Source organism: Vipera ursinii (assembly GCF_947247035.1).
Source record: "Vipera ursinii genome assembly, chromosome: 3".
Classification (NCBI taxonomy): domain Eukaryota; kingdom Metazoa; phylum Chordata; class Lepidosauria; order Squamata; family Viperidae; genus Vipera; species Vipera ursinii.
The window spans coordinates 161347002-161419090 of record NC_139516.1 but is presented as its reverse complement, the minus strand read 5'-3'; positions in this window follow the sequence as shown (position 1 = coordinate 161419090).

The window sequence follows — 72089 nt, the reverse complement described above, 5'->3', positions numbered from 1 at the left end:
ACTCTACTCTATTCTATTCTATTCTATTCTATTCTATCGCTAACAGTTTCAGTAAGCCTTCAGGCTCAACTATCAACATATAAGCAGATGCTAACTAGTATAGTCTCTGACCTCTTTCTTCCCTTCAAAGAAGGCTTTCAACTTGAGGAAGTAGCTCTCTTCTCTGTCTGGGAAATGAATTTAGTCAAACTCGGAGAGAGTAGAACAGTGGGAGAGTTTGTACAGGTCTGATAATAACCCAGGAACTGCTTTCTATATATGTTTGTCTATGTTGTTCTCTGGTATCTCTGGTATCTCTCTCAGTCTTCTCCAACTCCCACACCTGCTCCATCAGGACAGCCTTGATGTTCAGTAGTCATTGAGTCTTCAGACACTCAAATTCTGCTGTTGCAGTTTACTCGCCAGGAAGTTGGTGTTTTCCCTTCACAGTAAATTTTAATTCTGGATTGTCTTGATCTTTTTTTAAAGGCAATCTTTTATTCATCTGCTATTCCTATTTAACTCTGTCACTGATAGTGAAAGTGGACCACAACTCGAAGGAGGAAAATCATGCACTTTGTTGAATCAAAGACTGTTGAATTCCAGTTTACAGAAATCAAAAAGAGAGCACCATGGAAAGGTAGGAACTTTTATAAAAATTGTAAACTGTGATGTGGGAAATTCTAGGGCTCTGAACAGTTGTAAAGATTTGGGGACTATGGGAAGGGAGCCAAATTATTCTGTAGAGGGCCTAGAAAATGGCCAGAAGGGGAGAGGCAATGAAGGCATCATGGTCAGATGGAGCAGGGCCTGAGTCCTTTCTAAGAAACTAATTGGAAAAAACGTCTCAGACAAGCCCTTCCCTAAATTCACACAAAGATAAAGTGAGGGAGAAAAGAAGTACATTGAGATTTTCAAGATTCTGTCACTACAGCTATTCCAATAAAAATAGTTAGGTGGCATTTATTTTTGGCGTGGTCTTTCACATTCTTTACCTGAGAGCCAGTTTGGTCTACAGGTTAAGGCATCAAGCTATAAACCAGGAGACTGTGAGTTCAAGTCTCACCTCAGGCACAAAACTAGCTCCATTACCTCATTTTCTCTCAGCCCTAGAAACCACTTCTGAAAAACCTTGCCAAGAAGACTGCAAGAACTTGTCCAGGCAGTCTCTGAGAACTGGACACAACTGAATGGAAGAAAACAAATCTTTATGTAAGAGGAATCATTTTAGTGGTTGAGAGAAACCGTGGTTGACTGAAACAGAAGTGGCACATGTCTCTTTGTTAACAAGTGGCAGAACATTGATGAGATTAGACACATGTCCTTAATTGGTATGGAATGTCCATGGTTTGCTGCATCTTCCCTGATTAGGCCTGTCTCAGGCTATTTCATGGGATGAGTCAGATTCATTCCCTTGTGACAAATTGTTTAATTTTCTTTTCTTTTCAGGAAGAAAAGATTAAAATCACTTTGTTAGGGTCAGGAGAAGTTCTTTTAGGCCTGCTAAGATTATGTAAAGTGGGGAAATGGACTTCATTGTTGTCACATTGACAGGGTCAAGGGCAAATGTCCTAGAATTAGACTTTTGTTTTAGTTTTACACAACAAATCATATCCTTGGTAAAAATGTATCTAAATTTGTCTAGGTAATGTATTATTTGAGCAATTAGGTGTGGTCTAAGTAATATAATTAATAGGCCATGTATTTTTTTTCAGAGTACAGTACTGTGTGTGAGACCAATGGTATCAGTCTCACCACAAATCTCACAGTGTTTTTATTAGTTTATACTATAAAATATGAAAATACAAAATTAAATAATAGGGAACAAAGATAAGGGGAAGGGAAAAAGAGAAGTGTAAAATAGAGGGGGGAAAGGAAAAAAAAGTATTGACTTCCAACTCCCTCGGTTGCAATAAAATAAGGCATTAACATCCAACCTCAACTTTTTACATTTCTTTACTTGTTACATTTCTGTAAAAACAAATCTTTCTGATCAGTAAATCCAAAATCAAAGTATCATTTTTTCCACCTCAAGCACAAAGTCCAGAAGCAGTTTCCAAAGTAGAAACAAGGTTTCAAAAATGAATATTTGTGGAACAGTTGGTTGTTTTGCCACACTTCTACATACAAGGAAGTTACCCATCCATTTATTTAAATAAAATCCTTGGCCATTGTCCGAAGCCAGGTGTTCTGTTCTAATGGTGTAATTGCTGGCCTAATGTACATGAATCCTTTCCTTTGCAGAATCCCAACTCAGGTGAATAAACAGAACAAATCACCAATTGCACAATGGTGCACAATGTCAAAGTAGAACAAGGAAATATGGTCAGAAACCCTGCAAGCCTTTTAACTCTCAGAATAAGGCAGAATCAGTTCGTCTTTATGTACAATTATTATCACTATATGCATCTAGTCCAGGTGGAACATATGGCTATTAAGACAGGATCTAAAGACAGGGATTCTGCTATTTTCTGAAATCTGTTTTTATATTTTCTCAGTTAAAGTTGCTGAGCTTGTTCACTGGAAAGCTGACAGCCAGGGTTCAAGACCCAAGTGTCGTGCAACGGTGTGAACCCTATTACCTGACTCCTGCGCACCTAGCAGTTCAAAAGCATGCAAATGCAAGGAGATTAATAGGTATCACTTTGGTGGGAAAGTAGCAGCATGCATTTTGGCATATAGTTAGGTTGGCCACATGACCACAGAAATATCTTCAGACAAACACTGGCTCTTTCTGTTAAGAAACAGAGATGAGCAATGCTCCCTAAAGTTGGATACAAATGGACAACGGACACCTTTATCTTTAGCTAGTGTTTTCCTCACATTTTCTAGGCCATGTGTAATGCAAATATCACTTTGATATTTTTGTTTGTCATTTCCAAGTAAAATGTCATGGCCAAACATATTGATTGCAATTACCTAAAGCTGTGTTCCATTTGGAGAATGCTTTTATGAATGCATACAGTGTGTTCTATCTCTGTGTGAACATTTCAGCTATCAGAATTGGCAGGGTGAATCCATAATGTCTAATGATTTAAAACTGGAAGTAAAGAACAAGAACCTAAAATGGAGGTCTCTAAACAATAGATTTTAAAAAAAAGATGGTTATGTATTTTACTTGACAGTATAATCTTTAAGACCACTTATGGAACCAGATCTATGCACTTCAAGGCTACATTTATAAAGGGCACACCTCACAGCTTCTTTGTTTACCACAGAGAAATTTTTTTGTTGATTTGAAAATACATGATCACATTACAGTACTTTCTGAATAAAATATCATGTACAAATAAATGATGTTCACGTAGGCCTCCTCTTCTAACTGAGGGAATCATAGTCATTCCTGTAATGAATCCACTAGAGATATAATAAATTATTAAGAAATTTGAATCAGTGCATCAATTTCCACTTTCAATTCTCCTGCTCAATTATAATTCTGCTACTTATTACAGGCAGAGAGGGATTTTTCTCTTTAGCCAACCATAGACTGAGTTTTGTTTACATTTAAACACATTTTAGTATTTTTATTAGGTTTTCTTTATTGCTTCAGATTGTTTGTTTCTTAAAAGAGATTTGTGGAACCTGTGGCCTTTCAGGCATCCCTCACTATTGGCCACACTGTCAAAAGCAGTGCTCTAAAAACTCAGCAACTTTAAGCTATGTGGGTTTCAATTCCCAGAATTCTCCAGCCAGATTAAAGTTGCTGAGGCTGAGAAACACTGGTCTAAGGGATTCCATTCATCAACATCTGCAGCATTACAAGTTCTCTATTCTTACCTTAAAAATGGATCAACTATGAAAAAAAGCTCACTATTAAGGCAAGAGAAAATGGATGTTTAAGGAATAGAATCCATCTAAGGATGCCTATTTTTATAGGTTAATATTTCACAGGAATCATGGAAATCTGATTTGACTTTTCACATTCAGATACCATAAGAATCAAGAATCCTATTTTTGAGCAAAACTCTGTATCTGCTTAAGGCATACATAAATCCCCTAAAGTGCTCTTATCAATATTTTGTATTTTCCACATTATCTCATGCAAATATTAAATTATTTTTGAAATATTTCTCTAAACAAAACAATAAACTCTATCTTATCCCACTCCATTTAGATCATGTTGCTCCCTGCAGTGATGTATGCCCAGAATTCCATTGGTGGATGAATGGCTATATACATTTAATAAATTTTGTTAAATAATATGTCTCAATTTGAATTTATATTTGTTTTAAATGGGAGGTTTTATAAAATAACATTTGACATCATGTCCCTGGATTCTTTTCTGTGAAATGATCTTTTTTAGCCTCTGTCTATAAAGTTAAATAATATTCTTCTTTCTAAAGTCTATCCTGTCTAATCAAACAAATCATAAATCACAAATTCATTTTTATGCAAAAAGTCCATAAAAGGCTTCCACTCAACAATAAATATAAAGAGTGTCTTTCTTCTAATCAAAGAAGTTGAAATATTCAATTTCTCCATTTAAATTAAAAAGAAAAAGACCATGAAAGGCTGGATTTACATCACACATTGAGCGATAAAATATTGATTTACAAATTGCAATGATTGTAATCACACAACCAGCTATAGTAAAACCAAAGTAACTATATTGTGGCACAGCTAGCACAATGTGGGGAAACAATCTACTTAGTAAGGAATTATTAGAAATACTCTACCAGACAATTGTGAATAAATAAACCTGCAAAGATATCTGAGTGGGGGAGAAGATGACAAGGTGAAAATGAAATCACATGTCATTGTTGCATATGATCTGTGTCAATTGAAGGAAATGATATATGATGTCATGACAAGTCTGATATCATTTTGGCTTTTACTTTGTGCTTATATAGAGATATTGGGAATCTGGAATAATACTCTGGAAAATTACCTGCCTTGAAACATGTTTTCCCATTCCATGGCACTGTACATATCTAAATAGTAGGAAATAATGTCAAGACTGAACATTGACATCTTAGGTATCAGAGAACTAAAATGGACAGGAATGGGTAAATTTAATTCAGATGACCATCAGGTATACTACTGCGGGCAAGAATCCCTCAGAAGAAATGGAGTAGCCTTCATAGTCAATAAAAGAGTATGAAAAGCAATACTGGGATACAATCCCCCAAATGACAGAATGATCTCAGTTCAAATCCAAGGCAAACCATTCAATATCACAGTAGTCCAAGTCTATGCCCCAACCACCAGTGCTGAAGAGGATGAAATTGACCAGTTCTATGAAGCCCTACAGCACCTTATAGAACTAACACCAAAAAATGATGTTCTTATCATCATGGGGGATTGGAATGCTAAAGTAGGAAGCCAAAAGATAACCGGAATAACAGGCAAGTTTGGCCTTGGAGTGCAAAATGAAGAGGGGCACAGGCTGATAGAATTTTGTCAAGAGAATACGATGGTCATAGCAAACACTCTTTTCCAACCACCCAAGAGATGGCTCTACACATGGACATTACCAGACGGTCAACACAGAAATCAGATTGACTATGTGCTCTGCAGCCAAAGATGGAGAAGCTCTATACAGTCAGTAAAAACAAGACCAGGGGCTGACTGTGGCTCAGACCATGAGCTTCTCATTGCAAAGTTTAGGCTTAAACTGAAGAAAGTAGGGAAAAGCACTAGGCCAGTCAGGTATGAATTAAATCATATCCCTGTTGAATATACAGTAGAGGTGACAAATAGATTTAAGGAATTAGATCTGATAGACAGAGTGCCTGAAGAACTATGGACAGAGGTTCGCAACATTGTACAAGAGGTAGCAACCAAAACCATCCCAAAGAAAAAGAAATGCAAGAAAGCAAAATGGTTGTCTGAGGAAGCTTTGCAAATAGCTGAGGAAAGGAGGGAAGCGAAAGGCAAGGGAGAAAAAGAAAGATACGCCCAATTGAATGCAGAATTCCAAAGAATAGCTAGAAGAGATAAGAATGCCTTCTTAAATGAACAGTGCAAAGAAATAGAAGAAAACAATAGAATAGGGAGGACCAGAGATCTTTTCAAGAAAATTGGAGAGATGAAGGGAACATTTCATGCAAAAATGGGCATGATAAAGGACCAAAATGGCAGGGACCTAACAGAGGCAGAAGAGATTAAGAAGAGGTGGCAAAATTACACAGAGGAACTATACAAGAATGAGCTTAATGTCCCTGATAATCACAATGAGGTGGTCACTGACCTCGAGCCAGACATCCTAGAATGTGAAGTGAAGTGGGCCTTAGAAAAGCTGAGCAACAACAACGCTAGTGGAGGTGACAGTATTCCAGCTGAGCTGTTCAAAATCTTAAAAGACGATGCAGTAAAAGTGCTACACTCAATTTGCCAGCGAATTTGGAAAACTCAACGGTGGCCACAGGATTGGAAAAGATCAGTTTACATTCCAATTCCAAAGAAAGGCAGTGCCAAAGAATGTTCAAACTATCACACCATTGCACTCATTTCTCATGCTAGTAAAGTTATGCTTAAAATCCTACAAACTAGACTCCAGCAGTATGTGGATCAAGAACTACCAGAAGTACAGGCAGGATTTCGAAGAAGCAGAGGAACTAGAGATCAAATTGCCAACATACGCTGGAACCAGCTGCCAGTGGAGCTGAGGACTGCTCCCGACCTCTGATCATTCCGCCGGGGCCTGAAGACCTGGCTCTTTGAGCTCTCGGGCCCAGGCTGAGGAGAAATTTATTTTAATTGGGGTTTTTAATTGTACAGGGTTGATTTAATCTTTTTTAAATTGGTTTTTTAACTTTTGTATGGTTGATTTTTAACTCCCTGTAAACCGCCCTGAGTCCTCAGGGAAAGGGCGGTATATAAATGCAATAAATAAATAAATAAATCATGGAGAAAGCTAGAGAGTTCCAGAAAAACATCTACTTCTGCTTCATTGACTATGCTAAAGCCTTTGATTGTGTGGATCATAACAAACTGTGGCAAGTTCTTAAAGAGATGGGCGTACCAGACCATCTTATTTGTCTCTTGAGAAACCTATATGTGGGCCAAGAAGCAACAGTGAGAACTGGACACGGAAGCACTGATTGGTTCAAAATTGGGAAAGGAGTCTGGCAAGGCTGTATACTGTCACCCTGCCTATTTAACTTATATGCAGAGCACATCATGATGGGCCTGATGGGATGGGGTGGGTTTGTTATTATGACTTTAATTTTAAATTTGTACTATGGGCATTGTTTAATCATGTTTTAATAATTTTAACTTTTGTATCTGTCTTTTACGTATTGCCCTGTTAACCGCCCTGAGTCTCTTGAGAGAAGGGCGGTATATAAATTAAATAAAGAAATAAATAAAATAAATAAATCATGAGAAAGGCAGGGCTAGATGAATCAAAAGTTGGAATTAAGATTGCCGGAAGAAATATCAACAACCTAAGATATGCAGATGATACCACTCTAATGGCAGAAAGTGAAGAGGAACTAAAGAGCCTCTTGTTGCGGGTGAAGAAGGAGAGTGCAAAAGTTGGGTTGAAACTTAACATTAAGAAAACCAAGATCATGGCATCCGGCCCTCTCAATTCCTGGCAAATAGATGGGGAAGAAATGGAGGTAGTGACAGATTTTATTTTCCTGGGCTCCAAGATCACTGCAGATGGGGACTGTAGCCAAGAAATTAAAAGACGCTTGCTCCTCGGGAGGAAAGCCATGGCAAATCTAGACAGCACATTAAAAAGCAGAGACATCACCCTGTCAACAAAAGTGCGTATAGTCAAGGCTATGGTCTTCCCAGTTGCAATGTATGGCTGTGAAAGTTGGACCATAAGAAAGGCTGAGCACCAAAGTATTGAGGCCTTTGGACTATGGTGCTGGAGAAGACCTCTGCAAGTCCCTTGGACTGCAAGGCAATCAAACTGGTCAGTCCTAGAGGAGATCAACCCTGACTGCTCTTTAGAAGGCCAGATCCTGAAGCTAAAACTCAAATACTTTAACCACCTAATGAGAAGGAAGGACTCACTGGAGAAGAGCCTAATGCTGGGAAAGATTGAGGGCAATAGAAGAAAGGGACGACAGAGAATGAGGTGGCTGGATGGAGTCACTGAAGCAGTAGGCGTGAGCTTAAATGGACTCCAAAAGATGGTAGAGGACAGGAAGGCCTGGAGGAACGTTGTCCATAGTGTCGCAATGGGTCGGACATGACTTCACAGCTAACAAAAACAACAATGTCAAGACTACTAAATCACTACCAAAAATAATGCCACCAGAATTTCATTAACAGATCACCTTATACCATTATTTGCCCATATTTGTCCTTTCTTCTTTCTCATTAAAAAGAAACAAATCATGTTACCGTATTTTATTTATTTCTTTATCAAGTTTCTACACCGTCCATATCACCTAAGTGACTCTTTGAATTATACAGTATCTGGAATTTGAAATTGTTGGCCTGTTAATTAAAGCTAACCATTTCAATTCTATCTGAACCAATCACAGACAGACACCTGTGTTGTTGATGTTGCTTAGATTTTAAAAATGCAGAAAGGAACAAATCCTAGAGAGATGCCTATCATTCATCCTCAGAATATGGAATAACCATACCAACTGAGGGACTGTTCCCAATGTATGGCGTAATTTCTTTCTCTCATTTTTTCATGGCTGAAGACACCATAGCCTTTGGTGAATTTTTTACGTGGAAAGTCTCTCCTGCGCCTGCTATTTATTTTCAAAACACCAAGCTCATTATGCAACACAGTTAGGTTAATAGTACTAGTACAACGATGAGTGCCAATACTTCAAAGCTGACTGCAATATGCAAAAACTACCAAGTCAAGTTCAATCAACCCATCTCTGCCAAGTGAAAACCATTCCTATGTGCTAGCCAATCTGCCTCTTGCTTATGAGTGAAATGTTTGTTTTGCCCTTGACTCATTTCTCTAGACTACAGCCTGAGTCACTCATTCTCTGTTATGATTGCAAAATGGGCAAGAGGCGCAGCAACTTCTCAAAGGACATTTGAGCTTTCTACTTCATGTCCCGTTGCTGTCTGAGAAAGACCAGAGCATTCGGACAGCACACCCCGTGGGAATGCCTGTAGAACTTGTGAGACATTTTAAACTTGTCTGTCTGATAAAATGAGAAACAAAGCAAGATTTGATCACATGTACTGATGTTTCATAAATTAGGATAGTTAAGGAGAAAGGGATCTTTGTTTTGGGGGATTGCAAAGAATTTTTTAAATGGTTCAGTGATTTTACAGCCTACAAATATTTTAGCAGTTATAACTGCATCTACTTTCTTAGTTTCTTGCAATGTATGCTTTCAATAAAAAAAACATCTAAATGCAGTACCATAAAAGACTTTTATTTAATCAGGTGAATCTAGTGGTTTCGTACTATTAAACAACCAAAAGTACACAGATGTCTTAGTAGCTCATAACTAGTTCTCGTTTCTAGAATGTAACAAGTTCACTAAAATGTTGAAGAGAACTAAGCAAATTAAAAGCAATTATTTGGAATTAACAGTAAGGAAAAGCAAAGCTTTTGAAAGTCATGATACAACACATTCATACTGGTTCATACATGAGTATGCCAAACTCATACATACTTACCGGCAGAAGATTCAGTCTGCTGATAGTGAATGTCATTAATTTCTTCTTTTCTCCTTCATCTCCTCAGAATGGTACCTGAAAAAGTAATTGATCAATGGGTGAGAGGCAATCATGGATGCCCATTGTATACAAGTAGTTTTCAACTTACAAATATTCATTTAGCAGCCAAAGTTGCAATGGCGCTGAAAAAAGTGACTTACATCCGGTCCTCACACTTACAACTAATGCAGCATCCCCACAGTCCCATGATCAAAATTTGGGCACTTGGCTACTGGCATGTGTTGACGATGGCTGCAGTGTCCTGGAGTCACGTGATCACCATTTGCAACCTTCTCAGCCAGCTTCCGACAAGTGAAGTCAATGGGAGAAAGACAGATTCACTTAATCACTGCAGTGATTCACTTAACAACCATGGCAAAAAGGGTTAAAAAAAATCAGGCATGACTCACTTAACAACCACCTTGCTTAGCAATGGAAATTCTGGTTCCAACTGTAGTTGAAAGTAGAAGACTACCTGTATTGGGGCAGATGGAAAGAAAGCAAAACACAAGAGCAGGTCCACCAGGGCACTCAGCGCATGATCACCACCATTCCAGCTGAAGATTAGAACTAGAGATATATTTCCAGCTCTTCCCATTTGTTTGGGAAATGGAAATATTAGCAGAGAGGACTGGGAACAATCTTTGTAGTTGATTTTCCATGTTCTCAGGGGGGGAAAAAGCTTGGAAATACCCACATTGTTTTATTTGTATTCTCTCTGAGAAGTGTCCAAGAAAAATGGAAGGGGGGAGAATATGAATTATGAGTGAGTTAGGGCCAACTTGTTTAGTGCTAACTCAAATTCAAACCATACATATAAACATGGTGCTGCTATTTCCAAGGCAAATGCCTCAAGCATATTTGCTCCCTACTTAGTTCAGTACTATGGGACGTAGGTGAGATTCATCTATTCATCCAGGGTTTTGCCTGAATTTGTTCTGGAGTGTATGAAAGTATTGCAATTACTACTGCTATTATTGATAATCTGTGAATAGTGTTTACTTTATGACATTATAATTTTAGTAATACATTACTGATTTATTTTTGTGATGTGTATATGTAAATGTGTGGAAACCCTTGGCTGACTCTACCTGGGCTGGGAAAATAAGCAGGGTTGAGTCAACTTAGCATTTGCATGACAGGCTCTGTAGGAATTTCAGAATTGTACATTAAACTGTGAAATTTTTAAAAATCCCAGAAGGCAGCAGTGGCAAATCACTTTTATACTGTTGCCAAAAAACCTGTATGGCTGCATCTATGGCATCCACAGGAGTCAAGCTTGACCCAAAGGAGAGCTTACTTTTTAATCCCTACTCTAGGATTGTTTTATAATTATGAAAAATGAGTAAGTTTTTTTTAACATTAACAACCTATTCTATATTTATAAGTTGGAGCAATTAAAAAAGAAGTACCTTATGCCGAGAAGCAATATACTCATCCAGGAAAGCACAAATCCAAAATGAAGTATTATTATTTATCAAGCCTCTTGTATATCAGAGACACTTAATGGCCTTTACAGATTTGTAATGTAAGGATTACTTCATTCACGAGGAAAAAGTAAGAAAAGGAAAAAAAGGATTATAACATGATACTTGAATAAAGTCTAGTCAATTTGTCTCTGAGGTTCAAGTTGCTTTTACAATCCGTGAACTCACATTTGTTCTCTCAGTGATGATGATGATGATGATGCTAATGAGAAGAAGAAGAAGAAGAAGAAGAAGAAGAAGAAGAAGAAGAAGAAGAAGAAGAAGAAGAAGAAGAAGAAGAAGAAGAAGAAGAAGTTGAAAGGGACCTTGGAGGTCATCTAGTCCAACCCCCTGTTCAGGCAGGAAACCCTCTACCATTTCAGACAAATGGCTGTCCAGTCTATTCTTTAAAACTTCCAGTGTTGGAGCATTCACCACTTCTGGAGGCAGGTTGTTCCACTGGTTAATTGTTCTAAATGTCAGAAAGTTAGATACCTTAGATATTTTCTAAAGTAATGTATTCATTTGTATCTGCAAACTGAGTGTGGCTTTCCACCTGTACATCACAATGATTTATTATTTCACAAGTATTTTTGTACTCTTAAAAGTTCAGCTCTAAAATAAATCACCCTATGTACTTTGAATTATATTAAATATTTGGAAAATACAGTTTCCTACAATTGTGCCATTTTAGGTGGAATTATGTCTGAATCTGCTTCAACTGATTTGTTGAATAAAATGCTACAAAGTACACAAGCTGCATGTTTCCATCTAATGCATCATAATTTTAGGCAGGGCTTTTTTTGTCATAGAACGCTCAGAACGGAGTTCCGGCACCGTTTTTGGATGGAAACTTGTAGGGTAGGCAAGGCAGGTTGTATGACATGTGTGAGTTCTGGCACCTTTTTCTTTTACAAAAAAGCACTGATTTTAGGGAAAGATAGATTAAAAAAGAAATGCCCATCCTGCCTAGAATTCAGATTCTTATATTCTATTATTCAAATGAGCAGGGCTAATCATTCTGCCAACGGTCAGTATCTTCACCAGAATGCTGCTAATGCAGTACAGTTAACAGCCATGTTTTAAACTCACTTGATTTGTTTCTTGACTGCTTTAAATTAATTGATATAAAAGCTGTATATGGAGTAGGCTTTTGCCAGAGAAAAATGAAAGTGGTCTAATTCTGGTTTATCATCAACACCATTTGACCTCTCAATTAAGAAACAAGAGTATTTATATGCATAAATCAGCAGAGTTAATGAAATATGGAGGAAATATCTTGGAGTTTATATTTCACAGGATGAAATGTTACAACAGTTACGGTATTATGGGCAACTTCATAGTTAACTTCTTTTCCTGTAAGAAAATAGCTTATTTCTAAAAAGAGTCAAATATACATTTTTTTATAATGTGCAGCATGCCAACAAAGCATAAATAAAAATTAAACAGAATTTGCTTTTTCTCTCTCCACAGTTGTTTCATTTTTTTAATGTGGTCAATAGGAGAGAATTGATCTTCACCAAATCCATCATTTGGACATATAGCAGCATTAAAGTTTGAATAGCAGATAAATCAGAAATTAGTATTGTTTTTTCTATGACTGAGAATGTTTAATATTGTATTCAATATGGTTCTAATCTTCTGTGTTTTGCTTGACTGGTTTTCTTTCCATACAGTGTAGAGAATCCTATTAGATAGGCAAGACCACAATGTAACAATTGTTCCCCTTTTTAAAATTAATTTCTGAATGGATGCTGGTTTATTTTTCCAATTTGCCTCCTTTCAAATATATAATAGAACATAGATTCTTAGCATCATAGGGTTGGAGGGCACCTTAGAGGTCTTCTATCAGAACCACTTGCCCACCTGCTCAGACAAAATTATTGTTTTCTTGAAAATCTCCTGTGATGGAGTAACCAAAACTCCAGGAGGCCAGCTATTCCGCTATTTAATAGTTCTCAGCATCAGGAAATTCCTGCTTATTTCTAGGCTGGATCTGCCTTTGATGAGCTTCCACCCATTGTTTCTTGTCCTGTCTTCAGGTGCTTTGGAGAATTAATCAATGCATTGTTCCCTGAGGTAGCCCTCCAAGTATTGGAAAATTGTTATCATATCTTTCCTCAGTCTACTCTTCATTAAACTAAACATACCTAGTTCCTTTAGTTGTCATTCATAGGATTTAGCCTCCAGACCCCTCAACATCTTTGTTGCTCTTCTCCACACACTTTCTAGGGCTTCAGCATCTTTTTTCTGTTGTTCTGGATGCAGTATTCCAAATGTGGCTTCACTAGTGTGGCATAGAGTGGTACTATCACATCCTTTGATCTTGATACCATTACTATGTTGATGTAGCCAGGACCACTGTTGTGTGGTTTTTGTTTTTTGTTTTTGGGTTTTGGGTTTTTTTGCTGCAGCACACTGTTGATTCATAGTTAAGCGATGGCCCACCAGGACACCTAGATCCCTCTCATAGGCAGTACTGTTGAGCCAGGTAACACCTATTCCATACCTAGGCATTTGGTTATTCCTGCCTAAGTGCAGGACCTTACTTTTATCATCACTGAATTGCATCTTGTTGGACAGGGCCCAGTGTTCAAGTCTCTCACATTTCTGAATCTTTAGTCTATTTTCTGAAATGTTAGCAGTTCTCCCCAACTTTGGGTCATCCACAAATTTGATGAGCGCTCCTTCTGTCCCTTCATCTAAATCATTTATGAAGATATTGAAGAGTATTGGGCCCAAGACAGAACCTTGAGGAACCCTACTGCATACTTCTTTCCATGGAGACATATTTCCATTAAAGAACACAGACTGAGTAGAGTTGGTCAGCCAGCTACAAATCCATTTGGTAATGGTACCATTCTGGGTGTTCGTAAACCTTCTGTTTGTTCATATTTTCCAGGATTTTCCCAAATATTGGTGTCATGCTGATTGGTTTGTAGATTTTTGGATTTACTTTTTTCCCTTTTTAAAAAATTGGAACCACATCTCTTTTAGATATGTTTTGGGTTTATGCCTTGAAGTCAGTGTTGATTCCTGGCAACTGCCTGGACTAGTTCCTACAGTTTTCTTGGCATAGTTTCAGAAGTGATTTGCCACTGCCTCCTTTGTAGGACTGAGAGGGAGTGACTGGCCCTGGGTCATCCACAGCTGGCTTTGAGCCTAAGGTAGGACTGGAACTCACTGTCTCATAATGTTTAGCCTGATGCCTTAATCATTACATCAAATTGGATACATTTTACATTCTCATTAATCAATACTCTATAAATGGGAAGTTTATTTGAAAAAAAAGTTTATTTGAAAATAAAATTGGCGTTTGTTATTTTCTTTATACTCAGAAACAGGCAGACTCTTTCTACACCAAACAGTGCTTTTCCAGTTTTACACAAAATATTTGAAAGAAATTCAATCATTCACCCTTAAATAGGATGGGGCATGATGGGGCAAATTTAAAGAGATGTTTAAAAGGCCGGGTTTAGCCATCTAATTAAGAGTAGTGCTCTTTCAGAAGAGTGTTAAACCCTTGTTTCTAATGAACCTGTGCAGCAAACAGAAAACACCAATCAAGCATTATGCAGGTAGGCCAAGTATCTCAAGCTTACTGGAACCCAAGTCTAACTGGCGGGGGCATGATGTAGCAGCCAAAATAGCCAACAGGAACTAGGCAGATCCTAAGTGTTTGCATCAGCAAATAAATGGTCAGTGAAAAATGGATTGTATCCATAACAATTAGTACATCAGCATAAAGGGGAAACTAAAACTGGAGCAATTAAGAATTACTCTAAGTTGCCTCTGGTATGGCCTGGGGATGAAATGAGAACTTTACAAGGGAATGGCAGCAAAAAAATTTGTTGGGGCATGTTCATGCCTTGGTTAAGAGGCAAGTGAGGAAGACTCTCTACACATGAAAAAGTGAAGGGTGGTCTTCCCTAAACACTACAGTACTGCAAAGTTGAGGGCCAGGGATGTTTTGTAACATGTAAGTGTTAGCAAGTGTAGCAAGTGTTAGGATATGTGAACTGGAATGCCACAACACAGAACTCTTGATGAATTTATTTTAAATGCATACATTATTTATGAACCAGAAAGCAAAATTATCAGGAATTTGTAAATGGGTGGTATTATGGCTGAATTTCTCAATCTATTAAACATTAAAATGAACACTGAACAATGCATTCACAATATAATTCTGGTTCAATCCATCAAGGGAGAGCTATCAAAGATAAATAACAAAAAGCAAATGCTAACACTAAGTAAAGATATTTGTGAGAACGTTTTACAATGATAGTTCAGAGAAAAGCAGAAAGTAGTTCTGTTTTAAAATGCTGTTAATTTAAAAGAAAAAAAACCCCTTCATGGAGTAGTTCCTACACACAGAAATCTTAATTGCTTCATTGCCTAAAGTAAACACCACTAAATAGGCCTTCTGTTACACACTCTTCATCTAAGAAGCCTTTATATGGCGTGGCAATTAAAATTCTTGTGGTCTGGGAACCTTGAATTTATACATCCAGCAATCTTCCTACCTCCCCGCCCCCCAAATTAGGTTTTTCTTTCTTTTGTCACTAACTAAAAGTTTTATTTTACTAGAACAAGCACTTCCGCAAAGGCTAAATACAAACCAGATGTTAACATTTAAGTCTCTTAAGGCCAAGTAGCAATGTAGCTTCCAATCCATTTACTTTATTGTGGAGGCTTCAAGTATATAATGATAGCAAGAGAGATTTATGAATAAATATTTTTAGCTGAATGCTTTATTATGGAAACCAGTTTCATGAAAACTTACTTTGTATTGTTTGTTCTGTGCTGAGAATGTACAGTAAGAAAGTTGGGGCATCTGGGCCTCTGGATGCCTACCATAAAAAGTGAAAGAAAGAGAGGGTAATCTGGAGGCTTTATGGGCTTGGTTTGGGGGCCCTCCTATAAGGGTGGTCTTTCCTCAGCATCTACATAATAGCCCCTCTGTAAGGATGTATCAAATGGATGGAAAGAATCATCTAAGAGCTAGATGGATTTGTTTTTTCTATTTCTCCTGAAGAAAATCCATTTAGAATGAAATTTTGCAGAGGGGGAAGAGACATAACTTCACAGTGCTGTTCCATCTATGCTAGTTGCTGCCAGAACAAGCAACTAGTTTTGAGCTGTCTTTGCTCTTTTCTTACTCTCCATGTTTTCCTTCTCCTCCATTTAGCCCCTGACAAACACTATTCCCCATCTTCTTTGCTTTGATTGAAAGGACGTTTGTCCTTGGACTTCTGACCTGCAAAGCAGCTGTTTTGATGTATTGCAGGGTGCTTGGCAGGAACGAGAAACAGGACAATGCTTCAGTTTCTAGAACCACATTAAAGAGATGGTTCATGAAAGTCCAGATCAAAATGGAGCACTCCTTCACGGCTTTGTACAGCGTTAGTAGCCAGTTCAGAAATTCTTATGACAAATCTTAACAGGCAGTGTTATTTATATAGATGGAATGTGACGAGTTCAAGGCCTTGATAAGAAAGAAATTCTGTGAAATGTGTTTAGTTTCACAATGATTTATTGAATTAGTCACAGTTGGCTGGATTCTTATAACATATCTTGCCATAAGCTTAGTAAATGTCTTATTACAATGTGTGAAACCATCTTTTCCAAAGTGGATTGCATTCTGCCTTGTCTTGGTTAATTAGAGATTTCTATATCAGCAATGATACATTCTAGCAAGAGAAACATGGCAAACACCCCAACAGTGGAGATCTGGCCAGATTGCCTCAGAAATTCTTGACTTGAATTCAGAACCATTGCAAGCAACCCTTGTATCCAAAGAAACATCTCTGCACTATCTTCTAAATTCTGGATCTTTAAGTTGACTTTTCCTGTAAGGTAAATACTCAAAATAATGAGGAGTTACTTGGGGTGTGGTTTAGAATATGCTAGGAAATTAAATATGGCTGCCACTTATTCATAAAGAATTCAAGGGAATCCTTCACATCCACATTTTCTTAAGTTCACAACCCCCACATTTATTTATTTTTCCCAAACCCTGGTACAGTGTTTCATCATGATAGAACATTTCCCAAAGATATGAGGGGGAAAGCGCATGCAGTACAAATATCCTTTCATAGCTTGAATGATCTTTATTCCAGGTTTTTGGAGAAATGTGTGTCATGCGTTTTGATTCCTGCCTACAAATATAAAAACAGAAAGGATGTTTGACCTTCTTGTTTTACTCTGAATCCTCACCCCCACCCCCAACAGACAATTCTATGTTCTAGATGGTACTTATCAGGGCTTTTTTTCTCATAGAACGCTCAGAACGGAGTTCCGGCACCTTTTTTGGATGGAACCTTGTAGGGTAGGCAAGGTGGGTTGTATGACATGTGTGAGTTCCGGCACCTTTTTCTTTTACAAAAAAAGCACTGGTACTTATAATGATGACAGGAACAAAACAAATTTCATTGATATCTAACACACACACACATTTCAGTCAGATGCAGTGCATATGTATAAAATTATATACAGTATATATATTTTGTGTGTATGTGTGTATACACAAAAACACAGCACGACCAAAAGGATGTGTAATGAACTGAATAACTATAGAGCAGCAGATGAAGGACTGAATATGAGGGATCAATATGCAAACAGAATCTTTTAGCTAAAGAGTATTTTAGAGAATAGGGACCTAAAAACTGACCACAGAAATCTCAGAGAACGGGACAGTGCAGTAAAAACATGGAAATGAGAAAGCCACAAAGGAGAAAGTAGCAATCATTGTGGAAATAGCCTTAAAGCAATAAATGATGTTAGGGGAATAGCAAAACAAACATTGGAAATATTCATGAAACTCTCACTGAGGAATAAACAGTCAATGGGAAAAGACAGTAAAGGAAAACAGAGCAGTATCCAGGGAATTAATATTCAATAGAATAGCATTTAAGCAGTACTAAGAGAAAAGTAATGGACAATCCAGCAAGCCTACACTGGAAAGCTAATGGTTCTCCAGCAACACAGATGGGGCTTTTCAGTCCAGGCTGCAGTCAACTTGGCGGGAATGATGGGTTCAATCTGATTGGTTGTTCAGACTATGGGAGACTATATAAAGACTGCATGGATACCCCTAACCCTTAGTACAGTTAAAGTTATGAATAAAGCAACTATTATTCTGTACTCATCTGCCTGGCGTCTTTCCTGCTCGTCCGAACCCGAAGCATAACAGTGGCGACAAAGGTAGGATCCTGCTTTGCAAAGAGCTGAAGTCACGAGGGGTCGGCTTTACATGCTGGTGAAAAGAGGCATCATTTCCCCCCCTCTCTTTTGGCCGGCTAGTATTAATACGCTAGTGGCCACTCTCTCAGAATTACCCGTCTGAGCTCGTGAAGCAGGATCCACAATGCAGGAATTGAGAAGATGCCAAAGGTCGGCAAGCTCTGAGAGTTTGACATTCGCCACCCCGAAGAGTGGCCGTCGTACCTTGGGCAGATTGAAAATTACCTACAGGCAAATCAAATCGCTGAAGGTCTCAAGGCAGCAACACTGCTCTGCATATGCGGACCTGCAACATTTGATTTAGCGGAGAGCCTATTTGCCCCCACGCTGATAGAGTCAGTATCGTTTGCTGACCTCAAGCAAAAGTTGAATGGACATTTTAAACCGAGAATGTCCGAAATGGCGTGGAGATTCAAATTTGATCAGAGAGTGCAACGCCCAGGAGAAACGGCATCGGAGTTCATCGCAGGCCAGTGCCAGGCCACGCGTCTTTGCAAATTCTCCAACCTGGAAGAATGCCTGAGGGATCGGTTAGTATGCGGCCTTCGCGATAAAGCCCTCCAACAGAGACTATTCACAAAACCAAATTTAACACTGTTGGAGGCACAAGACGAAATAATGGAGCAGGGTGCAGGGTGGAATATGAACATTTGTCCCTATTCCTAAGGCTTCCTATTGCCAGTTGATATGGTACCAGGATCAGGCCATGGTGAGAGGGTGGTCTGGATCATTCATCAACCAGCCACTGATGTGAGAGAACAGTGGGATGGGTTTCCCTGGCACCCTGGACTCAGTCCACCCTAGGTGGGCTTTCCTCAGCGGCGGTGAGAGAGCGGCTGCAGTTGCTCCACCTGGTTGACTCGGGTGAGAGCCGAGTTGAACTGAGTTGGGGGACTGAGATATATATCCTGGGCCTATAACATCATCATAGTCATCTAATTGTTCATTTGGTTTATTGCCCTATGCAGCTTTTATTATGCTATGGCTCGTATTCAATATTCTAGCACGGACTTGTACGCTCTCAGGGGGGCTCCTCCCTCTTGGATACAACCTGTCACCATGTCCCTTACTTCCCTTAAGGACGGGCCCAATTGTTGGGAGGTGGCTGGGCTTAAATAGGGGCCTCTGGTGGAAATGCATTAAGAGGCCCCTGGTATGTTTTTTAGCTGGTTGTTTTAAAGGGTTAGGGAGGGGGGAATGGGAGGGAGGGGAGGGAATTGGGGTGTGTTTTATCAACCGGCTGTCAGTCTGGGCCTACAATAGTTCCCGGTGAGATGGGGTTGGGGGCATGGGCTTTTGGTTCCATTGGTATTGGGGTGGGGTTGCAAATCCCCACGACGATTGGGAATGGCAGCAGGCAGTTACACAGAGGGCCACACCAATATCTGGGACCGCGCCCCCGCTGTCTTCGAGCAGTGGTGTGTTCCGACCCTCCAGTTAGTACCCTTTTATCCGGGGGTGAGGGGGACCAGGACCCTGAGCTCAGACTGGTGTATTTTAATGCCAGATCCATTGTGAACAAGGCTCCCCTCGTCCGGGAATTGATCAAGGAGGAACACACAGATCTGGCATGCATTACGGAGACCTGGCTGGGCCCAGAGGGCGGTGTTGAACTGTGAACTGTGCCCTCCGGGTTTCTGTGTGCTACACCAGCCTCGGGCTCAGGGCAGGGGCGGTGGGATGGCAGTGGTTATACAGGAGACCTTATGTCCGCGGGAGACCACCATTGTCCAGATAGGCGGGAGTGAGTCCCTTCTCATGAGATGTGGCCCTTGGGCTCAGTTGGGCCTGTTGCTAACATACCTGGCGCCCAGCTGTGTAGAAACAGCCCTGCCTGAGCTGCTTGACACCCTCTCAGGGTTGACGGTGAAGTTTCCCAGACTCATAGTTCTGGGCGACTTCAACCTGCCTTCCCTGGCAGAGTTGTCAGAGTTAGCTCGGGAGTTCATGGCTTCCATGATGGCCATGGACCTGACCCAAGTAATTCAGGGCCCGACTCATGGGGCGGGTCACACTCTTGACCTGATTTTTCTATCTGGGCAATGGTTGGATGATTTGGGAGGGGGCTTGCCAACTATTGTCCCCCTGTCATGGTCCAATCATTGTCTCCTGCGGCTGGTCTTCCGTTGTGTCACCCCCGCCACCGGGCTGTGGAACCAACCAGGTGGTTCCGTCCCAGGCGCCTAATGGACCCAGAACCGTTCCAGATGGTGCTTGGGTCCTTACCTATCTCCCTCACTCACAGCCCGGTCGATGCCTTGTTGGATGCCTGGGAAAGGGCGGCCACTGAGGCACTCGACCGTGTTGTACCCTTGTGACCCCAGACGCGGCACAGATCCCGTTGGGCCCCATGGTTTTCTGTGGAGCTCCAGGAGATGAAGCGTCGGAGACGGGGTCTGCAGAGTGGCTGGAGAACCACCCGATCTGAATCTGACCGATTGTGACTAAGAGCCTTCACAAGGTCTTACCTCGCTGCGATGAGGACGGCAAAGTCTAATTACTTCGCTGCCCTCATCGCATCTGCAGATAATCGCCCAGCCACCCTGTTTAGGGTGACTCACGCTCTCCTTAATCAGGAGATGAGGGAGGAACCCTTGCAGGGATGGGCTGAGGAGTTTAGTCATCATCTGGTGGACAAAATCACTCAGATCCGGACCAGTTTGGACTCTGACTGGGCAGAGTCTGACATGGAGGAATCAAGCGGTCTTGAGCACGTTATCTGGACTGAGTTCGACCCTGTTTCCCCCAATGACGTGGACAGGATCATGAGGAGACTGAGCTCCACCACTTGTTTACTGGACCCGTGCCCCTCCTGGCTGGTTTATGCGGCTCGGGCGGAGAGACGAGGCTGGTTCCAGGCAGTAATATCTGCTTCCTTGAAGGAGGGTATCTTTCCCACCGCCTTGAAGGAGGCGGTGGTGAGACCCCTCCTCAAGAAGCCTGCCCTGGATCTGGCTGTTTTAAATAACTACCGTCCGGTCTCCAACCTTTGCTTTTTGGCGAAGGTTGTTGAGAGTGTGGTGGCGCATCAGCTTCCTCTGTTCCTGGAGGAAACTGATTATCTTGACCCGTACCAATCGGATTTCAGGCCCGGGTACAGCACGGAGACGGCATTGGTCGCACTGGTGAATGATCTCTGGTGGGCTCGGGACAGGGGATGTTCCTCTGTCCTAGTCCTTTTAGACCTCTCAGCGGCTTTTGATACCATCGACCATGGTATCCTACTGCGGCGTCTCAGGTGGTTGGGAGTGGGAGGCACTGTTTTACAGTGGTTCTCCTCCTACCTCCTGGGCCGCTCGCAGTCGGTGTTGACGGGAGGGCAGAGGTCCGCCCCGAGGTCTCTCATTTGTGGAGTCCCTCAGGGGTCGGTCCTCTCTCCCCTCCTGTTCAACATCTACATGAAACTGCTGGCCGAGCTCATTCATGGTTTCAGGGTGGGGTATCATCAGTACGCTGATGATACCCAACTTTTTCTTTCCACCCCGAACCAACCCAGTGATGCACTCAACGTGATGTCCCATTGCCTGGAGGCGGTCCAGGTTTGGATGGGGAGAAACAGGCGTTGTCTCAATCCTGCCAAGACTGAGTGGCTGTGCATACCGGCATCTCGGGTTAACCAGGTTGTTCCACCATTAATGATGGGGGGTGAGGTGTTACCCCCCCGTCAATAGGGCTCGCAACTTGGGTGTCCTCTTGGATTCACGGCTCAATTTTGAAGACCATATAGGAGCTGTGACCAGGGGGGCTTTTGCCCAGCTTCGTCTGGTGCGCCAGTTGCGGCCCTATCTGGACCGAGATGCCCTACGCACAGTCATCCATGCACTCGTGACCTCCCGGCTAGACTACTGCAACACTCTCTACATGGGGCTTGAGGACCACTCGGAGACTTCAACTGGTGCAGAATGCAGCCGCGCGAGTTGTTATGGGAGTTTCCCGATACTCCCCTGTAACACCTCTTCTCCGTGAGCTGCATTGGCTTCTGGTTGCCCTCCGGGTGAGATTCAAGGTGCTGGTAATGACCTATAAAGCTCTAAATGGCTTGGGTCCGGATTATCTAAGGGAACACCTGCTGCCGGCATCAACTTCCCATCGTCCTGTGCGCTCCCACAGGGAGGGCCTTCTCAGGGTACCACCGGTTAAGGAATGCCGGCGGGTTATTCCCAGGGAAAGGGCGTTCTCTGTGGGCACGCCGGCCCTATGGAACCAACTTCCCATGGAACTCAGGACTGCCCCCGACCTTCGCTCATTTCGCCGGGACTTGAAAACCTGGTTCTTTGAGCTGTCTGGCCCAGACTGAGGGGTTTTAACTAATTTAATTTAATTGGGTTTTAGTTTAACTTCAGGGACTGTAATTTGACCATAGTTTTAACTGATTTTAATTTTGTATGTTATGTATTTTAATTTCCCTGTAAACCGCCCTGAGTCCTATGGGAATAGGGTGGTATATAAATTTAAATAACAAATAATAAATAAATAATAATGGCTGATGAAGCAGCCGAAGGCGCAGTACAAGTAATGCAAACCACCAAACCTCTCAAAACAGAAGAATCAATCCACCACGAGGTCGCAAAATATGGTGGCGAAACCACAGTAGAGGAAGAGTCAGAAGTAGACAAGCTACAGAAGCAAGCAGGAACACAAGAACATGGACTTCAACAAAAAGAGAACAATTATAAGGCAGTTCTCTTCCCTAGATGCATGGGTTGTGGTGGCAACCATGACCGTGTGAACTGCAGGTTCCGGATGGCCACGTGTCGGGCCTGTGGAAGGACTGGACACATCACGGTCGTATGCCGAGCTCGTCAAAGAGATGGTTAACACAAGCAGCAGTCGGGGGAGCTGACAAGGAGAGGTACCGGGGTCCGGGGTCCAACCAGTGTGGGGATTTTTAAAAGCCGGAGGAGTATCTGCTGCACAGGGGCTCGTCGTCCCCTTAAATCCAAGCTTAAACTTTCAGTCGAATTACAAGGCATTCCATGTAAAATGGAATTAGACTCTGGCTCAGCAGTCTCAATCATTTCGCATGAGTCATTTAACTATGTTTGCAGCCGCAGCAATCACTGGGTGAAATTGAGGCCCTCAAGCATTATTCTGAACGCCCGTGTTAAAATCAAGGGGGAGGCCACCCTGTCAGTAAAATTTAAAAAGTTTCTAGGGCTACACGGATGTCGTAGTGGTAGAGGGCCAACGAACAGGTCTGATAAGACTTGACTGGTTTGAGGCATTGGGAATCCAAATAACAGGCATAAATCGAACACAAAGTATTGACCTCAGAACTGTGTGTGAGGAATTTGCAGACGTGTTCGATTCTAAGTTGGGAACTTACACAGGGCCGCCTATTTCATTTAAATTAGACCCTAATGTAATGGCAATCAGAATAAAACCAAGAAGAGTTCTGTTTGCATTAAAACACAAAATCGAAGCAGAAATAGATAAATTAGTAGAACAAGGAGTGTTGCAACCTGTTGAAGGGGGGGAATGGGAAACCCCTACCGTTACCCCACTTAAGCCAAATGGAGAAGTTCATATTTGCGCAGACTATAAGTGCACCCTAAACAAAGCTTTAAACCAGCATGCTTACCCGGTTCCAATAGTCAGCCATATTCTCGCCTCTTTACAGGGAGGCGCCATTTTTGCTAAGCTCAATTTGGTGCAGGCATACCAGTAGCTGCCAGTAGACAAGGCTACAGCAGCGGCTCAAACTATAGTCACACACAAAGGAGCTTTCAAGGTCAAACGGTTGCAGTTTGGCGTAAGCGTAGCACCTGGCATATTTCAAGAAATTATGGAACACACACTTAAGGGCATTCAGGGTGTTTGCCCATACTTTGATGATGTTCTCACTGCAGGAGAATCTGAAGAGGTTTTGGCTAGTAGGCTCAGGGCTGTATTACACAGGCTACGCAACACCGGCCTTAAATTGAAAAGAAACAAATGCAGTATAGGGGTCACTTCAACAGAGTTTTTGGGATTCCGTATAGATGCCAGTGGAATCCTGCAGAATCAAAGGTAAGGGCCATCAAATTGGCTCCTAGTCCCAAGAATAAAGCAGAATTACAAGCAGTTTTGGGTTTATTGAATTTTTATCATACATTTCTGCTCATAGCAGAGCCCCTCCACAGGCTGCTTGATAAGAAGGCTGACTGGAATTGGACCAATGTACATGAGAGGAGTTTTCAGGACCTTAAGGGCCTGTTGTCAGACAAATCTACTGTCACACATTATATAGGATTTAAACCTGTTTGCATTGCAGAATTACAAGCAGTTTTGGGTTTATTGAATTTTTATCATACATTTCTGCTCATAGCAGAGCCCCTCCACAGGCTGCTTGATAAGAAGGCTGTCTGGAATTGGACCAATGTACATGAGAGGAGTTTTCAGGACCTTAAGGGCCTGTTGTCAGACAAATCTACTGTCACACATTATATAGGATTTAAACCTGTTTGCATTGCTTGTGATGCATCTACCTATGAAGTGGGAGCTGTTCTAAGCCACTTAGGAAAAAAATGGGAATCAAGTCCCCATAGCATACTATTCTAGAACCTTATCTGTTGCTGAAAGAAATTATGCACAAATTGATAAGGAAGCCTTAGCCATAGTGGCTGGGGTCAAAAAATTCCATGATTATTTATATGGAAGGAAACTGATCACAAACCTCTTTTGGGCTTATTCACAACAGATAAGCAAACCCCCCACATATTATCACCTAGAATGCTCAGGTGGTCCATATTTTTGTCTGCTTATAATTTCAAAGTGATTTACAAACCTGGAAAAGAAATGGGCCATGCAGATGGCCTCAGTAGGCTACCCTTACCTCTTATGGATCCTGATCCAGCCCCTGCTGCACAAATACTGTCCATACAGGAGTTACCTGAATTTCCCCCCCCCCCATTCTGGGGACATTGCTGCTGAAACTGCTACAGATAGAATTCTAAGCAGAGTATTGTCATGGGTATTCATGGGATGGCAAGACAGAAGTCCAGGCCCTGAATTCCAGAGTTATTTTATCAGAAGGCATGAGTTATCTGCACACAAAGGATGTTTGTTATGGGGTAATAGAGTCATTATTCCCTCAGTTTTAAGGGATAGAGTACTACAGTCCTTGGATGAGGGACACCCTGGTATAGTGCGCATGAAAGCATTAGCTAGAAGCTACCTGTGGTGGCCTGGTTTAGATAAGGCTGTTGAGGAGCAGATACACGGTTGCTATATCTGCCAAAGGTCAAGACCTGCAATGCCTCAGGCACCTGTCCATAGATGGGAGGCAACTCACACACCCTGGTCCAGGATTCATATTGATTATGCTGGGCCTTTTCAAGGACAGCTATTCTTAGTTGTAGTGGATAGCCACTTAAAATGGCTGGAAGTAGTTCCAGTCCCCAATATGACTACTGCTAGGACCATCCAGGTGCTGAGGAAACTTTTTGCTACACATGGGCTACCTGATGTCGTGGTTTCAGATAATGGGGCTCAATTTACTGCTGCTGAGTTTCAGGCTTTCCTCAGAGCAAACATGATCAGACATGTCACATCTGCACCATTCCACCCATCGTCGAATGGACAAGCAGAACAAATGGTGAGAATGACCAAAGACGCACTCAAGCGCATCATCACAGGTGACTGGCACCACAGACTAGCAGACTTTCTACTTTGTCAACACTCCACACCTTCTACAGCCACAGGAAAAAGTCCTGCGGAGCTTCGCTGGGGCAGACGTCTCATCACTAAGCTGGACAGATGCCATCCAGACAGAGTGGCGTCAGATGCTGCTCAACCCAAACCCCCGAGGGGGCTACAACCTGGTGACTTGGTCTTGGCCAGAAATTATGGGCCAGGACATTTGTGGGTTCCGGGGAAGGGGGTTGACAAATCAGGGCCCTTATCTTATACAGTAGGGGTGGAGAGAGGGCGTCTGGTAAGACGACATGTGGACCAACTAAGGAAGAGATTTCCAGAACGGTCACTGAGTATGGGGGTACTAGTCCCTCTCGTAGTTATCAAGCTGGCACACAGGCTAGCTCTTATCCTCCCTATCAGCGTTTTCAGCACACAGCAGGTTTCGAGTCTGAAGAGGACCAAGACAGCATGGAGGTGCAACATGGAACCCCTGATCAGTCAGATCAGCCAAACTCCAGTGACCACTGTGCTCACTCTGCTTCAGGTTTTGACTCTGGGGTGGGCCTACCGGGTGAGGCCAGCCAGAGCAATCCTCCATCTTCAGATTCTTCAGCACAGGAGAGCATGAACACACCTGGCGTGCCAGATAAGTTGGTAGACCACAAAGTGGGCGGAACTCAAAGACATTCCTCACGGCCTCACAGGCCACCTGCATACCTTGCTGACTATGTTGTCAAATAAGACAAAGTATTGTAAATGGTTTACCAGCTTGTGAGCATGCCCATTGTTTTTGGGATTTTTTTAATCAACATATAATAGGTTGCATTGCATACTGAAAAGGGATTAACGGAGAGAAAATCTCTCAAAAATCATTCTTTAATTTCGTTGTAGTCCACTTGTACTTTAGGTGGTGTAATACTACTGGCAGAACAGCAAAGCTGTCTTTAGTCTCATTGCATGCAACCTATACACTGCACATCCAAGAAGGTCGCGTTATGATTATTCTACCTGGATTGGGGTCAAACATTCAATTAAACACTGGAGGTTGGGAGTGAATCATAATCCTTAAATGTCAAGGGTTATAATGTCTGTTCCTTAAAAGGGGAAGGGGTATTATGTATTGAGCTTTTGGGAAGACCTTATCATGTGTACGCTGGAAAGTTAACAGTTCTCCAGCAACACAGATGGGACTTTCCAGTCCAGGCTGCAGTCAACTTGGCGGGAATGATGGGTTCAATCTGATTGGTTGTTCAGACTATGGGAGACTATATAAAGACTGCATGGATACCCCTAACCCTTAGTACAGTTAAAGTTATGAATAAAGCAACTATTCTTCTGCACTCATCTGCCTGGAGTCTTTCCTGCTCGTCCGAACCCGAAACAACAGGCTTTGCATGAGCTGTTTTGAGTTACAAAGAGAAAACTTGGAATAAGTAAGATGGCAGATAATGTCACACACCTTAGTCTGGGAAGCTAAAGTTAACAGGTAGATCCAGAAGAAAGAGGGGGGGAAAATATGTTGTGAAAAGCCAGACTCTATGTAGAGGCAGATAATTGATAGGCTGGAGATAGAAAAGGGAAAGGAAAGAAGACCGCCATAGCTTTCTGTTGCAAGTCCTGGTTTTCCAGACATTTGCATACTGAAGGAAAGGAAAGAACAGGCCCAGATCAATAGCTCTTCATTAGTGCTTTTCGACTACATCAACTAAGCATGCTCCTTGTTTCCAGAATCCACAATTCATCTGGAGACCAGTTAAGGAGGGTGGCATTGTTACACTGCTCCTTTGTCTGTTCAGGTCAAGCCACTTGTCTCTTCCAGAGTGGAGCTGCTCCAGTCTGGAAGAGACAGATCTGTATTTCTGAGGTTTATAGAATTAATGTCCTGGAGAAGCCAAGTTTAACTCCTGGAAGGCCCAGCAGCCTCTCTGGAGCTAAAAAGGTAACTCCATCTCAGTGGAGGTCTCTGACAAACCCCTGCCTGTTTCATGGTCATACTGACTGGGCTCAATTCCAGTCTGCTAAGGAGGGTGGGCCTCAGATCTCTCTGGGATAAACAAAGAGCTAGAAACAGACAACTCTTAAAATGGGGGGGTCTTTCCTTTTCTCCTGGCTAGCCAAAAAGTCAAGGTTTTTATGCTGTCTCTGCCCAATGTCTACTATGAGGAGGGGCTGCTCATTCAGCATCTTTGATTACCTCACAAATGTGCTATCCTATTTCCTTTACATTCAAAGATCAGTACTGAGGAGATCCAATCAACTCTTCAACAGGATGCTCTGTGCTGGTTTATATGCCAAAGAGCTTGCTCCACCTCCTCACAATGGAGGTTTTATCCCTGTAAATCAGGGGTCTTCAAACGTGGCCCTTTTACAACCTGTGGACTTCAACTCCCAGAATTCCTCAGCCAGCATGCCTGGCTGAATAATTCTGGGAGTTGAAGTCCACAAGTCATAAAAGGGCCAAGTTTAAAGACCCCTGCTGTAGATAGTGCTGGCATTAAATCTCAGCCAAATGTCACATATGCACACGGGGGGGGGGGGAAGAATAGAAGGAAGATTCCTCATAAGCATTGCCCTGAAGTAAATCACCCTCATCGCCCCACACTTGCCATGAGATGAAGGCATTTATTCTTGTTGTTGTTGTTAGTTGCGAAGTCGTGTCCGACCCATCGCGACCCTATGGACAATGTTCCTCCAGGCCTTCCTGTCCTCTACCATTTATTCTTACCTAAGCCTAAAACAATGCAGTTTTGGGATTTCAAAGCTGAAAGACTCCCAAAACAAGCTGAAAGGGAGGGTGTCCATTTTTGACTGCGTCTACTTCAGAATACATCTGGCTGCAAATCTGTAAATTTCAGGGTTTTCAATCTAACCTGCTGCCATTTCTTAAATTTCATTTTTGGGATAGAATCATTGTTATTCTTCTTATAATGACATCAAGTCTTATGCATTGTAAATATATTTAAAGGGTTAGCATTATAACTTCCAAAGATAAAAATAAGAACATTAGCAGGAGGGGGAAATCATTTAGTGAAATGGATGGAATTGTGTTTCCCATTATTTCTGAAATCCAGACAAACGTTTTGGAATAAGCTATGCCAAGGCCTGGTGTAACTGACTCATATCAACCTCTTTATCTCCATCTCTATGGCACCTGATTCAGGGTAATTTTTTTTTAATCCAAAAGAGAACCAGTTGCTGATCATAACTCAAAACATAAGATACAAGCAGGCCAAATCTTTACTTAGGAAACTGTTACAGAAGATATACTTCAAAAGTTGCCTTTTAATCAATTTGGAAATTGCACTTATGGTTTGAGAAGTTGAGATTTGTGGTTTGATAAAATAAACAACACAGACAATTAGTTACACATATCCAACTTTTTTTAAAAAAAAAATTGAATCTTATTTTTTCTTTTAAAATGTGGCTAAATCTTCTCTTATCTAATGAGAACATAAAAATATATAGTGATGATGGCTATATTATATGCCAACAAGAATTTAAGGCTGTGGCTTGTGAAGATATTCAGTCATGTCTGTACAAGTTTGTCAAAACATTTTAGGTTTAAATTTTAAGGTAGAAAATAGTTTTATATTCCATGTTCTTTAGAGTATACATTTTGTCTTCTCAGAAAGGTTATATAAATAAGAACGAAATATTTCTTCTGTGTTGTCTGTGTTCATTTCAAATGATTTATGAAACTAAAACAGAGTGTTATGTTTGTACCATATCGCTACAGAAGTGCTGCTAGTGATTTAGTATTAGTAGTTCGGTTTTACAGTGAGACATGTTCCATTTTGTCTGTATTTTTCTCCCTTATGCTAAATCTTACTGTCACACCCAAGAGAAAGATAATTTATCAGTTATTATGAAATAGATCACAATGTGTTCCTCTAAATATAAATCTTCAGATTCTAAAATGGAAAGGGATTATACCAACTGTCATGGGATTGTAACTTAATGCAAGATGTATAGTAATGTGTAAGTTTTTTAATAAAAACTGCTTGCTCTTTCAGTTTTTACAAGTAGTCCTCAACTTACATTCACAATTGAGCCCAAAATTTCTGTTGCTAAATGAAACATTTGTTAAGTGAATTTTGCCCCATTTGCCCTATTTTATAACCTTTCTTGCCACAGTTGCTAAGTGAATCACTGTAGTGGTTTAGTTAGTAACATGGCTGTTAGGTGAAACTGGCTTCACAATTGACTTTGCTTATAAGAAGATTCCAAAAGGTGACCACATAACCCCGGTGTTATGTATTGAGGTTTGGGAAACATCTATGTGCATGTATATTGGGAACTAACAGTTCCCCTGCTCTTGTATTGAACTCTAACAGTTCTGGCGGGAGTCAAAGTGGCGGGATTGTTGGGTTCAATCTGATTGGTTGTATGAAGGTATATAAGAATACATGTACACCCTTAAACCCCAGTATAGTTATGACTGCCAATAAAGCAACTGTTCATTTGTACTCATCTGCCTGGCGTCTTCACTACGCTTCAGAACCCGATACATAATAGTGGTGACGAAGGTGGGATCCTGCTTCGCCATAGAGCTGTAGTCACGAGGGGACGGCTTACGTGCTGGAGGAAAGAGGCATCTTTTTTTCCCCCTCTCTATCGGCCGGCTAGATCAGCACGCTAGCGGCCTCGTGCTCAGAATCACCTGTCTGAGCCTGCAGAGCAGGATCCAAACTCAGAAGAAAGAAGATGCCAAAAGTCAGCCAGCCCCGTGAATTCGACATCCGCCACCCCAAGCAGTGGCCGTCGCACCTCGGACAAATAGAAAATTACTTGCGGGCAAAGCAGATCGCAGAAGATGGCCTAAAAGCAGCGACTCTACTCTGCATAAGCGGGCCTGCAACATTCGACCTGGCCGAAAGTCTGTTCGCCCCGGCACCAATTGAAGCCGTCTCATTCACCGACCTCAAACAGAAGCTGAACGCACACTTCAAACCCAGGATGTCGGAAATGGCCTGGCGTTTCAGATTCAATCAAAGAGTACAATGCCCAGGGGAAACTGCATCAGAGTTCATCACGGCCTTACGCCAGGCCGCTCGCCACTGCAGGTTTTCCAACCTAGACGAGTGTCTTCGAGATCGGCTCGTGTGTGGCCTTAGAGACAAGGCATTGCAACAAAGACTATTTGCTAGGCCCAATCTAACCCTTCAGGACATGCAAGATGAAATAATGGCCAACAAAGCAGCCGGAGGCACAGTCCAGGTGGTGCAGACATCCCAACCCAGTAAGTCTGAAGAAACAATTCACCACAAAGTCGCTACTTACAGCAAAAACATAGTCAAAGAGGAATCAGAAGTGGATAAGATTCGAAAAAGAACAGAACCATGAGAACGAGAACACGAGCACAGAGAGAACAACCATAAAGCTGTTTTTTTCTCTAGATGTACGGGTTGCGGCAGCAACCATGCACGTGTGAACTGCAAGTTCCGGTCGGCCAAGTGTCAGGCCTGCGGACGAATGGGGCACATCGTGACAGTCTGCCAAAGCCATTTCAGAGACAGCCAACACAAGCAACAACCGGGTAATTCGCCAAGGATAGGTACCGGGGCTCAGAGCCCGACCAGTGTGAGGTTTTGTGAAAGCCGAAGGGCTATCTGCTGAACCGGGGCCCACCACCCCTTAAAACCTAAGTTAAGACCTGAAATTCATCTTCAAGGTATTCCTTGTAAGACGGAGCTAGACTCTGGCTCTGCGGTTTTGATTATATCGTACAAGACTTTTAAATTTGTGTGCGGCCGCAGTAAACAGTGGGTTAAATTGAGACCCTCTAGCATCTTGCTAACCGATTTCCAGAATGCTCAGGTTAAAACTAAGGGGGAGGCCACCCTATCTGTAAAATTCAAAAAGTTTCACGGGCACCTGGATGTTGTTGTGGTCGAAGGCCAGAGAGCTAGCTTAGTAGCTTTAGACTGGTTTGAAGCACTAGGGATCAGAATTACTGGCATAAATCGCACTCATAGGGTTAACATTGAATCTGTTTGTGAAGAATTCACAGACGTATTTGATTCCAAGCTAAGGAAGTACACTGGGCCCCCCATTTCATTTAAATTGGACCCAAATGTCTTGCCAATTAGGATTAAACCCAGAAGAGTCCCATTCACACTAAAACATAAGATTGAAGCGGAATTAGACAAATTAGTAGAACAGGGGGTGCTGCAGCCCATCGAAGGGGGGAATGGGAGACCCCTATAGTCCCCCCACTTAAGTCTAATGGGGAAATCTGCATCTGTGCAGATTATAAGTGTACCCTGAATAAGGCCCTTAATCAGCATGCTTACCCGGTCCCCATGGTCAGCCATGTGCTTGCTTCTCTGCAGGGTGGTGCCATTTTTGCAAAGCTCGATCTGGCGCAGGCGTACCAGCAGCTGCCTGTTACCAAGGCTACAGCAGCAGCTCAGACCATAGTAACACACAAGGGAGCATTCAGAGTCAACCGTCTGCAATTTGGCGTAAGTGTGGCACCTGGGGTTTTTCAGGAAATAATGGAACGTACTTTAAAGGGCATTCCGGGCATCTGCCCATATTTTGACAATGTTTCAATCACAGGGGAGACAGAGGAAGTTCTAGCTAATAGACTCAGAGCTGTATTAAATAGGTTTTGCTCTGCAGGTCTCAAGCTAAAAAGAGACAAATGTAGCATTGGAGTTACTTCTACAGAGTTTCTGGGATTCTGAATTGATGCCGGTGGAATCCACCCTGCAGAATCCAAGGTTAAGGCAATTAAAATGGCCCCCAGCCCTAAAAATAAGGCAGAGCTTCAGGCATTTTTAGGGTTATTAAATTTCTACCACACATTCTTACCTAACAAGGCTGCCATTGCTGAACCACTTCATAGACTGCTAGATAAAAAAGTTCCAAGGAAGTGGACCAGTTTGCATGTGAAAAGTTTCCTATACCTTAAAGGCCTGTTATCTGATAAATCAACTGTCACCCACTATATTGAATCCAAGCCTGCCTGCATCGCTTGTGATGCTTCTCCCTATGGATTGGGAGCTGTATTAAGCCATTTGGGAAGAAATGGGGAGCAAGTCCCCATCGCTTATTACTCGAGAACCCTATCAAAGGCTGAGAGAAATTATGCACAGATAGATAAGAAAGCCTTGGCTATAGTAGCTGGGGTCAAAAAATTCCATGATTATCTTTATGGTAGGGATTTCACTGTGTTTACTGATCATAAGCCTCTCTTAGGCTTATTCACAACAGACAAGCAAACCCCTCATATACTGTCACCAAGGATGATTAGGTGGTTCATATTCTTATCTGCCTACAATTTTAAAATGATTCACAAACCTGGGAAAGAAATGGGCCATGCTGATGGCCTAAGTAGGCTACCCTTACCATCTATCGATCCTGACCCAGCCCCTGCTGCACAAATTCTGTCCATACAGGAGATACCTGAGTTCCCCCTCCATGCAGGGGACATAGCTGCTGAAACTGCTTCATATAAGATTCTGAGCAGAGTTCTATCATGGGTATTCACAGGATGGCAAGACAGAAGTCCAGGCCCTGAATTCCATGCTTATTTTCTAAGAAGACATGAGTTATCAGCTCATAAAGGGTGTTTATTATGGGGAAATAGGGTCATCATACCCTTAGTCTTGAGAGATAGGGTACTACAGTCCCTACATGAGGGACACCCTGGCATAGTGCGCATGAAAGCATTAGCCAGAAGCTACCTGTGGTGGCGTGGGTTAGACAAGGCTGTTGAAGAGCAGGTACATGGATGTTACATTTGCCAAAAGTCTAGGCCAGAAATGCCTCAGGCTTCTGTCCACAGATGGGAGCCAACTCACACGCCCTGGTCCAGGGTCCATATCGATTACGCTGGTCCATTTCAAGGACAGCTTTTCTTAATTGTAGTAGATAGCCACTCGAAATGGCTGGAAGTTGTTCCAGTCTCTAGTATGACTTCAGCCAGGACAATCCAGGTGCTGAGGAAACTTTTTGCCACACATGGGCTTCCTGATGTTATAGTTTCTGATAATGGGGCTCAATTTACCGCTGCTGAGTTCCAGGCCTTCCTCAGAGCAAACATGATCAGACACGCCACATCCACGCCCTTCCACCCGTCATTGAATGGACAAGCAGAACGGATGGTGAGAACGACCAAAGACGCACTCAAGCACATCATCACAGGTGACTGGCACCACAGACCTGCATATTTCTTACTTTGTCAGCACTCCACACCTTGTACAGCCACAGGGAAAAGCCCTGTGGAACTGTGCTGGGGCAAATGCCTCATCACCAAACTGGACAGACTTCACCCTGACAGAGTAGCATCTGATGCTGTTCAACCCAAGCCCCCAAGGGGGCTACAACCTGGTGACATTGTCTGGGCCAGGAACTATGGACCAGGACACTTGTGGGTTCCTGGGAAGGTGCTTGACAAATCAGGGCCCCTATCTTACACAGTAGGGGTGGAGAGAGGGCGTCTGGTAAGACGGCACATGGATCAACTAAGAAAAAGATTTCCAGAATGGTCACTAAGTGAAAGTATGGGTAATAATTATTTCCATAGTTCTCAAGCTGGCACACAGGCAAGCCCTTATTCTCCCTACCAGCATTTTCAGCACTCAGTTGAGTTCAAATCTGAGGAGGACCTAGAGGGCACAGAAATGCAACAAGAAACCTCTGATCAATCGGATCAGCTAATCTTCAGAGACCACTGTGCTAATCCGGACTCTGGGGTGGGCCTAGGGCAATTCTTCAGAGTCTCCAGCTGAGGAGAACACAGGCTCTCAGGGCATGCCTAATAAGTTGATAGACTACAAGGTGAGGGAACCGCAAAGACATTCCTCACGGCCTCATAGGCCACCTGCACACCTCACTGATTATGTGGTCAACTAAGAGAAAGAAGTATGTAAGGAGTCACCTAGTGGGGTGGCATGCTTTTTGTTTTTTGGGTTTTGTTAATTTATATATGCATGGCATATTGTAAGGGAACTTACAGGAGAAGTCTATTCATAGACACACACTGGGTCATTATCTGCTACTTGGTAGTACAGGTTTACTGGCAGAACAGCAAAATGGGTCTGTCTTTAATCTTACTGGCAGCAACCTATACACTGCACGTCCGAGAAGGTCACATTTGGAACTATTAACATGAGTGGGGTCAATCATTCTAACTAAAAATATTGGAGGGTTGGAGCAAGCACATAATCCCTGAAAATGGGTTATAAGGATATTTACCTTGAGTGGAGTCAATCACTCAGAATCAAATGTTGGTGGTTGGGAGTGAGCTTTATAATCCTTGAATAAGGGTTATAGGAGTATATAACCTTGAATGGGGTCAATCATTCAACTATGTATTGAAGTTGGGAGTGAAAAATATGTAAGCTGTAATGTTATAAGAGTATACAGTCTGTTCCTTAAAAGGGGAAACATCTATGCGCATGTACTGCATATTGGGAACTAACAGTTCCCCTGCTCTTGTATTGAACTCTTAACAGTTCTGGCGGGAGTCAAAGTGGCGGGATTGTTGGGTTCAATCTGATTGGTTGTATGAAGGTATATAAGAATGCATGTACACCCTTAAACCCCAGTACAGTTATGATTGCCAATAAAGCAAGTGTTCATTTGTACTCATCTGCCTGGCGTCTTCACTACACTTCAGAACACGATACATAATACCCGGGACACTGCAACTGTCATAAATATGAGTCAGTTGCCAAGTGTCTGAATTTTGATCATGTGATCATGGGGATGCTGGAACAGTTGTAAGTGTGAAAAATGGACATAAGTTACTTTTTTCAGTGTCGTAAATTTGAATGGTCACTAAGTAAACTGTTGTAAGTTAAAGACTACTTGTACTTCTATATCTTAAAGACCCATTATTTATTTGATGAAATGCTTGGGATCGTTGATCATCCAATTGATTCATTTTAAATTGTTCTATTTTTAGCAGGCATCACTAAGTGTCTCAGAATATAATTCAAAGTCATTTACAGCTCTCTGATTTTTGCTTAAATTATTGGATGAGGCAATGTTTCAGGTGATGAAAAGCTTAAGAAGACATCTGGGGAACTGGAAAGCTACTGAGATTCCACCAGATGTAAAAAAATGTTGTCTCTGCCATAGCACTGGTTGCTGACTGGAGAAACCAAACTCCTTCAACATGCTGATTTTAATTTTGGAACTGGAAGGAGGGGACTACAAAGAACCTAATCTAGATTATGCTGTTATAATGTTTTTTAATAAATTTTCTCATTTCTTAGGTTATTTAGATATCCAAAAAGCAGCAACAAATTATTCCCTCTAATAGCAATGTATTTTATTGCCCTTTCTTTTTTATTTCCTTTTAAAAGGTTTATATAGCTGCTTATATTGTAACAACAACCATGGATGGTGCACAAAACAATAAAAACAGAACCTCCAAGCCATAAAATAAATAAAACTCTATATAAAAATGATACATTAACATAATTTAAATCCACTCCAGTAACAGCATCTACAAATATGTGCATGAAGTTGGTTACTTTACCCACTAAGGAGTTTTTAAAATTAAATTAGATTTCCAATCCACCAGCTTCCATATGTTATATTTTGACAATTGTTCATCTCTGATTAACAAAGACTGTTGATTGGTATCAATGCATAATAGATAATGATTTTACCTCACAGTCTCATCCTTATTTTCTAGTACACACTGAAGGAAAAGAGGGGTATCTGTCCTTGACAGCAAAAAAAATCAGAAGGAATCTTGTAGAAACATTTCCAGCACTCTATTGGAGATCTCAAAGAATTACATAGATGATTCTTTGCACAAAAGAGATTGCTGAAGGTCAAATGTTTTCAGCATGAAAATGCCACTGCAGAAACATTTTTAATACAGTATAAATCTGTATTGAAAAGGATTGTAATCTGTTTTAGGTATAACCTACACCTGCCTAACTCAAGTCTTCCACTGCTGCATTCCAATTTAAATCCTACCAACAGTCAATCAGTTCTATACATCACAAAAGCGAATGCCTTTCCATAGAATGTATTAGTCTAAATAGGTGCTAGCAAATTCTGATTTTATACTGATCTCCTACAGAACTAGACAACATTTACGAATACATCTGTAATTAAATGCATGTTTTGTTAGAGGAAAATAACAAAATCATACAATTTATAATGTTTGATTAAATAATATATAATTGTGTGGAAAAGGTAACTAACTTTCAACTGGAGCAACTTTATTCTATTTATTGGTAACTTACATTCAGGTGAATAATTTCCCTAAGAAACTAAAGAGACAAATTAACATCACACTCTCTTTTATGAGATATTCTTTCTTTACCTGAACATATGTTGTAAAACAACAAAAGTTTTTATTTTCATATAACCAGGTTTTTTTAAACATCCCTAACCAATTTACAAGAGACGTGGTGGCTCAGTGGGTTAGGACGCTGAGCTTGTCAATCAGAAGGTCGGCAGTTTGGCGGGTCGAATCCTGAGTGCCGCATAACAGAGTGAGCACCTGTTACTCGTCCCAGCTTCTGCCAACCTAGCAGTTTGAAAGCATGTAAAAAATGCAAGTAGAAAAATAGGGACCACTACGGTGGGAAGGTAACAGCGTTCCGTGCACCTTTGGCGTCTAGTCATGCCGGCCACATGACCACGGAGACGTCCTCGGACAAGCGCTGGCTCTTCGGCTTTGAAACGGAGATGAGCACCGGCCCCTAGAGTCGGAAACAACTAGCACACATGTGCGGGGAAACCTTTACCTTTACCTTTTAACCAATTTACTGATATACTAAATCAGTATTTAATCTACAGAGTGATGTCTTATGTATCCTTTAATCAGAGCTCAGTTTATATAATTAAGGCAAATAATTTTAACATCCTGATAACAAGCAGAAATGTATTCACTCTTTTAAAAGTTCTATATTCACCATTTAAAAAAAAATACATATTCATCTAGAAGAAATGTACTTTTTAAAAAAAATCTGTTTGAACCCTTGGGGCACAAATAACAGATGTTTAAAAGAGGATAGTTCAGTTTAGAACTGCAAAGATTTTTGGTGAGTGTTTTCCTCTATTAGTATTTTAATAGCATACAACTATAGTCCTTTCAATCTGAAACTATGATACCAAACTTTGTTTGGTATTAATTTTCAGTTCACTTCACCCAATTCTAATATCCTAACATATACATAAACTAGGTATTGATTCAAAAATATATCTTTTTCTGAATTTCTTGTTATGGCGTTCAACTCAAAATATGCACAAAAATTGACATATTGTGGAGACGTACAAGCAAAATGCATTACAGTAAAGAATATTTAGATCAATGCTACAAAAAGGTATATATATGAGTGTGCAACACAGCCAAAATATAGAAAGAGCAGTATGAATTTTAAGTTAGATTCCTGTGAGGAGACATTCAGCATATTTTACGGAAAGCCATTATAGGTTTGCCTTCAAGTAATATTATGGAATCAATAATTCTTTTAGTACACTTCAACAAATTTATATTTAAGCAGAAAAAAACATTAACAAAGTTTTAACAAAATTGAAATAGTTTTAGTGAACTATTAGAGCTATTCTACCCTTAAGGATTGCATATTTCACATTTGTTAACGCTGACAATGTAAGAGCTATGAATATAAACCTTTGAATTTAGTCAGCATTCTAAACTTTGCAGGCATTTTGATTTTTGATTTGGTTTCGTTTTTAATTCATTTTAAATGAAAATTCAAAACACAATTGTGTTGAGCCTTTTCTACTGATCAAACAAAATACATTGCTGTTTGCTATACTGAATCTTCTAAAAAAAGTCAACTACAGTGACTGAGTCACTATTATACAATGTTTTCCCATTGCTAGACTGATTTCAGCTATTCACCCTGAACACCTTTTTTCATATTAGATTTGAATAAAAGGCAAGACCTAAGAACAATATTGTTGGAATTTGATGTGTTGTTCCATGCACTGAGTTGCAATATGTAAATAGAAAAATTACATACGTTATGCAAAGTCATTTTTTTCTCTGAACATTTATCTTGATTCTTCAACTCTTGAACAACTATTTTAGCCAATCCATTGTACCTGATTTCACTCTTTTTCAGGAACGTCTGAATAATTTCAATTGCAAAATCATGGTCACTGCTCTTTACTAATTGTTCAGGCATATCTGTTCTCAAACACAGTTGTCTCAACAGATCTATGGAATACATTTATTTTTATTTTATTTTAATTCCATTTATATCCCGCCCTTCTCCAAAGACTCAGGGCGGCTTACAAGCTTAGCAGTAGCCTTCATTCTATGTATATGCCTGCTTATTAGGGCTTTCACACACACACCAAGTGGCATTATTACAAAGTCAGCTTATTGCCCCCAACAATCTGGGTCCTCATTTTATCTACCTCGGAAGGATGGAAGGCTGAGTCAACCTTGAGCCTGGTGGGATGCGAACCTGCACTAATTGCAGGCAGCTGGTGTTACTTAAGGAGGCATTAGCCCACTGCTCCACCAAGGATGCTTATTATTAAACTTCTTGGAAAAATGTTTGCCACTTTGAACATGTATCCAGCACAATTAAAGAGATTATCCCTAAAAGGGAGGACTTGGCAACCTGAGCAACTCACTGTAAACTGTTTTGTTGGTCTATATCAGCTAACAAAGAAACCATCTCTATCCCAGCCACCAAGCAAAATAATGAGCTATGACCTCCATCTCTACTATTGCAAGGTGTCCAACATGTAGCTCTTCCAATGCTCTTGACTGGACAATGTAAAACAAAATACGTCACAGAAATCCCAATCCAATGTGGATTTTTTACCCTATTTACACTGTGGTGCATTACTGCGTAACATTTTGAATTCTATTTTGCATCTGTGTCCTTCAAGTTATGAATCTTAGAGCTGTATCTGAAGAATTGACAATAGTGACTGATCATTAGGAATAAGGATAATGTTCCTTCTTATAAATAGTGCTTTAAATTTTATGCCCTCAAACCAGAACCAACACTTGTGAATTCTTATACTCTGAAGCTTTAAGTGAGCATGAAACAAAAGATATTGGGCATTCTGTCCCTTTTTGTGACATTTGATTAACTATATAGTCATTGTTATAGCCAAAAATCAGCTCACTTAAATAAAGCAAATCATTTGAAAATACAACATAATTTTTTTATGCATGCAGGCAACTACAGTGTAAACCAACCTTCCTGAGCAGCCCTAAGAAAAGCAGAACCACCACTTAGAGACTTTAGTACACTACATTACAAATACTGTACAACACAAAAAAAGACAGATGCAATGTAAATTGCAGCATGAAAATGGAATGTCTTTAATGAACTCACCTGGGTAACTATTATTTATCAAGTGCACAGACAAATAATGCCTTTCACGTGCAATGAAGTTGCTGTTCTTGGTGATGGGCCAGGAGGACAAGTGAGGTTTGGGGTCCAATTCTCTACCTAAAGTATCTCCTTTATTAAACTGAATGGCAGATTGGCTCTTTTGAATAGTATTTTTTTTAAAAAAAACATGAACAAGTATTTTAAATAGTATTTTAAAAATGTAAAAAAGCATAATTTGATTAAATTTCTTGCAACTTGGAGACCACTGTTAGACTTCTTACAAGACAAAAAGAAAAATCAATTTTTGACTTAGAGTTTTGAAGATTAGATTTGATTAAAGAAATATTGTATGAATAACCATGGTTATAAATTACTTGACAATATATGTTATATTAAAATTAAGAGATGAATATATTATGAATGTATGTTTAGAATGGCGAGTACTTGTATCTTGTGGTATTTTAAATATGTGGTGTTTTAAGTATTAAATATGCTACGTATTTAAACTTAGAGAGAGATTGCTATATCCTATTATGGTCTTTGTATTGGAAATAAAATGGAGGTTACTATTGCGATTTTTATTTATTTTTTTAACTTATTTATTCAATTTTAGAGCCACCCATGTCAGCCAAGTGACCCTGAGCAGCTTATAGTTCTAAAACTACGTAAAGTTAAAACAATTAAAATAATAAAACAGTAAAAACATCCAAAAAATAAATACATACAGCAGCCAAGATAGTTAACCAGCTAACAGTAAAGCCAAGAAATAGACCCCTTTAACACAAGGGTCCCCAATCCCCGGGCTACAGACTAGTACCAGTCCGTGACCTGACAGGAATCGGGCCTCACAGCTGAAGGGGAGTGGTGGGCGAGTGGCACAAAACCAAAACCATCTCCCTCAGTCCAGGAAAATATTGTCCTCCATGAAACTGGACCCTGATGGCAGAAAGATTGGGAGCCGCCACTGCCTTAACACTTTCCAAACCCCAGGCCCACGTACACAGCCATGTTTTTAGAGCCTTGCAAGAGGTCAATAGGGTTGGTGCCATTCTAAGCTGCATCGTAATAACTTGTCCTGTTTATTCCCTTTCTCTTTTTTTCTTTTATGTTAGCTTGTAAGTTAATGTTTCATTTTGGAATTAATATAGATTTTCTTGAAAAAAAAGTATTTTAAAAACAACTTTTGCATCACTTCAGCCTTTTTTTTCCTTAAAGACTTAATAATAATAATAATAATAATAATAATAATAATAATAATAATAATAATAATAATAATAATAATAAGTTGGAAGGGACCTTGGAGGTCATCTAGTCCAACCCCCTGCTCAGGCAGGAAACGCTATACCATTTCAGACAAATGGCTGTCCAGTCTCTTCTTAAAAACTTCCAGTGTTGGAGCATTCACCACTTCTGGAGGCAGGTTTATTTATTTATTTTATTTTATTTTATTAAACTTATATACCGCCCTTCTCCCGTAGGACTCAGGGCGGTTCACAAGGTTGTTCCACTGGTTAGTTGTTCTAACTGTCAGGAAGTTTCTCCTTAGTTCTAGGTTGCTTCTCTCCTTGACTAGTTTCCATACGTATTATGTAACTCAGAGAAAAGTTCACAAACATATCTAATTAAAAACAAAAAGCCAAAATATATCTGGTTCCCATGCTAACTTGTTAAACTATTAATCTTTGCTTGGAAGAAACAAAAACACCCGTTTGTTATTTTAGCCTAATATTACTACAGATTTAGTTTCACCAGTTTCTCAGGCTATTATCAAGAGAATTCAAACTTCAGTCAGTCTGATCTCACCATCTCCCTATATGAGGCATTCTGCAAAATGTCCATTATTGGAATATTTTCAGCTACTTTTTGAACAGTGCAGCTTTGATTTCACTGTTGAGTAGTCACAAGACAACCCGAATGATCCATAACTCTTATAAATAGATCATTTGATCGTTTACTGGATCAGTTTAACAAAGCAATAGATTTTTGAAATGCTTTGCCTTTGTTACATCACCGTTCCCTCCATAAAAAGATGCATTTCTCTTCCAACATCCATATTAATTTTAAAGATTGTAGATGCAAATATGCTTGGCCTTGTGTTGCAGAAGCTGAGGCTGGAAGCCAACTATGTCTTCTAAAAACATGGAGGTCAGAGGCTAAATGAGGATTTAGTCTTTCACAAGAATGATAGGACAGGAAAAGAAAAATTACATACCGGTATCCTATTTGCTACACATATTTTCTAATATCTTTCAACATTTTTCCAGAACTTTGATCATTGTTATAGAATACTTAAATACCGATGAAATGCTGAACTGAAGACTTATTGGAAACTGTATTTTTCCTATTAATGTAATTCTTGATAACTTGACCATGTTTTCAACATTGAACTTATAGAAACAGATTTCTACTTAGATAATGCTTGTCCCTTCTTCTACCAGCAATTCATTCTCCTCCAGAACTTTGCTGAAAAAAATCCCAATCTTTTGATATAGATTGCCAGTTCTGAAGCTACAAAAGAAAGATTTGTGACAACATTCAACCAGCACATGCTCTCAAGTGCACATGCCACCTTACCATTCTTCATTAAAACTGACAAATGTCGCTATTCACAAAAAGCAGCAGAAAAGAGAAGGTTGGAATAATACTAATGATACGTTTAATCAGCATCAATACAAAGCCTTAAAAATTCAGTGTTTTGGTGATTATTACTGATTATATCTGATTATATTCTCCTTTTAATAAAAAGGCTAAGACTGCAATCTTATGCCAAATTACTTGACAAAAAGGCTATTGGATCTGAGCTATAAAAATATGGATAACTATTAAATAGTAGCAATGTTTTTAAGAGTATTAATAAAAGTTTATAAGTTTCTTTTTTAATCTATGGGGGGGAGGGGGAAGGGAAGGAAGTTATAGAAAAGTTTTCTTTAAAAAAAGGAAATAAAATATATTACCAAAGTAAGTAAAGACAAAAATAAAGAGGATTTTTTTAAAAAAAAATTAAAAACAGAAATTTAAATCTTAAACAGCAAATCAATACTTGATTGTACCAGGTCTTCCTCAACACTGATAAAAAGGCATAAGCAGAAAGTAGAGTTAAAATGTGGTACTAGGTTCTTTTTACCAAAGTGAAACAATTTTATAAGCTGCAATCCATTCATGATAAATCCAAAAAGTTCAATTTTTCATAATATAATTTAATATCATATGCACCTCTTTAATCCTTATTTATTTTTCCAACACTTTCCTAATAATACAATACCTATAGAACAGATAATCTTCCCCTCCCAAATATCTCTGTTTCCACATGCAGAGATTGGAACTTGTCATCCCAGGTATTTAATAAATGTATAAAAGAATCTTTTGTTGAATTAATGGCTTCGTGAGATATTATAACATTCTTTAAAATTCTAATCCTTTGGTTTGTTGAAACATGATATCCTGATTCATTCTCCCAAATTGCCTGCATATTTGGTGTGTCTATCCTGATATATCTTTTCCATCACAGATTAAAAAATAACTGTAGAATTGGAAACATCCAAACTTTTCAAACTAATTTAAGAGTTTAGAAGTTTCAGGTGCTACTAATGCATCAAGTCAAATTGTAAATGCAAGCTGTTTTAATTGATTAAATTAATATATTTAATTCTAATATATTGCTTCTCAGCTGCTCCGGGTATTCTAATTTTTTTTTTATAAAAATCAACTGTTTGATGACTGGTTAACAATAAGCTGATCCAAAGCACTGATGCCACATTTGCCCATTAATTCCAGAATTAAAATGTATTAGACGCCTCAAGCTAAACTCGGCCCCATAATATCAGTTTTCCAAGAAAGTTAGGATCAAACTTAAATGCTCTTATCATCATTATCCATGTTTGTCTTGCAGACCTGAATAAAGCAAAAATAATATTTATAACTAAACCAGGAAACAAATTACTACCAAGATATTAAGATGGTAAGATGACTTCCTAGTTATGCCCTTTTTATTTTTTATAATTGATTGCTGATTGCTAGAAATCAGGGAAATCCTTCTCTGCCCCCACATTATGAAAATCCAAATGTTGATGAATGTAGATGAAGAAAACCTAACCTAACCTAACCTAACATTGGAAAAGCACCAGACCCAGATGGAGTGACTCCTTCTTGCTTGAAAGTCTGTCCTGATCAACTGGCCCCCATCTTCACCCCCATCTTTAATAAATCATTGGAGATATGTTATGTTTCTTTTTGTTTCAAACAGTCTATTATCATCCCAATGCCCAAGAAGCCCTCTATCAAGGAGTAGAATGACTACAGACTGGTTGCTTTGACATCTGTAATTATGAAAATCTTTGACGGTTAGTGCTGGCCCACCTGAAAATCATCACAGATCCACTGATAGACCCCTTGCAGTTTGCCTACCACACAAATTGATTGGCTGATGATGCTTTTAATATGGCACTGCACTACATCTTACAACATCTTGAATCCCCAAGGACCTATGCAAGGTTTCTTTTTGTAGACTTCAGCTCAGCATTCAATGCCATCATTCCAGAAATTCTTCATTCTAAACTAACATGGGATATTTACCCATGTAGTATGGCTGTATTACTATTATCCTTCTCATCTTTTCTACTACATTCTCTTATTGGTATCATTATTATGATTATATTACAGTACTTTGTTGTTTGTATGTACACTGGGAGTTTATGCACCAGAGACAAATTCCTTGTATGTCCAATCACACTTGGCCAATAAAGCTATTCTATGCTATGATATGCTATGATATGCCATGCCATGTCATACTATTCTTTCTCAATATCAAACTAATCTGTTTATACATATAAAAGCAGGGATCCTTTTTTATTAGAAATTTTTAACATAATAAAATATACAATACAAAAAGAACAAAGAGAATCTATTAGAGATAGAAAAAAGAAAGAACATTTAAAAAACATACAACTATGCCTTTTGTCCTTTTATCTATCAAGTAATTGATATCTTAAACTTTTCCCCAATCTCTTCATCTAATGTTTAATCCCCATCTACATAGTAATACTTATTGTTCCCCAAAGATTTATGAGGATTTCTAACTATTTATTTAGAATTCTATTAATCAAGATAGAATTAGAGATTCTAACAACAAACAACAGCCTTTCTGGTAACAATTAATTATTCTAATATATTCCAAGTTGTTTAAAAGTCCACTAACTAAAACATCAGATCCAATTTCTTATAAATATCCAATTAATGGAATAGCCTTAAAAATGAACAAAGTTTACAAAGGTCAGCTCTAGAAGAAGAACACAGCTAAAGTAATAAAATACAAGGAAAATTATCATTTCTGAAACAATAATAACCCAAAGGTTTTACACCAAAATATAAATTAAGCTACTGTTCCTAATTATTTTATGGCAATATGAATTATTTTGTTTCCTGTGCAAAACTGACTGAATGGAACTGACCAGAATATAATCAAACTTCAATTTCGTAGATCTTTAGATCATTGCTCCTATTATGTGTGTAAATAAATAAAGCTGTTTTTCTCTCAGAGTCCAATTTCACCTCTTCGTTCAACCAGAGCAATTCAGCAGCCTGCTTGAGCAAAAAAATGCCATTGTATTGGATATTTTATTACTTACTTACTTACTTCTTGTTAAGCATTGCAAATAGTCTCTTAGGGTACTTGCGGATTCTGCTGTTGCTCCAAGCTGAACTGCCTTGCTGCAGAACCCATAAAGTGGAATTATGCAGTTTTAAATCTCACAAGAGATTCCATTTCATATTTAATTTAAAATATAGCTTTGCAAAGCACTAAATTCTGTCTTGCAGGAAGTTTGCAGACTTTTACATCATACAAATCTGAGTCAATACCCAACAGATAAATGGTTTAAACTTGCAGAAAAAATAGGTTTAAAAAGCACATTTGTGAAGCCTGATTTTGTATGCACTTTTTAACCACACAAATATCAAATATGGATTCAGTTTGTTCAGCCTTAATGTGGTCTTCTCCCCCTGGGGTTTGTGGTTACCCAGTCAGTGCAGAAGATGTCACTTAAAATAATAGAAAATATAGACAAATTCCTCATCCATTCCACTACTAAATTCTGTGTCACATTTTTTCACTTTCAGAAAAGGATTTTTTTTAATAACATCAAAATATTTCTTGCATAGATAATATATCTATAATGTTTATAAACTTCTGGGTTATATTATATTGTTCAAATCTGCAAATTGAAAATACAAATAGAAAAATCCATCTGAATCCTAAAATAAGATTCAGATTGAATTTGCTATTGACAAGAAGCAATGGATGGAAACTAATCAAGGAGAGAACCAATCTAGAACTAAGAGAAATTTCTTGACATGTAGGACAATCAGTGGAACGACTTGCCTCCAGAAGTTGTGAATGCTCCAAAATGGGAGGTTTTTAAAAGAAATTGGGCAACCATTTATTTGACACAGTATGGGGTTTCCCACATGAGCAGAGGGTTGGACTAGAAGACCTCCAAGGTCCCTTCCAACTCTATTATTCTGTTAATAGGGATTTTCAAGGCACCTGGTATTACATAATTTGTTACACTGTAACAAACAAATTTGTTACACTGTAAATAATTGCTTATCTTAAGCAATTATTGGAATAATAAGAACAATATCAGAAGTCTAACATATTTCATAGAGGGTGAGAGAATTCCAGGAAAAAATAAGAAGCAACAGATGGTTGATAAATAATTTGATTATATATTTCCCTTTCATATACAGCTGAATAAAAATCCTATTCACAATTTTTCCTCCCATTAAAGCCATTTTTAAAACTCCTCTAATTTTTATTTAAATAATAGTTTATTTCAACATTCTCACCTGATTCAATTTTTACAACTAGATATTGATCTCTACTTGGGAATATAGATCCTACAGTATTTACTCCGCCCCCCCCCCAGCTAGTGATTCTCAACCTTGGCAGCTTTAAGATATATGGACTTCAACTCCCAACTCAGATTTGGTTCCAAAAAGATGTTTCCAAGTACACTGAGCAGAAAATATAGCACCTGTCTGCAGTTTATTAAAGCAACTGTGCAATCTCAGAAAAAGGATAAACACTTTAGAGCTGAAGACGGATGGTATATCTGAACAAAATCTTCCCTCAACCTGATGCTCTTCATGTGTCTTGGACTTCAATAATTCTCAACCAACATGAATATATATCTCAAATTATCAGTGTAACTCAGGGGTCTTCAAACTTGGCCCTTTTATGACTTGTGAACTTCAACTACCAGGGCATGCTGGCTGAAAAATTCTGGGAGTTGAAGTCCACAAGTCATAAAAGGGCCAAGTTTGAAGACCGCTGGTGTAACTATTCAGTACACCAAGACATACAAAAGTATATCTTGCAGTGAATACTTCTGAGGAATTCACTATTAGAAGGCATAGATTTAGAAATAATGATTATTCACTTTCTCCAACTAGTCCAAGAAGTGAATGAATTTTTGTGAATACAAAAGGTCATATTTGATGCAACTGAATTTCAAAAGAAACAACCACTATGTCAGAAATACGTCCTTTTGTAGGAATTGTGTAAGTAAAGGGATTTGTTGGAAAGATCTTGCTATGGCTGAAGAATTCTGGGAATTGAAGTTCACAAGTCATAAAAAGGCCAAGTTTGAAGACCCCTACTATAAACTTTCATTTATTTTCAGCCTATATAGACAGAGATTGTTAAAAAAAACCACTGTATCACAATAACTCAGTAAATCTCCTACATCATCCTTCTAATGACTCTGGATATTGGCTAAAGAAATTTCTTGCCATCCAGGAATGTAGCACATGCATATAATTTGTTCTGAGTGTGAGAAACTGTAGAAATTCTGGGGTTCAGGTTTCTTAGGAGAATATTGGACTTTTCTCATATTTTTAGATTAACTGGTCTCAAGCATGTCTAAGTCTGGATCCAACCCATTTAAATGGACTTCACTTCAGAAAGAAGAACATGCTCCAGAGGTACCCTTCCTTAACTCCACAATTAGGGCCAAAATAGACAAGACGTGAAAAATCTATGATCAGATTAACAGCGACTCACAATATCTCTTAGCATACATTTTCCTAGTAAGCTTATAGTGAATTATAGCTGGGAAAGTTGCCCCACAGTATTTGAAAATGGTATAACTCAAATCACACCATCAGAGGTTCCAAGGGGGCTTGTGCCAATTCACAGATGTTTTCAAAACATACGCTTCAGCTAAGATGCCCATTAGCTCTACTTAAAATTGGCATTGATCCAACAGAAAATGACTTGAGCAGATAAACTCCAATCATTAAAAACAGCTGGAAAAGAATTCAAAAGAATTCAAAAGAATGCAGCTATCTGGAGTAAGCAATTTAAGACATTTGTCACAATAGGTAACACTGCCATAACCAGCTACTCCATTTTGACAAGAAAATATCTTACCAAGTTTGTTTTGTTTAGAAGATCTGAGACCCAGTTTGAAGTAGTGGTTAAGGCATCAGGCTAGACAGTGGCAGACCATGAGTTCTAGTCCCATCTTAGGTACCAAGCCAGCTGGGTTACCTTGGGCCAGTCACATTCTCTAAGCCCTAGGAAGGAGACAATGGCAAACCACTTCTGAAAAACCTCGCCAAGAAAGCTGAAGTGAGTTGTCTAGGCAATCTCCAAGAATTGGACAAGACTCAATAAAAAAGCAAAAAGCAAGAATAACACTGCCATGATTTAACCATGCCATTTTGATAACAAGATATTTTACCAAGTTTGACTTGTTTAGAACAGGGGTATCAAACTGCAGGCCCACGGGCCAGATGAATCATAGCAAAACTGCGCCTACCCAATGGCCGGCAATGGCAAAAAAGTCACAATACATTGCGACACGTCACGTGACGTTGTGAGTTTGACACACACCCCCCCGGTTTAAAAGATTTGGCAATTTATTGGACACTTATAGAGTTAAGCCAAATTATCAATTATTTAGTTGTTAAACTGATATGAACAAGGCCTTCTTTTGTGTCAATTGTAACAGCTAATTTTAGTAAATATGTTAATTATTTTTGGAGCTCTATAACCACACATTTGTTCAGTTTCTGTAAATTACAAAAAAAAATCAGGTGTTCTGGTCTGACCACATTTAGAGTAGTTTTCTTGGTATTATCCTAGAGAAATATTAAAAAAAAACTATCTTTGTCCCTCAGCCAAAAGTTACCATCAGCCCTAACCAGTTTGGCAAAGAGGCATGATGGAAAATATAATTCAAAAATAGTGAGCACTGCATTAGATACTGCCGGGTCTTGAAGAAAAGGCATAGATGTGAAAAGATGCAGTTTGGCTTCTGGAGAAATTAAATTCCCTTTTAAACCAATCAGTGGCGTAGCGTGGGTTGTCAGCACCCGGGGCAAGGCAAGTAATTTGCGCCCCCTAACCTGTGGATTTTAGCACTCGAGTCTCTTCCACTAGCTCAGGAATTCTGGGAGTTGAAGTCCATGAGTCATAAAAGAGCCAAGGTTGCCTACCCTTGAGTTAGGTTCAAGGCAAAAAAGGGTCTCTGGAGAAGAGGGAAAATGCTAGTTTAAAACTGAAACAAGGCAACTTTAAGGTGCCTCAGCTGTGATTTAGGATGAGACAAAGAGAGGACATGGCGTTGAAAATGGTTAATGGGGCATGTTTGTTCCACTCTTAGTGGATGTCAAGATAAACCCCACGAGAGAATGACCTTACAACAGATGTGAATAGGCTTGCACTACGTTTGTAGATTGAGTGCATACATCACATGTATGATGGGCTTCATCAAGATTTATGATCCCACAATTGGCTAGTTTTCTCCATCTTGTCCTAAACCCTGGATACCAACCATGGTTTATGGCTTAGCATGTGGTGTGGGGTGACCCAACATGTTAGGCAACAAACAATGACTTCCAACTTACAATGCCTCAGCTTCCCAAGGTTATTCCAAATTGTCCATATTCCAGATTGTTGCCTCCTGCAGACCCACAGTCCAGGCTACCCCCTTCCTCCCCCTTTCCCCTCCCAACCCGGGCTCGCTCGATGTCCTGGATTTCAAGTCCCAGTCATCACCAATTCGTCCACGGTCAATCAAAGATGAGGGATGCTGTAGTCGAACGTACTGGGAAGTCTCTGCTTACCTGGGAATGAATCTCACGGAACTTGCTTCGGCTACTTCTCAGCACGGAGGGGATTGGACTATAAAGTGACCTTATTAAATTCTACACGGATTCGAGAGTGGGTCTTGTCAATTTCTCGGACCTACCCCCCAAAGGGAAAACTCTGAAGTCCCGTTGACTAGTCAATTTCAGGCAGATTCCTCTTCCCAACAAGGACTAGGACAAGCGCCGTTCTCTTCCTTCCTTTTCTGGCAGAGATTTCAGGAACTTGGCGCTACCTGGACTTCCGTCCCTCTCCAGTCACCTTCCTCCTCTCCTCAATACCTTCCGGACAAGGTACATTGTCCCCCTCCCCCTCCTTACCCCACAATAGAAACCCAGTGAAACCAATTGCCCAAAGATAGCGGCTGTCTCAAAAGTGAACTTCCACGGCCGAGGGGAAGCTCCTCCGAATTCTCAACCTGGGAGCTCCCGTTTGTCTTGGTTAAGAGGAAGTTCAAGATCAGGGGCAGCCGCCGAGTGATTTTGAGAACCGCCTATCCGTTCCTCTTGCTTAAATGGAGGGTGATGGATTGGTTATTTAGATTTAACACCGACGCCTTCATTCAGGCCCCGTGAAGATGGGCGCGACCCGGCGAGTTCACGACTTCAGCAACCGGGTCTTCTGAATCTAAGAGAGATGGGGGGATCTCATCTTTACCTTTACCTCCAGGAAAGGAGATGGGGGCGGGAGCTGGGTCGGGGGGGGCCGGGCTTGCAGGTTGAGAGCCAAGCGGAGGAGAGCCGCGGCGGGAGAAAGAGAGGGAGGCGAGACGCCGCCAAGCCTCCCCACCCCCACCTGAGAAAGGAGGTGATCCGCAGCCGCGAGAGGACGGGATCCCGCTCTGGCTGGGCGCAGCAAATGCGGTTGCTTTCTATGCTCCGCCCACTCGCTCGTTCCTCCGACCCTCGGTGAAGCAGAATCGTCCCCCTCCGGCGAGCTTAATGGGCGCCCCCCCAGATGTTGCGCCCGGTGCGGCCGGCCCCCCCTGCACCCCCCACGCTACGCCACTGAAACCAATGAAATTACAGTAAATGAAGGATTGGGAAAAGAGTGCACAGGAAATCAGAAAAGACTACATTCACATTTAGGATTCTAAATCTAATCTTCTTTACTAAACTAGTTGTTTCTTATATACTGCCTAAAACTTTGGTTTAGCAGATGCTCAAAATTTAAAGCAGAGAGGATAATTCTTGGGAGGTAGGGAGATAGGGAGGGAGAGAGAACATCCAGGGTTCCCACTTGGGCATTGTTATACACGTTCTAGCTGCTGCTTTTTAGCAATATCCTCAGTAGAAATCTGGCCTCTTTTGTCCAATCAAGTCAAATGCTCTGTCCTTGACATCATGTACCTGATTAGCAATATTTTTAAAAAAATTGAAGCCATTTTTCTAAGAACCTTTGGTTAAATAATAAAGATTCTGGCTAGTTTTTATTAGATGTGTAGTACCGTATATATTTTTTAAAAAGGAAAAAGTTTGGCTGGGGGAGGGGGTTGATATCTTGTTTTCTTTTGGAAAACAAGATGAATGCCATCTATTTGCACCTCTTTTTGTGGCATTAATTTATTAGATGCCATACCAAAAGCTACACCCTGGGATCACTGGTAAAGCGATCTGGATGCCTAAAAGACCTCAAAAGAGCCTTAGAGCAGCCCATGCTGAGTTTTCCCGTGGCTAGGGAAGTTTCACAGCTTTGAGTAATGGATCCAAAGAGGAGTAACACATTATGAAATATATATCCTGGCCTGGTAGTAACATATTTCTTGGAGAATCTCTTTCTAATATAAATAACAGATGAAATACAGTTGGTATCTCTTCTAAACTCATTAGGGTTGCAAAAAAAATCATCACAATAACATTCACTTCTTCTTCCTAGCAGCTCCCCAAGCTTTTTAGCATAGTTTTTTTCCCCTGAATCAAAATAGAAATTCTGAGCCAGGACATCTTGATACTATCCAAGAGAAATATAAAAAACAGAGCATATAAGTAACAGAAGGCTAGTGTATTGCTCCTCCTCCATAAGGTGGTGAAAGTCTAAGTTCAAAAGCAAATGGTATAAATTATTGATCATCATTTCAAACTACTCTGCAGCCAAGTTTCTGTTGATTTTGAATTTTCAAATGTAGAACTGCAAATAACTTTTCAAAGTTCAAAATCAAGGTTGCTTTCTGGTTTTAGACATTGGCCTCCAGTGATGATTGGTGGGTCCATTTGTTTATTGGCCTATCATCTCTACTATTATCTATCTTCAAAGATGAGATATAAAATTGGGGGGAAAAGATTAGGGAGGCTTAGGAGGAAAAAAATCAACTGCAGTAATAAATCAGTGGTGAATAATGTTTTCAGAAGAGCAAGAGTTAATTGAGTGTGTGTGATATTCCATACAATAGTTCATACAGTAAAGATATTCCCTTAAATATCTTTGAATAAACTGCTAAAGCAAATCTATCAGCAACATTGTTCAGCATTAGATACTTGAAAACTTGTGACAACAACCCAGACATCTCAGATCATTTAACATGTTACTTCTTGTGCAATTTTTCAAAGAATGTGATCTCAGCATAAAACGGGTGTGTGTGTGTGTGTGTGTGTGTTTGAGGAATCCTGAAACCAGTTACACAAAAACTGAGCGTAAATTTATATTGATGGAAAAAAGACAAAAAATAAAATAAAATCAAAACTGCAACAAACTGTCAATCTTGGCCTTTCTATTAAACAATTACTTTTGGCGAGAAACTTATTTTAGTTTCCATGTTGTCTGTATATCTAATCCATAGTCTTCTTTAGACTGGGCCAAAGCTCCAGGTTTCTTTTCTTTCTTCTTCCAGCCAAATCTGCTCCCACAGTGAGTGGTTGATCAAGGCTCTAGTCCTGGGAGCACAATGCCAAATAAGTCTGCTGGGAGAACTAGGAAAGAAAACTTGCAGGCACTACCAAGATTCAGACATAGTGGCCTCTCACTAACGCAGCTACTTCCAAGCCAGACTATTTAGGGCCTGTTGGCTGGAGAACCGTCTCTTCCTTCTTGGCTCCCTACTTGCTCCTAGAGTAGATGTTGGAGTAAGAGGCATATCTACTTGCTGACTTTCAAAAACTGCTGTTTTAGTGAAGGCAATAATGTTTGTTATTTTTTCTTTTTATATGATTTGTTCAACTATTACGGGGGTAGGTGTGTTCTGTAGCAAAAAGGCTCTGTGGGAGACAGCTGTTTTTTGCAATCCGATTCCAGACAGCAGATCTTACTTAAGCCTCCTGGCTGCTCCAGCGGCTAGAGGCAAAACAGAAGGGAACAAAGATGAACAAATTAAAAGGGGAATTTTGGGAACAAAATACTAAGTGAAAAGAGGAATAAGGAAAAGAGCAGTCCAGGCATAAAAGTGTTTGAAAAAGTGAATAAAATGTTGGGGGCTGTTAAAATGGAGGAAGGCAGGATTAAAAAAACTTAAGCATGGGCTTGTGAGCTCCATTTGCAAGTTATTATTGTAAGAAATAGCAGCTTTCAAATGAAAATATGCTGGTGCAACTATTTTAAAGATGAAATAAAACATGGTGTTGCTTCTGCTGCTGTCTGCTTCTGAGATAAAAACAGAATACAATCTCCTCTTATGCATCTTTTCAGGTGCAGCTTTTAAAACTTTCTATTTGCCATGCAAGCATGAATATATTATCAGTGTCTGAAACAAGAAGCACCTTTTAAATTCTAACAGACAGATGACTCTTTGCTTTATATTGGTTAGGCTTCTAATAAGCAGCCAATATTCTGGAGGACATGATAAATGGATCTTGGATCCATAAAATAGTACAAGTTAGATCAGATGTAGGCTTCCGTACAGATATTTGCAATTAAAAAAAGTCTTTGCCAGATGGTTTGTCAGGTGTATTTTAATTTTTACCAGATGTCTTGCATCTTCCTCCATCAACAAAGTAGGACCACAAGAACTGGATAGATTTAGATTTTAGAGATGCGTGTGGAAATAGCAATGTTGTTTTTAGTCTTTGTCCTGTTGAGCAGCAGATTCTGTTTGCTTTTGCACTGCTTCCATCTAGTTCTCTTAGCAAAGCTTATCGATGCAGGATGGGCCAATGGTTTTCTTTAGCTAGTTTAGCTAATAACCTAATAGGGTTGTTTGCAGGGGGGGTGACAAAAAAGACAAGATGGCACTCACAACTGATCAAAGCCCTGCCCTTTTTTACTTGCATTGTGACTTGTGCAAAAAAATAAGACTTTCATTTATATGACTGTGGCTACCATCTTCATTTTTTGACACATACTCCTATTGCAGTACGTAATGCTGATTAAGGTTGAAGGGCACCTGCTTAGCTTCTCTGCCTAAGTGAGGAACAGAAATGAAATATCCCTGTTCCTAGTTTAGCAACTTAAACATGATGCCACACTGGCTCTCATGGACATAGCAACTGCAGTAGAACGGATAGAATTTGCTTTGTTGTTGGATTTACTTACAGATTTCTAATATATGGTCACCACTTCACATGTCTGGACATATTCTGCTGTATTCCTTTGGATTCCACATTCCAAATTATTATCTTTCATTAACAAATTTGCCTTGATTTTCAACCACTTGACTCAGGTAGCTGTAGCTCAGATATTTCCATGTTTACTATAGGTTAGATATATTAAGGTGGGTGAGTAAAGAGGCAATTAAAAACAAAGAGAGAGAGAGAGAGCAAAGAAGACGTGATGTTAACTGGATGAGCAACTGCAGTTGTAGTGTATGCGACTAAAGCATACACAGGCTGTCAGCGCAGCAGGAGGCACGGGGCTGGACAGCTCCAGGCTATAACCGCATTTGGCGGGAAAGCCTGGTTTAAACGAGTTTGACAGCCCCGGGCTATAGCCAGCTCTGGCGGGAAGCCAGGGTTTAAATCTATTGGCCACCTGCACTGGCGGGAAGCCCAGGTTTGAATCCATTGGCTGGTATTCACCTGGGCAGGTATAAAGGTATGCCAGGTAACCCGCTTTCCCCAGCTTCGTTCCTGACTTCAATAAAAAAGTCTTCTCACCCAGCTGAGTGTCCGTCTCTGTGTTTATCCACATTACTTTACAGCAGTATAATCCCTACATTTGTAATATCAAAATATATGAGGTCTAGAATTAAATTTCAGGGTTTATTTTGATTAAATATTGTATCTCTCCTTCTGAGGAACATAAAACATTACACCTATACTGTATTGTTGCAGAAGATGAAAGGATGGGAAATAGGGTAGATTTATCATAACTGGGGAAATGAGATATGACCATGTTCATATTAATATCCATAGCCTGAATCAAAAATTTTGCTTTTCAAAACCTCAGTATTATAAATCTAAGGAAATATTAGCTGCATCAGCAACAAACCCATACATGCTTTCAATGATATCTAGAGAATAGTATACATTACAACTCTTTGCAGCATTTTCACCGGAGATTCAGACTTTGTATTGAAGTAACAATAATGAAATTTAATTGACTTTTTACAGAGCAGTAATGCATTTCTCTTACAGAACCACATCCTTTTGAAGATTGAGCATTTATACATGGGGGCTGATGATGCAGTGATATACCATTTGTAATATTTTTTGTTAACTACAGTACCACATGGCATATTGTTGCTCCTTAGAATGATGCCAGAGCTAAGTTAGAAATCTTTCCAAGAATTTTTTTATTGCTTAACAATTATAGGAAATGGAGACGGTTAAATATTTAATATTTCATACAGTATGACCATTTGTTCAACATTAAAAGTCATAATACAAAACATAGGAAATTGCTGTATGCTTAGACCTTGGAATATTTTGGTCATTATAGAGTAGCTTGGAGTTATACACCATATACATTTGATAAATTATTATGGTTTGTCACATAGTCATTCAGATGTTTAGACTGAATTTTGCATTTTTATCCACCTATCAAGTCCTTCCCAAGGACACGGGGTAGGCATATATTGCTGTTTAAACCTGTTGTTGCAGGATGTAAACAATTCCAAATAAAGCAGACTTTTGCAATTGAGTGGCGATGATTTTGTCAATGCCAATGGTATTCTTTGGTGCTCAAGATGTTTTGGGATTGCACCCAAGGTGTCTATTATTATTCGTACTATTTTTGCTTTCTGCTGCCACAGTTGTTCTAGTTCTATTTGCAGGTCTTTGTATCTTGTGATTCTTTTCTAGTTCTATTCAGCTGTCTCCAGGTAGTGCCATGTGCACTATCAGAATTGTTTCACTTATTTTTATTGTTATTTATAGCACTGAGTAACACAAAGTTTTATACAAGAAACTTTCCCAGCCCTACTTAAATGCAGAGATTGAATCTGGCTATTAAAATGATTTTGAAGAAAAACAGCTTTTCATTAATCTGTACAAGTCATTTAATCAGGTTAATTATGTTCAGGATTAGAAACACAATTAAAGGAGAATATTTGTAGCTCAGGCTTAAAATGAGTCCTTGGTGCTCTTGGAGCTTGGTTGTTTTCTTGCAGAGGTTTCATGAACCAAACTAGGTAACATTATCAGCACATTGATATTATCTAGTTTGGGTAATGAAACATCTGCAAGAAAACAATCAAACTCAGACAACACCGAAGAGCCCTCAGAAACACAATTATTCAACATTAAGTAAGAACTCATTTCCAAATGTAATCATGTATCTGCTTTTAATTTGTTGTGAGTCAGGATTTCCTTATATTAAGCTTTGGAGTTCCTGTGGTTTAGACTATGTCAATGTTATATCAGACATGAGATAAAAAAATCACTTTTGCTGAAATCTATTGTTAGCCAGGAAGCCACAGCTAGCTGCAGCTATCTATAGGGTACATATTTAGCAGCTAAACTAGAATTACTACTGTGGAATCAATGAAATAATCCTGAAAGTTTTTGCACTATTTATACTTTATATGAACCTTGCACACCAACTTATACCAACAGAGCTGGCACAGTCCTCATTTTTCCAACTAAGAAAAACTATTCAACAAACTATACTTTGTACAAACTATACAAAGCTGAGTTAAAGCAAATTTCTTGATGTGATTTCTGTAGCCATTTTTGAATCACAAAGGTCAGCACCCTCCTGTATTATTTATTTATTTATTTATTTATTTATTTATTTATTTATTTATCTATCTATCTATCACATTTCTAAACTACCCATCTCCCATAAGCTTACTCACACCTCATGTGATGTATCATTTAAATCCATTGAAGAGAGCTATAATAGAGAGAGAATATTAGTTCACCAATAACTTCTTCCAGAGCCCAAGCAATTATGTCAGTGGGAACTGTGAAAGCCGGCAAAATATAGCATGTTTGTCATTGTCTTCCTGAAGATGTAGACTCTTTGGAGCCTGTACTCTTTTGCACTCAGAGAACAAAGTTTACATTTATGAACATTAATAAAGTTGGCATTATTCTTCTCATAAGGATGAAAAGTATTGGGAGAGCAGGATTTTCCCTGATGTATTCTGCTTTCAAATGACTGTACAGATATTAAATGAATTAAGTAATACATAAGCAGGAAAGTTTGTTCATCCTTTTCTCAAAACACACCTAGTCATTTCTGATTTTTAGCAACTGATTGTTTCAGTTTCTTCTCTATAGTAGTAGTAGTAGTAGTAGTAGTAGTAGTAGACTTTATTGTCATTTCAACAATATACAGTACAGTACACAGTGAAACGAAATGTTTCCCCAGGACCAAGGTGCTACATCAGACGACATGAATCAAAAAAGAACAGAACACAAACTACACATAACTCTAAACTAAAAACTTTAAAAAAAACTGCAAATACAAGTATTTATAGTTCCAGTTTCTTCATGTTGAGAATTCTAATGGCTTGTAGGAAGAAACTGTTACACAATCTGGATGTCCGAGCCTGAATGCTCCTGTACCTCTTTCCAGATGGCAAAAGAGTGAAGAGTGTGTATGGGGGGGGGGTGTAATCAGCCACAATGTTTCTGGCTTTATGGATGAAACGTGTGATGTAAATATCCATGACAGAGAGAAGAGCAACCCCGATGATCTTCTCTGTCATCCTCACTATTCGCTGCAGGGTTTTTCGATCCGAAACGGTGCAGTTTCCAAGCCAGGCAGTAATGCAACTGCTCAGGGTGCTCTCAATAGTCCCTCTGTAGAAGATTGTGAGGATGTGTGGTGGAAGCTGTGACTTCCTCAATTTCCTCAGAAAGTAAAGACGCTGGTGGGCCTTCCTTGTATGGAACAGGTGTTGAGGGACCAAGTGGGATTCTCCGCCAAGTGAACACCAAGAAATTTGGTGCTCCTTATGATCTCCATGAAGGAGCCATCGATGTTCAGTGGAGAGCAGTCATATTTTGTCCTCCTGAAGTCAACAACCATCTCTTTTGTTTTATCTACATTCAGAGACAGGTTGTTGGCTTTGCACCAGTCTATTAGCTAAACAAAAATATTAGGCTAAACAAAAATATTTTTATGTGACAGAGGAGCCAAATAGATGTAAAATTAAATAATGATTAGGAAGCCTAGAGAGATTTCTGTTGGGACTTTAAATTATCATGATTTCCCCATTATGAGTCTGATGAAAAATATCCTGCATTCACAAGAAATGTCAAAGATTTACCCAAAGCTTTAGGTCTTAAATGGAGTAAAGTAGTCTTCCATAATCCAGCCCTTTCTCATAAATTCTGGGGGTTGCAGTCCCACTTAAGGAGTAAGGAAGAGTGTTCAGGTTGTGGAAGCCATGAAAAAAACTATAGCCAAGTGGCTAGAATTATCTTTTGTTGTTTATGTAACCTACTGAGTGCTTTTTATTCATCTCAGGCCAGCCAAAAATTGCCTCTGGCAGAAAAAGTCAGTTTCATCCTGAAAAATGGATAGCTCAGCCTATCAAACGTGATTAAACTACACTATTTTCTATTTATTGTCAGAAATAGTACAGCTGAAACACATTGGTCAAGTTCTGCTTAAAACATTCGTGAAATAGAGAGTCCTCTAATAAATGGTACTTGGAATGTAGCAAAACACTCTGTTCATTATTCTGTGACTGGCAGAGAAAACCATTTTTCTTTCCTCATCTATTTCTATTTCCTCAGCTTTGGGAGGAACCACATTATTTGGAGATTAGATTTATGGTATGCATTGGCTTCAGTTTTTATACCTGATTGTCATATTAACAAATGAGATACATTCCTGTTGGGAAACACTAACTTAAAAACTTCTTAGGAGCATTCCTTGAAAAGACTGTAATGACAGCAATAGTCTGCAGTGTGTTTCTTGACATATGAAACAATATGGCAGAGATTTAAAATATAATAGAATAGAATTCTTTATTGGCCAAGTGTGATTGGACACACAAGGAATTTATCTCCAGTGCATAAACTCTCAGCATACATACAAGCAACAAGTGATAAATCATGATCATAAAAATCATAAGACACATTCATCAGAAATCATAAGATACAACACTTAATGATAGTCATAGGATACTAAATAAGGAATCAACATAAATCATACTAGGATACTAAATAAAACAATTAATATAAATCGTAAGATACAAGCAACAAAGCTACAGTCATAAGAGAATAAAGAAACAGCTAATAGGAAAGATGAGAATAATAATAGTAATACAGCCCTGACAGTGTTGTGGGAATTAGTTGTTTAGCAGAGTGACGGCATAAGGGAATTTTGTGAAGTTATCAAATTATATATTGGGGGGAAGAATATATGTCTGTGATAGTAAGAAAAAAGAAACAAAAGGATGACAAGGTGAACATGATCATTTATTGGGATTTTTCAATTAATTCTAAAAGTGGCTGATAGTGGAAATAGAGCAAGGATCTATTCACATTGGGAGGGTGGTGGAAGTGAAATTATCCAATCATACTTATTGATTAAATATGGAAAAAGGAGTATTACTATACAGTAAAATATACCTTTTAAATATCTTTGTGCAATTTTTAACCTAAAAATATGTACAAAAATACATATACGAAGTTATGGAATGAATTGGGGATGACACTTGGATTAAGAGATTGGGAAAAAATGCCTGGAAAAAAACAAGAACCAAAAAGTACAATATTGACAAATTACATGAAGAAGGCATGTTTGTATATGCAGTGTTTCCCTGAAAATAAGACTGGGTCTTATTTTTATCTTAATTTTTTTTTTGCCTCCAAAAGAGGCACGAGGTCTTATTTTCAGGGGATGTCTTACTCACCGACAGCCCCGCCCAGCAGGTCCACTTCTTCTGAGGAGGAAGGATCAGCTTCATTCTGCAGCTGCATTCCGGCCTGCATTTTGAAGTCAGTTCTTTCTGGAAGGCCTATGCAGTTGAGTACCAAGCTATGGATTGAATCCTTAGCTCAGTCTCAGCTGCAGAGGTCTCACAGAACCGAGCTATGTATTGAATCCATAGCTCTTTTCTTGGCTGGACAGGCCTTCCAGAAATGACTGAGAAATACAGGCCTGGCTGTAGAAGACACCGCAGAAGTGGGCTGGTGAGAAGAGGCCTGGCTGCAAGGTAAGTGGGTGTGGGGCACATGGAGCAGATCCACACTCCTATCCCTGCCCTAGCTTGATTTTTAAGTGTGTGCCTCGGCCCAAAACTATTTTGGGGGTAGGGCTTATATTAGGCCCACCCACCCCCAAAGCTAGGGCTTATTTTGGGGGTAGGCCTTACTTTTGGGGAAACACGGTATGTTCTTCCTTTCCCCTTTGAACTCAAAGGTGTTGGAGGGTGGAGGAGTTTACCAATAGGTTTTAATTAGGGAGCTGAAGAATTTTATAGATTTCCCTGTCTGATTTCCAAGAATAAATTGTTGGAAAACAGAAGTGGTTAGGAACAATGTTTTTTGGATTTTGTGCTTGAGTGGAAAAAAATGAAACTTTGATTTTGGGTTTTACAGATTAAATTGATTTGTTGTTATAGAAATGGCTAGTTTATACTATTATGGAAAAGTAAAAAGTTGAGGTTCAATGTTAATGCTTCATTCTACTGCAACAGAGGAAGTCAGAAGTCAATGCCTTTTCTTTTTCCCTTCTCCCCCCCAACTTCTGTTCCCCTTTTCCCTCCCCACTGTGTCCTACTATTTGCTTTTGTATTTTGTATTTTATTCTATAATAAAATGTTACAAGAGACCAAAAAGAGGAACAATGTTTTCTAACTCACTAGCTTAAACACTTTCCACTTTGTGCAAATTTATTCCATCAGTTATTCCTCTTTATTAACAAAGTAGCAAATGTACATAAGGAAGAAAGCACCAGGCATCTTTTTTTTTAACATGAACCTACAATTTTCTCCAATGAGTAGTAAATAACATGTTTCAAAACAATGCCTCCTTTTGTGGACGTTGGGGTTAAAGACAGGAATACAAGTGTCTCCTGGAATCTCAGTCAAAATGGCCACAGAAGGCAATGCCCAGGAACTAGAGGGTAGGAGATCCTCACAATGTCCAAAAGGAGATGAACAGATCCCAGCTGATAAATGTATCAACACGAGCACTTTGAGGAAGCAACCAAGATCATATTCACAGCAAGAAAAGATGTCAAGAGAAAAGACAAATATCGCTGTAAAATGCGGGTTGCATTTTTGGTAGGCTGAGGATTAGAAGAATGAAACATCATAAAAATATATCCTCTAAAATGGTTTGTGAGGCATCTTCATGCCACAGTTAGAGGGAACATGAGAATTAGCCTCAAGAGACAGTTGATGAGCCAGAAAAGTATACATAAAAAGCAGTGATGCTATGGGAATTTCTAGAAGAGATACTGCTTTGGATTATCTAGGATGAGTACTGTAAATATAAATCAATACAAGAATAGCCATTTCTGTCTTGGAATATGATTGAACCTTTAATGCATTCTCAGTTAATGACACCACCATATTATATTGTACTTTTTAAAACTAATATTTATTTATCCATGCAAAGAGGTTTACAGCTCTTAAGTATAGTACATTGTGTTTTGGCGCTCCAGCCAAGTCAAAATAATATTTAAAGGGTGTATTAACACTGGTTTTTCTAAGATAGCTTTCCATAATCTGGTGACCTTCAGATAAATTTGATTTCAACAACCAGACTAATTTCCAGCCAATATGAGACATATTTTTCAGCTAGTTTATCTCTTTCTTTTTGCTTCCTTTTTTCCTTTTTTGTTTTGCTTTATTAAAGGCAAAAAAAGGACTAAACGTTGACTAGGAAGTTACAGAAACGGAAGTCTGTAATGGGCTGGATTGACCATAAAACTACAAAATGATCTAGTACAGATCTCCATCTTTTTCTCTGGCAAACCTACCAAATGCAGGCTGCAAAAATCTGACATTTTGATTGCAACAAAGACAACAGAGAAGTTCAGAGTAATGTTTCATATTTAAAACAAACCTGTGAAGTAAATTTGACTAGTTTTTGTGAAAGCAACTGGGCTGAAACATCATCTGTAATTACAAACCTTTGTGCAGTCTGCCTCAGCTGAAATGCTGGTTGAAGATAATGGGAGTTGTAGTGCAACATTTCTGGAGGTACCAGGCTGGAGAAGACTATTCCAAAAAATGTACTTACCGTACAATGAATTGTGACCTGGTATAAAAGTGGAAGTGTTTGAACTACTAAATATCCTTTTGTTTTTATCATTATTTTCAGAAATATCTTTCTATTGATTCAAATATGAACTGAATAGAAGTTAAATAATATTGCTTGGGAATTCCAATTAAAACCAATTAATAATAATAATAATAATTAATAATAATAATAATAATAATAATAATAATAATAATAATAATAATAATAATAAAGTTGGAAGGGACCTTGGAGGTCATCTAGTCCAACTCCCTGCTCAGGCAGGAAACCCTGTACATTTCAGACAAATGGCTTGGCTGTCCAGTCTCTTCTTAAAAACTGCCAGTATTGGAGAATTCAAAGCTTCTGGAGACAGGGTGCTCCACTGATTAATTGTTCTAACTGTCAGGAAATTTCTCCTTAGTTCTAGGTTACTTCTCTCTTTGGTTAGTTTCCATCCACTGCTTCTTGTCCTGCCTTCAGGTGTTTTGGGAAATAGCTTGACTCCCTCTTCTATGTAGCAGCCCCTGAAATATTGGAACACTGCTATCAAGTCACCCCCCCCCATCCTTCTCTTCGTTAAACTAGACATACCCAATTCTAGCAACCATTCCTTATATGTTTTAGCCTCCAGTCCCCTAATCATCTTTGTTGCTCTTCTCTGTACTCTTTCTAGAGTCTCAACATTGTTTACATTGTGGTGACCAAAACTGGATGCAGTATTCCAAGTGTGGCCTTACCAAGGCATTGTAAATTGGTATTAACACTTCATGTGATCTTGATTCTACCCCTCTGTTAATGCAGTCTACCACTGTGTTGGCTTTTTTTTGGCAGCTGCAGCACACTGCTGGCTCATATTTAACTTTGCATAACTATATTTTGCTTTGATGGAGATAGTGAAAGGAATCCATACAAGTGAATGTTTAAAGAGAAATAATGCATCAATCATGGGGATGCATAATCTTTCTGCTTGTGGGAACAACTATTGTATTTTAAAAAAGCATCAGCTGCAAAAAAAATGTTAAGTATGAAGCATTTCTTGCAGCAAAATAACCTTATGATGTAGAAACAAGTTAGTTACAAAATGTTGGGAACAAGATTCCCCTTTTCTATTGCTGGTTTTATTCACTTATCTGCTTATCTATTTGTCTATTTATTTATGTGTATCCTGCCTTTATTATTTTTTACAAATAACTCAAGATGGCAAACATATCCAACACACCTATTTTTCCTACAACAACCACCCGGTGAGGTGACGTGAGCTGAGAGAGAAAGTGACAGGTCAGAGGTCACCCAGCTGGCTTTCATGGCTAAGGTACTGTAGGACTAGAACATCTGACACCTGACCTCCTCCCTGCCCCACCAGATCTGGAACGTCTCAGCTGGCTAGGCTCAACACCATGTGGGCCTCCTCCTTCCCCTCCACTCCTGAGAGGCCTAGCCTTCTCTACATCTCATAAATAAACAAATCAATTCCACCATCTTGACTTGGAAAATTCTGTCAATGTAGCTTTGTATAGTAGAATTAGCTCATCTGGTTATGATTCTTATCTGGTTTATCCCACAAGACTAATATCAGTCTTGCAAGTCTGAAAGTACAATGCTCCCTCCATCGCTATCTAAGAGAAACTAAGGAAGGTCTCTTCTGAGCCTCTTGCCTCTACTATTTGGCTGCTGGCTATCCTATCTCTGTCCATTCCCTTAGCAGTGTCTCTCCCAAGGTCTTTCCCATATATCATTACAGAAATTGAACAATTGTAATGATAACTGTGGAGCTATCTCTGAAAATCACTAAGCAGCTAGTCCAGAATGCGGGAGACCAGCTGTTGGTTAGTGCCTGTTAACATGAGCATGTTAATCCTAAAGTAAAAGTTTTACAACTGGATATGTTAAGGTGGAATTTAACAATTCCCTATACGTATGTTTAAATCTCTGACTCATATTCTCAGATAAACACAGCTGTGTTTATTCCAGTATTTTGGAGTCCAGATGTTTGTGTGATCATGTGTTCAAAAAAAGCTCTCTATCTTATAATGTTATAAATGTCCCTCTATATTCTTAAACAAAATTTTAACGTCATAGAGATCTGCTCATCAACTTCAAATGCAACACTGACTATCTGAACTTAAGAGAAGGGCAGCGATTTCTACATCTCTAACATATTGGATACTTTGCGTTCCATTTAACATTGGCATGAGGTGTAGGATACTACACAGTACTGATATGAAGAAATTCATTAATTGCTATCCAAATCTGAAGTGTGTTTGTAGTATAAATATTAACCAAATTTTACAGTAAATCGCTGTACTGCATATATATCAGGTATAATATTAATTCTAACACCCAAGTCAGTACTTTTTACTTATGATATTCACAGATAAAAAGAGGTGGGGCTTGGATCTCAACACTACAGCCTCCATCTTGCTGATTTTTAACCCTTCCTCCACTCTCTGCAGATACTGAGACTATCTATTATATTTATGTAATTATGCTGAGTGAATTTATAAAAAATAATTTGTTTTTAATTTTTAGCTAAATCTAATCAGGATTATGCTGAAGGAACTATTTTAACTTCAAGCATGCACTTTCTTTCACCTTCAGTGTGAAATAGTTCCTGATTCAAGATCTTACTTTGCTAATAAAACTTTATGTTCAGAGATCAAGTGTGACTTTGTCCTAAGTTAGGCTCTTATCTCTCCAGGATAATATCCTTTATTAGCTGTGGTATAGCAAAACTTCCCCAATCTTGCTGCAATCTAGATATGTGGACTTCCAATGCAAGTATTTTCAGCAATGATACACGGGTTTTAGGGAATTGTGCCTTAGGCGGGGAAGGTTCATGTGGCAGTTTCATTTATTGACTGCAGTGACTTAGTTAGGAACTAGATCATACATATATCAGAGTAGAGTATTCATTGTAGCTCTCTCCCACTCTTGGGTTGATATTTTAATAATTCAGTAACATTTTATTAGATCAAGTGACAATGCCATGGGTTGCAACTATTAAATACTGGAAGATATTTGTAAATAATTCAGTCTTTATCATAAAATATTCCACTATGTCATGCAAATGAATATTTTTGAAGAATCCTGAAGTGTATATTTTAGAATAAATTAAATGTTAAAAAGTATTTTTATAAAAGTAAATTATGTTTTAAAAAATCACCTTGGAAAAATGTTTAGAGCATGTGTTTTTGCATTTTGTTTCCTTTCCCAGGTCACTACAAGCTTTAGAAAAGTTTTACCTTATACTGGTTACAGCTGTTAAAATTTACATTGTTAACTAATTTTGCTGGAAGTATTGAGTCCATATCATGTGGAATTGTACTTAAAGAAAAACTAGTCATGCCCCTAAGATGTACTATATTTTCTGGAATGTATATATGACACAAATATACTTTTCTTCTCTCTATTTAGAATAAAACATACAGTATATATTTTTCCAGTGAAAATCTGCATTTAAGCAATATTAACTTATGACATTTCCCCCCCAAAGAAAACAATAGTAGAGATGAATCATTGCAACTGTCAATATATTCACTTGAATCTGCCCTGGTATCCTAAAACTAAAATATTTTTATATCTTAGTTCCTTTAATTGTACACTGTTTCTGACATTTTAAACTACATTAAAGGCATCAACTACAAATGTATCAGATCACTCCTACTAACAGTCTTCGATTTGATAGTCCTCTGAGAGAAAACTTGAGAGCATTCAATAGTGCCTCAAAATTTAAGTGCATAATGGACCCTTAGAAGAACTTGATTTTTATCATATCAATATGGAATCTAGCATGGCTCATTAATCAAGCAAATCAAATAATAAATTATATGAAAGCCTCTTAGTCTAATTCAATATGATGCAAAATTCTTTAATGACTTTGTTTTAAAGGTGGACCTGTTAAGAAACTAACGACTTTCAAGTCTACCATCTAAATGGCAAACTACTTGTTGAAATACTGTATATTATTCGTTTTAAGACTAAAGTATCAATAAGATTAAAGATTCTAATAAGATTATGGTGCCATATCAGTTATAGGTTAACATTGGTACTTTATAGTGGATCCAATGCTTTTGGAAAGTGCTGGTTTTAATCACCTAAAGCAGGCATGTCAAACTGCCGGCCCACGGGCCAGATGCATCATGCCGAAATCATGCCCACCCCATTGCTGGGAATGGGGAAAAAGTTGTGATACGTCACGCGACGTCACATGACGTTGCGAGTTTGACATGCCTGACCTAAAAGGAAAGTGAATACTCAGTTCATAACTTTTTTACAGTATCTCCAAGCCATAAAGAAAGCTGGGACTTACCATTTTAGCTTCTGTAGGTATCTAAGAGACTACAACCCCACTGTGACATTTTCATTTTCCATGTGGCAGCCAAAAGTTTAACAAGAATCATTATTGAACTTGTGAACCCCAATTCTTTCATATCTAGGAAACCCATACTAATGCTTGACCAGTGACCTAAAAAATTCTGAGACAGATTCTAAATTAAGCTCTACATGCAACTCAATTCTCAGTTAACAGAAAACCAGCAGTGCAAAAACTTAATAGGATGGGGAAACATTTTTTCACTGGAACTGTTCTGTCAATATATGCTAACAATGAGCCATAGCCAGTTTCTTGCTCACTCTCCATTGAGAACTGCTGGGCAAACAATGTAGTGGAAAACAGCATGGAGTGGGTTGGTCCCACAAAGTAGGAATTCCGTGCTCCTGATTTATCATTATTTAAACAAACCTGTTCAGATGTTAAGCTTAAGTACCTTTTCCTCCTCTCTCAATATATTTCTAGCACATAACAGGTGATAACAATCATCTGCTCCTGTGTATAAGCTTACCATTAATTTTTGTTATTTCTGATAAGGATCCTGGCTTATTTCAATGTTAATCATAATTACTGGTTTAGACAAAACAAACTGCAATACTAAGAAGCAAATGTTTTCAGAAGTGCTTTGCCACTGCTTCCTTCTTAAGAAGGAAGAATAACTTATTCTTAAGAGAGAATAACTGATCCGAGGTAACCCAATTGGCTTTGTGCCTAAGGTGGGACTCCATAATAATCTTCCTTTTCCCACCAGAATTAGGACTGGGCAGCTGGGTGTGTATTTAGAAATGTGGGTGGTTTATGAGATACTACAGTACTTGTATTTATTATGTTTGCTTTACTTTACTACTTAAAGTAAATAAAATATTTTACTATTAGAATAATGAAATAATATAAAAACCAAAATTCTACATTGGATACTAATGGTTGAATAACACAAAAAGAAGCAACCAATAATCATAAATAAAAGTATGATGAGAAAATGTTCTAGTGACACATTCTTCCCTTCCATTTGTTTCTCCAACTGCTAGCTACTATTTAGATATATATGCTTTTTATTAAACATTAAAGTTTATTGCTAGTATCTATTTAAATCCTTTCATGGTTTATTTTGATAAGCTGAGAATTTTGTTAATATTCTCCAATTTTGGTTTCTCAATTGTATGTCCTAGAAAGTGTTCTTGGTTTTGAATAAGTGTTTTAAATTCTGTCTTCTTTTTTAAAGTCCCTCCTTTCTTAAAATCACTTATTCTTCTGGCAATTTGTAAATACATCAACTGTGATAAATTCCTACCTTCATTTATTGTTTTTGTTTTTCACTATATTTTTCATTTGATTTTATATTTTTATTCATGCAGAATTGTTTAAGATGGGTTTCATATACATTCCTAAATAAGCAAATAAAAACAAAAGTGTATATTTTACCAAGTAGCTGTTACTGTTGTCCTTTAATGTTAAGAACAACAGATAAATTATCATGAATACTTTTTGCCCTATCAAGATCCATCAATTCCTGCACACATTCTGTCGTGCTATTTAACAGATAGAAGAGAATTAGTTAATGAGACCAGTCATTCAACATTTCATTAGACTGCAACATATGGATTAGTGGACTCAGATCCAACTGTCTATAATCCTAGTAATCCTGAGAAGTAGCTTCTGTCCCTTAAAAAAAGAGATTGTCCCAGAGAAAAACATTAAGGTTGGTAGCGAGGAAGCACACCAAGTCTTCATGTTTTTTCTTGTCTTTTGTTCACCCAGATTTGAGGGAGGGAGGGAGGGAGGGAGGGAGGGAGGAAGGAAGGAAGGAAGGAAGGAAGGAAGGAAGGAAGGAAGGAAGGAAGGAAGGAAGGAAGGAAGGAAAACTCTTCATCATGATTCAGTCCAAACCAGGAATATACAACATGGCGACTGCTTTAGAAAGAAGGTTGCAGTTTATTGAAGAGGAGAGCCAGACAGAAAAATGTCTCTGGAAGAAAAAAGAGTGAGAATATGTAGGGAGTGGGTTTTTATACCCTATGGGGCTCTTGAGGTTGTTTCCTGTTCCTGTTTGAGGCTTTGTATTTCCTGTGTCATGTATTTTGACCTGAGTCTGAGTGTGCCCCTTTGGCATCTGTGTGATAATCCTATTATGTCCTGTCTTAGAGTTTGGGTGGGGTATGTAGATTTTAGGTGTCTTTGTCTTCTTAATCTTCTAGCTTCAACCTTCCTGAATGGATTATCACATCTGCATTTCTACAGAGCTGGTTTCTGCTGGGGGAGGGAGACTTGGGGCTATTAAGAAAAACTGGGCATGCTTTTCTGCCTCTTTAAGATCCTTTGAGGAAATATATTTTTCTGCCCTTTTAATATTTCCTTCTCTGGGGGCTGACTTCCCACAGAAGGAAGGAAGGAAGGAAGGAAGGAAGGAAGGAAGGAAGGAAGGAAGGAAGGAAGGAAGGAAGGAAGGAAGGAAGGAAGACATCACTGTGGAGCAGCAATATTTTAAAAGTTTAGTCTCCAAGATAATGACTCTTATAATTGCCTGTTTTGCTACCCAGCACATAGGCCAAATGATCCATTACTGAAATTGCAACAAACATAGGTACTCAAATCTGTTACTTACATTCAAAAACTGAAGTGTTCATAATGTAATTCAAAAGGGTGTGTTTATAAATGTTTGAAACTACTTTGAGGTTGACAGTTGCTTCCAGGAATGACACATCTATTCTAGGCCAAAAATTTCTTTCAACATTTTTGATGAAAAAGACATGTCAATGTTTTTATATATGACAATGAAAGAAAATCCAATGTTTTGAGATTAATAGTGCTTTATTCTGGATTTTCTATCATTTCTCATTTTCTGAAAGAGAGTGAACACCAGAAAGAGTTTTTAATTTGAATTTCAATAAAGTAGGAGAGTTTGGTGCATAGTTAGGCACAATTGATGCATTTTAAGCACACTTGCAATTCCAATGAAAGGGAAACTATTCTGTACATCCTAACCAGATTATAATATTTAGATTCTGCACTATTAGAAACATTCAAAATGTGAAATGCCCTTCATTTCAATAATAATTTACAATTTCTAAATAGTCTTTCCTCATTTCTGAAAGGAGTATTGAAATATGATTCTAAATATAGCATAAATTCTTGAGTTTAAAGGATTCCCTAAAGTAGTATTTCATTTGTGATTTTCCCTACCAGAATGTGGGCTGAGCAAATTTATACAGAGATAGCCATATCATTAAAAAAACTGACCCTCTCTGTCTACAAATCTTTCCCATCCTGTCACACAAATAGTCTTTAAAGTTGCTTCTCATATTCTTTCAGGAAGGCATGAATCAACTCTGGAAAATTATACATACAAATGGAAAGTCCATTGTCTGTCTCAATTGCTACAACAGAGGGCAGCCACATAAAATTCCTGCCAAGTGCTTCTTGCAGTTAGGGACACTTGGAGATGCAGCCTTACCTTCTCTGAATTGTTCAACTCTGAAAATAATTGAGGTTGGAGTTGGTGCAGCCTATACATACATGCAAATTAGATACAGCTAGGCTGAATCTGAAGTATTTATCTGTTAACTAAACAATAGTATATTGAGATAACACTGAAGGGTTATTCCTAACAATCTATTCCAGGCCAAGCCTATGTATTTCTCAAAACCTGAAAATATGCACCTTATAATAAGGTATTGCCTGGTGATGTAACATAGACAGGAAGAAACTTTTCCACAGACTTTACTGAAAATTATGAAATACTATTGTAAGATGTTTTTTTATATAAAACAGGTTTAAGTGTATATTGGAAACAAAAACCACAAAAGCACAATTGATAAAATCCTAAGAACAATGAACAAGCACAATAAAGATTTAGTTCTGATTATTAAATGGATTGCACTATGATTCTCCTTACATTTCATTGAACTCAATAGGACTTAATTGAATATGGCAATAGCCCAATTGCTAAGGATCTTACCTACAATTATTTTGTCAAACCTATTGACATTAATGAAACATGCATTGATTTTAAAGTTTTCAATGTTCATTTGCACTATTTATTCAAATAAAAGTTTGTATAAGGGAAGGTGATATGTACATATATTAAATTTAATTATTAATAAATTCAGTTTCAGTAGAATATTAAATCATCCCTATCAGGATATATGTAAAATGTATGAGAACTTATATATGCATTCAGTAGACAAAAATAGTAGAAAACTTTATTTCTGCATTTCATCTGCATATTTCCTGTCTTAAATTAAAAGCGGGAACTATTTAAAAAGCTAAAATTTTACTACTGTTTTGCTTTGAGTGTGCTGATAAAAATAAATTGCACTTAATGTAATGCAGTGGTTAACTTGATTAATATTAAGCCCAGATGTATAAAAAGCCAAGTACAGGCAGAGAAAATAATTCACTGATTTACTCAAATAATGTGGGAATTTCAAAGGAAACTTTATGGAAGAGCTTTTGTGTTTTGTACTCAAAGGGGGGGAAACCTACTACCACTGCTGTTTTCATGAGCCTTAGCATTAAAGCTTCATCTTCCATCAACACACTGTATAATTAACTTATGGAATTCATGGCCACAAAATGTGGCAATCAACCCTAACTTGAATGCCTCGATAAATTATTCATCAAAATTATTTATTATTTATCATAATGTAATGGCTTTCAAAAAGGTATGACAAGTTTGTGGAGAATAGATATCTCAGTAGTTGTTAGCCATCAAAGCAAACACAGAAGATAAGCCTCCTGGCCACTAGACTGTAAGCTGCTAAGAATAAAGAGGCGGCCAAGATTCCCTGCACCAAACTATGCACAGAACTCTCCTACTTTGAGATGACCAAATTCACAGCTTTAATTAAAAATAAGACATTGTCCAAATTTACTGCAGATGGG